Genomic DNA, 56,653 nt, shown 5'->3' with positions numbered 1-56,653 from the left:
TTTAAATCCTGTTTATTTAAGATAGCCATCAGCAAGGGCCATGTTCCCTGTAGCGGTTGCATTTATTTCCAATGCTCATCCACCCTTTCATTCATTCCAAATAGCAGTATTACATGAGTATATTCACATAATCTCCATTTTGCAAAATCATAGGTGCGTGAAACAGCTAAGCTCATCGCAGCACCTGCCGGCTCGTTTCTCTTTCATTATCCTCATTGCACACCACTCTCTTTCTCTCTTAAGATCATCAGTAACCAACACTGTTTCCTCTCTTAAGACTACCACCACCACCCCTTGAAGAAGAGAAGAAGAAGAGTTTGGATTAGATCCTACCCAAAGGTGTCTCAAAGCAGCTAACATTCTCCTTTCCCTTCCTCCCCCACAACAAACACTCTGTGAGGTGAGTGGGGCTGAGAGACTTCAGAGAGGTGTGACTAGCCCAAGGTCACCCAGCAGCTGCATGTGGAGGATCGGAGACGTGAACCCGGTTCACCAGATTACAAGTCCACTGCTCTTAACCACTACACCACACTGGCTCTCAGTGAGATTCTTAAGAAAGAAAGAGAACCAGTGTGGAGTGGAGGTGGCTGTGAATGTGGGGTGTGTTAGGTGGTAGCAGCACCTGTTTTGTTTAATTCAAACTAATCCATTCTTCCTGCCCACTACTAACTCTACCGCTGCCCATTGACAGGCGACTCTCAAGAGATCACCTCCTAGATAATGCAGCTCTCGATGGGGGGGGGGAACCTTGTCTGTAGGGCACAGAGTTTATCAGTGTTCAAGTGTCATAACTTAAGGCCAGTTAAAAACTCTGTAAACATCCACTCTGGCTGACTAGAGATGCAAGGCTGGTCCCTCCACAAGGCCATAACCATTTTCATGCGCCAACACTTTCCAAACAAAAAGGGAGCCAACAACAAGAAAGCACACAAAACATGACTTACGGAGGGTTTTTATTTACAGTGACTCTTTAAAAGACTGAGAAAAACATCCATTTATGGGTGGGTGAATGATGAATTTTTTAACCTTAGGCAGCTGCTGAGACTCCTTTGTGTGTCCTTCTTCTCAGCAGAAAGGGAAAGCTGTGGTAGCAGCCGCCACTGCTGCTGCCTGGGGGATAAATAAATGGGAGCCTGGTACATGATATGATATGTGTAGAGAGGGCATCATCAGGTTAACAGCAGATTCTTCAAAGGGCATCAAGAGACAGGTTAGTCTGAGATGTTGTAAAGTGTACCTCTATGATTTACAGAGAAATGGGAGGCAACTTGTGGGGGCCGGCATGGATATGGTACTATCAAGGTATAAAGGCATAAAGCAGCTCCAGGGCTCTTTCACATCTTCAGTGCTTGCAAATACAAGATTTCTGAAGAGGAAAAAGCAGAGGGAAGAAAGGCATTCGGATAGATTAACAGATATTCCAAAACAGTATGTAAGGCAAAAGGGGAAACATGGGTGCTTGATCAGAATCACAGAATCACACAGAATTCAGCAAAGTCAGCCAGTAAGTTCACTCCAGGCTATTGACGCCCCTTGGACCCAACTGGATGGAAGAGTTTATCAGATCTCTGCCTTGCAAATGGGATGCTTCTGTAGGACATCTTGCAGATGCTGGGGCAATGCTTGGTGGAACTTCAGAAAAGTCAAGAGATTCCCAGGAGCTGCTAGAAGCTGCTAGAGCTTCTGTGTTTTGCTTCTGTGGCTAGTATTTCATAGCACCTAGTGCACCTAGTGAGTCTGACCAAGCTGCGGGGGGCAGTAGAGGACAGGAGTGCCTGGCGTTCTCTGGTCCATGGGGTCACGAAGAGTCGGACACGACTAAACGACTAAACAACAACAACAACAACAGTGCACCTGGAAACACACAAATTTAGTAGACCATAAATTATGCAGCACTATATTATAGTTCATAAAGGTAAAGGGACCCCTGACCATTAGGTCCAGTCATGGCCGACTCTGGGGTTGCGGCGCTCATCTTGCGTACAGCTTCCGGGTCATGAGGCCAGCATGACTAAGCCGCTTCTGGCGAACCAGAGCAGCGCACGGAAACGCTGTTTACCTTCCCGCCTGGGCGGCACCTATTTATCTACTTGCACTTTGACGTGCTTTCAAACTGCTAGGTTGGCAAGAGCAGGGACCGAGCAATGGGAACTCACCCCGTCACGGGGATTCAAACCGCCGACCTTCTGATTGGCAAGCCCAGAGGCTCAGTGGTTTAGACCATAGCGCCACCCGTGTCCCATATTATAGTTCATAATAATGAGTAATTATAGTTCTTAATATATAGCACATGAACAAGTGTCTGCACTCCACCCTCCTGCTTTACAGCCATGAGGATAAGGTAGGAAGCATCAGCTTTCATTTTTGATGAACTACAGCTTACCACTATGTTGAGACTGGGAACTGTGGTTAGTTTTAACAATGATTTGCTGAAACAAGTCAACTTCAAGCCATCGTTTACGATCCTGGCATGTTTGGATAAACCATTGTTAAAGCTAACTACAGTTCTTTGTTCTGGCGTAATGACAAGCTGCAGTTGGGTGAAAGTGGAAGCAAATGCTTTTGCCATCGTAAAATTATATAATTTTAGAATTGGAAGGGATCTTGGAGATCATCTAATGGCAACTCTTCATTTAGTGCAGAAGTCTGTAATTTTAAGCGAGCCCTCCGAACAGATGGCCACCTCACCTTTCCTTAAAAACCTGGAATGAAGGCAGCCCACTCACCCAGTTACACGATTCAACCGCATTTTCAGTTAGGAGTTTTATCTTCATGTTAGCCAAAAACAGTTTCCTTGCAATTGCCACCCATTAGTTCTCGTCCAACAGAGAACAAGTTTGCTCCATCTTCTACCTGACACGTCTTAATCAGTCCTTCTTTGTGCTAACTGTATTCAGTTCTTTCAACCACCTCTCATAGGACTTACTACTTACAAATGTGAAGGAAAGAGCATGTGAGGATTTGTGTAGTGCTCAACAGCAGTTTATCATGTCTGAATGAGATGCACCAGAGTGCATCTTCTGCATTTCTAGGACCAGCCAGTACTGTGGCCCAATGATTAAGGGATCTGGTCTTTGAATCAACCAAAACCTGTTCTATTCTCCAAAGAATTCCTCAATCAGCTCCAGAGTCATGGAATTTCAAATGTCCCTTCCTTGGGGGTGGGGGAAACCAACACGGCTTGTAAAAATTGGGCAACTTTGGTTACATGGTATGATTCATTCTACTTCTACTATGGTTAGGGAATATCAAAGAACTCTGCATGGCTGGAAGTCTGTCCCTTAACCTTCTGCAAATCTTGCTCACTCACTCCATCCTCAACATGCTTCCTGCAGAATTTCACAAGGTGGTTTTTGTTTTTTTGCAGTCTTAAGAAGTAGAAACTTGCTTTTTAAAAAAGCAATCTGAGATGTCTGGGCAGAAAAATAGACTGCTGGGAATGGACTTGGAAAGCTGGTTTTTTATTACATTATTTTCCCTTTCCTCTGAAATATGCAATGACTTTCCTCAAGCTATTTTTTATTTCCTAAGCTGTATGTTATATCACTGTCCTTTGTTCGAGAAAAGATGGGCAACTAAGTCACTAAATCACTATACAGAAGGGAAACGATTTCTCTTAGATTTGACTGGCCTTGAATTACTGTTTCTTCATTTAAAGAAGCAAGTACATATTAGGGGCTTCCAGGCTGTTGCTATTTTAGGCTGGGTTTCAATCCCATACTGGCAAATTCAGGTTGTGCAACTGAAGCTGATTTGGTGGTCTTGAACAATAAGCCTACTCCCCATCTGACTTTTTGCAATAAAGGTGGCAAAAATGCAGAGGAAAGTGTAGGATAATCCTTCCTGCATGTTCCCATTGTGTAATATCCTCCCAAACTTTGTACAAACAAATCAGGATGAATGCTCAATAAACAGGTCATTTGGAAGCAATCCTAGTTTCCTTAGTGCATACAGCACAGGTCATTGTGTAAGACAACCACAGCCTACAGTGGGCTGGACGCAACAATTGGGGGAGTTGTAATGGCAATCCTGCATTTCTGGGGACTTTGTATAATATTGTTTTAAACTGATTACCTTAAATTAATTGGGAGAAATATGCATAGCCAGGATTTTTCTTAGGGGGGTCAGGCTTTTGTTAGGGGGGCAAACTTTGTGGGGGGGGGGGCAGAACCTCCAAATTGTATTAATTGGGGGGCAGCTGCCCCGTGCCTCCCCTTGGCTACACCCATGTTGGGAGGATTTAATTTTCCTTCTTTCAGAAGACAATGATCTGCTTTTCACAAAGACTATTTTTTTCTTATTAATTAATGCCCAGGTACTGTGATTTGTATTTCAGCTGAGCCCAGGATTTGCTGATGCCTCTCTAGCCAGGAAAGGAAAAAAAATGTTGAATAAACGCATCTTTAGGTGGCTCATGCAAGGCATCTTGATTCATACTAATAGTCATGTTTGAAAAAGATGCAAGTTTCCAGCATGTGCACCCTCTCATATGGCCTCCAGCCATTTCCCGACAACTATACATTCTTCCTGCCTATGAGCCAATAGCACTTTTTGTTGAGGAAAAAAAGAAGCTTATGCATTCTACAGAAACTCAAAATATTGCCTAGTTTGTCTAATCCAAGGATATGGGATGGAAAATTTTCCAAAACCTATTTTCCCCCAGTGCTTTATTTTTCCAGTAATCCTCACACCCCCTGGCCACCGTTAGTTCATTAGTAACAATGTATAGATGTCAACTTCAAATTGAATATTAGGCAAGCTTGGGAATTTCAACCATTTAGCTTTGTTTACTAAATACAAGTTAAATAAACATGCTAATTACATAACTCTCTAGGTCAGGCACATCAAACAGGTACGTCTACCGGTAGCTCACTGGACGTCTTTGGTAGATCACCGGCTCCCCTCAACAACTTTGGGTCGCCTAAAAAAATCAAATCAACAACTATGACCCAAACCCCTAAAAACAGGGCTTTCCTCCCTAAAAAAAGCTCAACAGCTTTCACCTGAATTCCCCCCCCCCAAAAAAATAGGGCTTTCCTTCCTAAAAAAAGCTCAACTTTGACCTGAACCCCCCAAAAGGGGGTAGATCACTGCCAATTTTTAACTGTGAGTAGATCACAGTCTCTTGGGAGTTGGCCACCCCTGCTCTAGGGCATCAGAAAATTTCCTGATGCAGATTACCTTTTTAATATTTCCTGGGAAATCTATATCACTAATCTTAACATTTCTGGTTTCAGACTGTGGTTTTCTAAATTTCCTGTTTCAAGGCACTCCAAAAATGTCTGGGCCAGGGCTCCTCTTGGAAAAAGAAATTCATTACATGCATAATCTACATTAACTTGTTAAATTTAGTTTACAAATGCTCTTTCGCTTTGACTCTTTTAAAAATCATGCTGAAATGTTCAATGTGTATGTGTGTGGGGGGACGACACATACACACGCATACATTACTCCAAAAAGGTCACCACATGCACAAGTCTGACTCAATATGAAAAGGGCAACAATATTCTTCAGCATTATTTATTACATTTGTGCCTTGCTGGTTCATCGTAGGGCTGTTTCCATATGGTTTCAGACAGAAATCACCTCAGGGCCAGACTCCCAACAGCTTTAGCAACAGAGTTTCCTCCCAGCTTTCTCTGAATGGATTTAAAAAACGGTTGTGCCGATTCCCTGAAAGGAAAGATTGCACAGAACATATGCTCCCTAGTCAGCCCATTCCAGGACAATTAGCTTGTTCACAGCCCCTGATGAGCAGCTAAAGCTCCTTTGACAAATACCTCTTAAGAAGGAACGTAGGAGCCTGCTGAATAAGGCCTGGGCACCCATTCTTACAGTGGATAACCAGATGCTTGTGGGAAGACCTCAGGCAGCACCCGAGTCCAGTAACACTCTCCCAACTTGTGATTCCAAGCAACTTGGCATTCAGGGACACACTGCTTCAGTCAGTGGAAGTACAACATAGGCATTGTGGTTTGTAGGTTGACAGGGAAAGAGCTCATCCTGTACGAGAAAGAACTTGGCAAGTAACACGAGGGTAATATCAAGAGAGACCCCTTTTCTTCTCCCGTGTCCCACATAACAGATGCCGAGTTATACTCTCTCGGTTTATATTCCTCAGTCTGACTCAGATAGTTCCATCAGCAATGCAGGAGCTATTCCCCTCTCAGCTGACTTCAGGAAAACATGGAGCTGAATTAATATGGAACAGGCACGGGGAACCTGAGCTTTTCAGAAAATAGCCCAGCATAATAATAATAAAAAAATGGGACTGGGTGACATTTTTGTTTTGTTGGCATACTTTCTTACTTAAAATATCTATTGGGATATATGGTTTATGTTGTTTATTTGTTTCTGTAGTGTCTTCTGCTCTTACCTGAGGTTAATTAGTAATTAAAAGCATGATCTACTGTACCATAGTCAAAGGATTTGCTCCTTTTTTATCGATCTTTGAAGCAAAGAGAGGGGCCTGAAATTATTAGACAGGCTTTGAAGGCTTTGAAGTTATTTCTGCATCTGTGAAGGCTTCAAAAATTTTAAACCGAGCATTTTCACACACACACACACCCAGTTGAGTGTCATGATTTCAGATATTTAGTGTGAAAAATATTTGTAGCTAAATTGTTCCATCTTATATTAAACAGAGCTTATAATTGCACTAAGGGACGTGGGTGGCACTGTGGTCTAAACCACAGAGCCTTGGGCTTGCCAATCAGAAGGTCGGCTGTTTGAATCCCCACAACGGGGTGAGTTCCCGTTGTTTGGTCCCAGCTCCTGCCCACCTAGCAGTTCGAAAGCACATCAAAGTGCAAGTAGATAAACAGGTACCGCTCCAGGTGGGAAGGTAAATGGAGTTTCTGTGTGCTGCTCTGGTTCGCCAGAAGTGCCTTAGACATGCTGGCCACATGACCCAGAAGCTGTTTGTGGACAAACACTGGCTCCCTCGGCCTATAAAGCGAGATGAGCGTGCAACCCCAGAGTCGTCTGCGACTAGACCTAATGGTCAGGGGTACCTTTACCTTTACCTATAATTGCACTAGGAATTAAAAATCTACAAATTTGGGGTGGAATTCATATTTTTGTGTATGTCATAATAACACCATACCCTTGAAGAAAGCCTTTTATATTTGCCAAATTAGGCCAGTATTAGTCCTCCAGAAGTTGTTGGGCCACAGGTTCGTTACACCTGCTTTAGTAGGGTGGATTGGATGCCAAAGAATGGCAGAAGCAAGACAAGAGATCTTCCACAATGCAGGTCTGAACAGTATCAAAATGTGTGGCTCAGTAACTCAAGATCCCTGTGGATTTCCTCTCAGACTTATGCTAGGAGATATCTCAAGGGTAATGACAAAGAAATCCCCAGAGATTGTAAGTACTGTGCTTCCACAGAGACACACTGACGGAGGCCATCCTTTAAAAAAAAAAAAAGTGGGGGAGAGTGTCCTTAAAGGGAATACTTTTCTATTAAGTCACTCAAGATTTTCTTCTCCTGCGAAGATGGTTTGGGTTGGGTTTTTTTTTACTCCCTAGGCTCACAGTAATTATGTGTTATGCTCTGCTAAGCTAGAGTTCTCAAAGGCCCAAGGCGAAGCAGCCAACAAGGTTTTAAACCTTTAAATTTCAGATTGCATTTGTAATTAAAACATTCTTCCTAGCAAATGCTTCATGCATAGGTTGAAATTTACTCAAATTGGTATGTAAGCTTCCAAGCAATAATCCATATGAATCTCTAATGAAACACTGGAGGAAACACCCCCTCTGTGCCTGAAGACGTGTACCATATAACATAAAATTCTCTCTGATCGCATAATAAAACAACGCCAAGAATAACAGCTTCTAATCTAAGGCAATTCAGGGAAGATTCCCCATCCAGTTTATTCCAGTGAGCAGCCCAAGTCCAATCCTAGGTGCCTCTAGACTTTCAGGATTTTGCAGGAGGGATTCACACGCATACTGTAAATTTAAATGAGGTTTTCCGCGCTTAAAATGGATCATGTTGCTCTGTTGCCCTAGCACAGGGGTCGGCAAGGTTTACCTCGCCTGAGCCAGTTCACTCCAGTGGAGATCCGATGTCTGTGTAGACGCAATTTCCGGCGTCTGTGTCTGCGCAGACATGATTTTCGGCATCTGCGCATGTGCAGACGCGATTTCTGGTGCCGTGGAAGCGAGTCCCAGTGCTGCGCTGCGCGGTTTAGAACAGCGCATGGGGACTCACCAAGCGGGCAGCTTGGTTTGGGGGCAGCTCGTGGGCCGGTTAAACGGGCCCCGTGGGCAGCTTGTGGCCCATGGGCCTTAGGTTGCCGACCCCTGCCCTAGCACAACAAATCAGCTTTTAAAAAACATCAATATTTTTTGCAGTTTGGAAAATGATGGGTAAAACGTATTGGCCCCAATGGCTCAGTTGTTTAATGGGATTTGCTTCAAGTAAGCTGTTGGCTTAGTCTCACAAATGCATCACTCCCGAGGACCGTTCTGCACAACCCAGGACTGATTTGAGGTTATAAATACCAGAAAGTGAGACACTTGGGGCAACAGGCAAAGTTACTATTTCAACTCAGGCCTCTATCACACTCATACAACGACACACTGGAGCTACTTCTCTGTTGCAGCTGCAAGGCGTGTGTGACACCGCAATCATATGGACAGGATGTGATCCTCCTGCCAAAAGTAAGCATGCCAATTGGCTGGGGGGCAAGGCAAACAATTGGTCCTGCTCTTCTGGCATTTACCCAAATTGGAAATGTATGGACTATCAAGCTGGGTGGGGTGGGAGGGGGTATGACTCCCACAATTGTATGCATGCAAACAGAGCCCCACACATCAGGGGACAGTTTATAGAAAGGTGATTATAAGATGCAAAGGTCTGCTGTAAACTTACAGAACTCTGAACACAAGTTGGATATTTGTGGCCCAGCCAGGAAATGGTATTTGGATTCTGGGACAGCTGTTCTCCTCTGGCTGAGGTGAAACCAAAAACCTGCTTCCAAAATTGTGGGCCAAGAAACATTTTCATGGTAGACATCCCTCTTTTCACTGAACATACGAATGTTTCATGGCAGCTTTATTTTTTGTTCGTTTGCCAGCTTGATTTGTATTCATGTCTGGAAAGATATAAATATCTTTAAAATAAATATATTCCAAATATTAATGCAGAAAGAATCACACAAGACAACGGAATAAAACAACTGGGCTTGGCCTCCCTAAATCTAAACAGACGGAGGGGGCATGATGAGAAAATGCTCTTACAAAGTGCCACACTTCAATGTGTGTGTGTGTACTGGATCGCACATCGCATACAAAGACTCTTAGATTTCGCACAGGGAAAAGCTGCCAGCAGCAAGACCAGTGCAAAATAAAATATGTAGCAGGCAGAATGAGCCATTCATGAGGCACAACTGAGTCTAATGGAACAACAATAAGTCCTCTGGGAAGTGCTAGACTATAGCATTTCGTAACAGCAAATGGAACTCTTTGAGTAAGAAAAGGTTACCTATGGATCACTGCGAATCCTTAAGGGATGGTCTTGTCAAGTTCTCCCTGCCCCACAGACAGACAGACAGCTAGGAAGCTTGAAACAGGCTTAAGAATCATAGGGTCGTTTAGTCCAACGCCCTGCAAAGCAGGAATCTCAACTAAAACATCCATGACCACAATGCAAATTCCAATAGCCTTTCTAGGCCAATGCTCAGCAGTTACAGCACATGCTTTGCATGCACACCCCTGAAATAAAGCTTGGAAGAAGCATTCTACTGGAGCAAACAGAATCTGTTGTTGAGTATGCCTGTGACAATTTTGGAAATGTGCCTACAGCCCCCCCCCCCAAGTTGGCAACCCCTGCATTAAAAGATCTCAAGTACCAAGGCTGAAAAAGAGCTGACGGAGATGCCAGGATTGTCAGCTCTTGAGCATTTTCTGTTCAGAACAGACAATAGCAGGCTAGATGAACCAAAGCCCTGCTGGCCCAAAGGGTATGAACTTAGAAATGAACTTAGAAACAAAAGCAACAATTCCAATGATTTATTGAAGGAAGAAATGTGCCCGGACCAGCACTGAAGCCTTTTGTTGTCCTGCCCGCCCACCTCAAAAACTGTCCCACAGCTTGGACGTATTTAGTTTTATTATTGTTATATTATTATTCATAATAAATTTATTGCCCACCCTCACCAGCAGGTCCAAGTGCACGTTGCAACAATTTAAAATTAAAAACTGTTAAAATAGATTACACTTGCAGGAACATGGTGGGTCTGGAAAACAAGCATCTCAGGTGTCAAAGGCCACACAAAGCGGGGAATCTTCAACATTTGCCAAAGCTGTATCGTGAAGAAGCCCATTGCACCTCTGTGGGGTAATATGGTGGTGGCTGCAAGAAATCACCATTTAGATGGCCCAGGGCTGGATTTAGGGGCAGGCATCCCAGGCTACTGACTGGGTGCTACCCTTGGGAGACATGTGTCATGGGCTATCCTCTCAACTATCCACTCAAGAGCTGAACAAATTGCCCAAACAGTGAAACTTCATTATATAGCTGGTAATCCTGGCCTCTGTGACCAGTGTTATGTTTGTGTTCTTTATCATTATTCTTGGGGGAAATTACAATAAATTATAAAAACCACGTTAGTCACTGTGATCAGATTCATGTTCAAAATTGTAATACCTTATATGACGGGGATAAATTGTGTATGCAAGTCATGTATTGAAGTTGTGAAGTGTATTGGAAATGCGATAAAAAATAAAATGTGAAGGTTGGTCCTGAAGGGACTCCTTGCTTGCATCACTGTAAGGTCTAGCGCCAGACCTGGCTGGACCTATTAATAAGGCAAGAACCTGGACTGAGTAGCTAAATAGCAATCTACCTTTTGGTGTGAGGATTCTGTCCTTAAATCCACTGAAGAAGCAAAAATAAACTCTTGATGTTCTTAGTGGGAAATGGTCAGCCCATTCTAGAAATGTGTGTAGTAGAGGAATCATCAATGTGGTGTTTGCAGACAAACATGAGCTTGAAGAGGCATTCCCTGGTACCTATCGGATCCCTCCTATGCTTAAAAGAAGCATTCCTTTGTACCTAATAGAACAGGTTGCAGTGTGCATATGGTGCCAACAGTCTCTTTGGTTTGCAAAGATGCCCATGGGTCCAAAAAGGTTGGCAGCCCCTGGGTAGAATATTGCTAATCATTGGGAAACACAGTGCTTCACAATGTTTATTTACAAGGCTTCTGCTAAGACATTCTGTCAGATCAAAATGGTTCTTTTCATGCTAGGGTTAGCTACTGCTTCACCCGTCTGCCGGAAAGAAACAGTTCAAGGTCACACCAAGTCAACGCAGTGAGGCTTATCTCCAGCCAAGGCTTTTCTGGCGCTACCGCTTCTGCTCTTGTAAAGACTTGGACTCTTCCCATGGACGGGGCCCTCTGATGTTCTTCCAGTCGTCAAAGTTGGCATCTTTCAATTTCTGTAGGCATAAACAACAACAACAACAAGAAAATAAACTAATAAACTAGAAGGAAAACATTCTAAACATCCTCAGGTTCTCTTTATAAATTAAAGTGTCTCCTTTGGAACACATAACGACTAAGATTTGTAGAGGAAACCATTAAGGAAGCATCCCAAGATCAACACAAATGAAGCCACAATTCAGCGTGAGCACCGCTATTTCTCTGTAGCTAAAGAAAAACAGGGACACTCAGACTGGAGAAGCAAGATAAGTACCTGACTCTTTGCAGCACCCCTGGAGCATCTCTTCTCTTACATTTTGCTGTATCTTGCTTTTGACTTCACCCGTTCTCAACTTCTGAAGCAGGTGGAATTTGTGTGGGAAATAAGAAGCAGTACTGCTCCTCTTGTTCCTGGAAGCTGTTTCCCCTCTGAAGTGGCTCTCAACAGCTAAGCTACCTATTCAGTTACCTACAAAACTGGTGTGTTTGGAGGAGCAAGAGCACAGCATGTGAATGCACACAAGGGGAAGTCAATGAGGCCCAGCCGTCAAATGATTTATTTATTTTTTTACTGTGGCTGTGAAACCACCACCACCACCACCACCATTTCCCAACTCAAACCTAAAGACTCCCATTCCCGCTAGAGAATAAAATAAGGGGACTGCTGGGTATTTTTTGTCAGCTGTAGTGCTGAGAATGCAAGGCTCACTGTAATTTTAGTCACTGCCTTATCACAAGGATAGCATAGGCACCAACGTTGTTTTCTAAATTTTCTACCCACAACCTAACTATGTGAGGTTGCCCTAACCTCATTATTCTTGCCCACTAACAATCATGGAGTTCAGATGTAGTCAAAATGGATTAGAAAACGTATTTTATTCAGCTTCGTTTTGTTATGGAGAAAAAGCAAACTAGTGATACCTACCGAAAATATATTTAGGAATTTTTGCCTGGGAAAAATCCAAGCTGGAGATGGAGTTGTTAGATACTGAAGGTAAAAACTTATCTAAAATGTACAAGCTTTTGCTGGAGTGGCATACGAAAGATGAACAAGTTAAATCGGTGATGATAGATTGGGCAAGAGATTTAGGACATAATATAATGTTTGAGGACTGGGAAAGATTGTGGAAGAAAGGGGTGAAGTTCACTGCATGTACTTTGTTAAAGGAAAATATTATGAAGATGATGTATAGATGGTATTTGACTCCTGTAAAATTAGCAAAGATGTATCATAACTGTGATAATACATGTTGGACCTGCCCCAAGGTGAAAGATTTATAATGAATTGAAAAAAATGTTGAAATATACATTTACAAAGAAACCAGAGGCCTTTCTTCTTGGAATAATAGGTTCGGAATTGCCCAAGAAAGATGTTAATCTATTTTTGTATGCCACAACTGCGGCTCGTATTCTGTTAGCTAAAAAGTGGAAAACTCAAGAATTACCAACAGTAGAAGAATGGCAGATGAAGATGATGGATTTTATGGAGCTAGCCGATCTAACCGGAAGGAGGAGGAACACCATGAAGAATGGAAGAAATTTAATGATTATTTAGCTAAATTTGTTAAGCTAAAATAACTGGAAATAGTGTCCAGATACTCAATGGGCTTAGGATTGTACTTATGTTAACTGACAAAATAATATGTTTAATACAAGAAGGAAAAGATTTAAAGATGTTAACGTTTAATTTAAAGGGTATTAAAATTGGGATTTAGAAAACCGTTATAAGGATATGCAGTGAAATTCAACTAAGGGGAAACGAGGAAGTCATTTTACAAAGTAAATAACTGTTATTTTCAATAAGGTTAGGATTTATGTTTGTTATGTTTTGTTTGTTTTATGTTTTTGTTTGTCGTTGATATTGTAAAAACTAATAAATTTTTTGCAAAAAAAAAAAAGGAAATATATTTAGGAAGATGTTCCAAGCCCTGTTGAGCTCAAGTTAGGGGGCCTCTGATAGGCATCTGTTTGGCTACTATGAGACTAGATTGGCCTTTGACCTGGTCCAACAGGCTTGTTTATGTTTGTAACCCAGGAGTGGATAAAGAAAGAAGGCAGGCCAAAGCAGAAAAAGAGATGCTTGTATAAAATAGGGTTGCCATACGTCTGTAAATTCCCAGACTTTTTGAAATATGGCAACCCTAGTATAAAATGGCTCCAGCTACTCCAAGTAGGCAGTAATTCCCTGACTGGCTGGCAGGAGCAGTGAAAAGAGTATTCGTTCCTCTGGGGTGGATCAATCAAATAAATTCTTTAATTTACCATATCTTATATGGAAATATTTTTCTAGCCAAGAAATAAGCAAGCTATTGTACAACTTGCACAGTAATTACAGCAATAGTAATAATGGTGTGGGGTGCAGAAAGATGTAGATGTGTGTGTGGGGGGGGAGAGACCTCATTCCCTTTAAGGCAACCTACTGGCACCCACAGCACAGTGGTGGGTGGGAACAAATGAATGTAAACATTATCTCTGTACAGTGAGCTAGTTTCTACACACACAGAGACACCCTCTACTCTTCATCCAGGCCAGCAAGATGAAGGATCAGATTCCAAAGACACATTCTAGCCTGGCCAAAGCACACAAGGAAGGTGCGAAGCAAGCCTGGCGAGGGTGTGTGGCTCGGAAGAGGGGTGTGACCTGTGGAGAGTCCCCAAGGGCCAGGTAGACTGGGAGGGCAGCCTTGATCTCCCAGACCTCAGGTTCCTCATCTGTGATCTCCAAAGTAGTGGGACCCAAACTACTGACGAGCATTCTCAGGTACTGAAGTAAGGTGAAACATTAAAAAAATATGCATGGTTTGGAGTGTTTAAAACTATGAGACTAACAGAGCAAGACATGGCTCTTCATTTTGCATTCACCGTTGTAAGCTGAAATATACTGGGAGTCGAGAGTGGATTTCATGCTCTTTATTCAGCTCATAGTGGTGAGGAGGAATGGAAGTTCCCCCAGAATGTCTGCTTTATATACATTATTTACACAATGAGCCGCACATGATTGGCTAATTCCGGGATTCACCTGTAGGCCAATCAGGTTGCGGATTCACTTCCACCTGGAGCTGGATTGGGTGGCTCCTGTGGACCAATCAGATTGCTGCATTCTGAATCCTATTGTTCTAGGACCAATCAGACAGCTGCCTTTTGGATCCTATTCAGCTCAGTACATAACATAAGCCATCGGATATTTCAAGAGCAACATAAAAAAGAGCCTAGATGAACACAACTGTGGGTTTTAAATGCAGCAAATAAAATCCAAAAGGAAATATGAACAGGGACCAACATACTCCACCTCCCCTTCAATCAATAAGATGTCTTTTATAGCCAATTTATTCTGTTTAAGAAGGGCCCCCATGATTCCTTTTAAGTGAGAACCTCAAACCACCTTCTGTCTGGTTAAGGCATTTTATACTCCCTGAGCCAAAAGGTTTTGTTGCTCTATTACCAACTCATATTTTCATCTTGCTGGTTTCGTTTTTTGAGAGAGAAAGAGACTAAAGAGTTGCAATTTCTTGCCTTTTGTTGCTGGGCCAGTGACTGAAAGTTTAATATCTTGTGAATGTGAATTGTTTCTCTCCAACTAACAACCTCCTATGGGGAGGCAGATTCCTTACAGGTCAGGGCTCCTACTAGTGATGCAGACATACAACTGGTGCAATTTCTTCTGTATGTCAACTGTGCATGGATTGTGCAGAAGCTTTACAGGATCATAGTCTGCTCTAGTCCATTATTTGGCCACTGTGTTAAATACTGTTCTACTGGGAAAGGTAGCATTGAACATCAAATGGCTTCTGGCATTCCACAGAAGATCCTAAACAGAACCTTATTAAGAAACTTCATCAAGAAGTAAGACAGGGCCGCAAAAGTGAACAGCTGACAATTCAAGAGCCCTCTGGTAAAACATTCCATGATAAGAATAAAAAGTTCATCTACTATATATATTGGAAAGCAGTTTGTCTCTTTGCCTGTTCTCTATGCATTTGGACACCTCTTAAGATATTGTAACCAAATGGTTCCAAAGATCAAAGAGTAGGATTTCTCTATAGTTGCATATAATTGGACACTATTTTGAATTATTGGTTTAATATTTTGATGTTTGGGCTCTTTTGGGAAGAAAGGCAGGATAAAAAAATAACTAGTAAAGAAATAAGATGGCAGACTGAGCTTTTCAAAACTGCAAATTTTAATTAAATCATAATCAAAATTTGCACGATGGTGTTTGAAATGAAGGAGCAGTGGTTTTTACCAGTTTTGTCTAATTGAATGCCATTTTGTATCAAGATGCTGACCCAAATCCTTCAAAACTCTGCAGATTTTAACCACTGATTCCAAAACTGGTATCTTAGAATTCCTGAGCAATGTTATGCACTCTTTGCCAATTCTAATTTGTAATGGGAGAGGAGATAATTATTTCAACCAAAACACAAACACACACAAACACACAAACACACAAACACACACACACACAGAGAGAGATTATGTCAGGCCACTTATGAGGCACCAATGTACTTGGATCAACGGCACCTTGAAGTGTGGTTCATTCCTTCTGGATCTGGCAATGACTCTGTTGTTAGTTTTGGAAACACAAAAAGGGAAACTAGTGCATAAAGAAATGACTGTGTTCATGTTGGTAGTTACTCAGACAGAAAGAGCATGTCACTGGAAGACAGCAAGCTTTTTGGTAAAGGGATGGACTGCCAAAGTCTGGCAGCTTGCCTTGCCTGAGAAGCTTACACAACATTGCAGAGCTAGCAGAGGACCTAAAGTGAAGGACAAATCTGCAGATACTTGGATGCCTTGCCTAATGTATATTGGCAAAGGTACCCCAGCATTGATCCCACCTTCAGCACATAAAGAGAGGTGTGGCTGCACATTCGTAATGCTTTAATGTGTTGCAATGGAAGTGTGAACTCAAAGTGGAAAATAGGTAACGGGACAAGAGCATCAGTACTCCAAAGTTTGTTGGAAGTTGTTAAGAGTTCATTATTGTAACAGAGAATAAAAATACTAATCACAAAGTTTAAAGTACCGTATTTTTCGCCCTATAGAACACACTTTTTCCCCTCCAAAAATGAAGGGGAAATGTGTGTGCGTCCTATGGGGCAAATGCAGGCTTTCGCTGAAGCTTGGAGAGCGAGAGGGGTTGGTGCGCACCGACCCCTCTCGCTCTCCAGGCTTCAGGAAGCTATCAGCAAGCCTGGGGAGCCCACGGGAGTTCCCGCAGGGCTCCCCAGGCTGCGGATAGCAGCCTGCAGCATGGAGCGCGGGGCGCCCTGAAGCAGAGCGCCCCACGCTTCAGGCAAACATCGGGCAACCCCACAAGCTCGGGGGACAGTAGGGAGGTGTAGTGCCGCCATCCCGCTGTTCCCCGACCTGGTTTTGGGGAGGAAATAAAGGGAAAAAAATTCCCCTTTATTTCCCCCCAAAAAACTAGGTGCGTCCTATGGGCCGGTGCGTCCTATGGGATGAAAAATACGGTACCTCCATGACAAAGGGAGCCGAGTGCTAATGTTATTGCTCTCCTGTTCTAAGCTACGTGTCACTGTAATTGACAGACCACACAGCTAGGGAGGGGGCGAGGATACAGTGATATATATATATATATATATATATATATATATATATATATATATTTCACACTAACGGTGAAAAATATTTACCCTTGCCCTTTTCTTCACCAACAGACTGCTAAAGTTCATTCTCTCATGCTCATACAGGGCTTATTGACCCTTCCCTTTTGCCCTGCTCTTCCCAGGAATAGGTTCATGGCTCCATGTCTGAGTGTTGGGGTTTTTATGCTCCGGTGCTTTCCCTGCAAAAACCTGCTCTTTAGCACTCACTCAGAGCAAACATCGATTTGCGTCTTCTACTGACTGCTGTTTGCTCCGATTTAGCTTTGCAGTGAGGTTTTTCACAGGGAAAGCTGCAGAGACAAAAAAAGAGGCATTCGGACACAGAATTTTAAAGCGTGGACGGTGCCTGGAAAGAGTGAAGGAAAAGTAAGTGTGGATAAACCCTCTTGCACACCCAGGAGGCAAAACAGTTGAGTAGTTATGTAAGAGAGATTTTGAACTCTGCCAGAAGAGTGGGTAGCTTCTTATTTGCTTTATCAACAGTGTTGAGTTAGCACTTTCCATGCCTCATGCCACTGCTCCTAGTCAGCCAGGATCACCATCCTTCTAATCTTCCTTTGCTCCTTAGCTCCTGGAGGGGGAGAAGTGGCTGATGGGCCGAGAAAGGGTGCAGGAGGCTTCTTGGGATCGGGCCTTCCAGCTCACTTGAGAAGGCTGTGGGGTTTGGAGCAGAAACTGGTGTGCTGTAGTTAAAATGCATATGTATTCAAAGTGCTTGGCATATGAAGACCTCTGCATGGCGTACCTTACACACACAGGTTTACACTAGCATTCTGTTCGAGCTAATGGGGTACCATGTACAGATTTTTTTAAAAGTGATTTTCGTTTCATTACACAAATATTGGGAGTTTAAATCCTAGTTATGCTCAGGAACTTGAGTGTGTTTGAACCCTTTTTTTAAGCTACATTGCAGAATCCAAATTAAGAACTGAGGTCAAAGCATTCATGTTTTGGGTTGGTGTTTACTTTTTTTTTTAAGTGCTCTATTAAAGGTGAGATGTAAGTGGATTTATTCTGTATGTATTGGAGGGTAGGAGTTGCTGTGGAATTTAAGCCTTTCAATTTTTGTCTGTAGCCAAATTTTTGTCATATACCCTTTGTATGCTATAATATATTAGCAAACTGTAAATACCGTAAACCATTCACAATTTAGTGGGGGGGGGGAAAGAAAGTGGCTCGTGACCCTGCCTTCTCCCCATGGTTCAGGCTCTCACCCATTCACCATGCTGTGGTTGGAATTCATTATCTCCTGCAGTTAAACTATTTCATTAAGAAGAAACGGCACAAGTTTAAAAATAAAGAAGACATTGGGAGAGAAGGAACTGGTTATGGATGTGTTGTGACTTTGCTAGTTTGGGAGCAGCAGTGAGGGGATCCGACAGGAAAAAGAGGGCACTTGCCTGGGGACAGAGCTGCTTGCCTCCCTTGGGTGTTCAGAAGGTGGGGGGCCCAGAGAGCTGCAAGGAGAAGCTGCCACTTAATCAGAAGACAGAAAAAGTGACAAAAATAAAATTGCAGCCAAAGACAGGAGACAGGTTCTTCTTTTCTCCCCCGCCTCTTGAACAGCAATCAATCAAGCCAAGCAAGTTGCTGTGAGCAACAGGGCAAATGATAGGGAAAGACGTGTGCAAAGTGGTGATAGATTTGTCTTCCCTAAATGTCAGTGCACACCCAAAACACACACCTCTTTCAGAAGTCAGAAGGGTGGCAGAGAAAGTATGGCTGTGTGTCATATGGATACCTCACGCAAAGCGAATGTACAAACCATGGCTCTTGCACATTAAAACACTAGTGTGGCAATACCATCAGTCTACTCATTCAGCAGAAAGAGTCTGGACAGAAGGTTGTATGCGGTGGAATATCATTTTTAGAATGCTTCCCCACATAAAAGAAAAGAAAGCCGGAAGAAATGACCTTGGAGAATTTGTGGAGATACAAGGTAGGGGCTAGAATCTGCTGTGCAGATTGTATTTCTCTTTTCTGTCAGGAATATCCACTGCAAGCAACCTGAAATGATGCACATTTCAGAAAGGCTTTATTTCACAAAGGCTTTAACACCTCTTTTATTTGCATGTGTAGATCCAGCCTGAAGTCTAGAGTTTACAGAATGTCTATGTAGACAATTTAGCCTGCTTACACACTATACCTTTAGAGCATATTCAGAGCACATTCCCTCCCTCAAAGAATTATGGGCACTATAGTTTATTAAAGGGTTGCTGGGAACTGTAACTCTGTGAAGGGGTAAACTAGAGTTCTTGGGAGGGGAAAATGAGCTTCAAATGTGCTTTGAAGGTACAGCATGTGCAGCCTATGGCTATCCCATATATAGCTTGAAATCTTCAGTTCCTTCAGCTCAGTTACTCTGGTATGATGAGGTATGAAGAGCCTCTCTCTCCTTGCCTCAGTTCCCATTACCCAAGTGTGATGCCATCACTTAATGGCTGAGCAAGATCAGCTCCTCCCTTCTAGCATGAAGCTAACCCATCCAGTGTGTACCAGTTGCTTGACAAAAACACCTAATTGTGTGTGGGCCCTGAACACCTTTTTCACCCCTCAGAAGTGCACGTGTCTTCGGGGGGAACGGGGAGAGAGAATAAAGTCACCTAAACTGAGTTTCCCCCGATCACATGCTGTGTGATCTTGAGTTACACTACATGTCAACGAGGAACTGGAGTAGAGGGGGACAAGTACACACTTTCAGTACAAGAATTAGGGTGTCTTCAACAAGTTTGATTAAGGTGCATATAGGAAGGAGGTAGTTCAAGGGGGATGACTTAATCCTTAATTAATTAATTGATTGATTGATTGATTGATTGATTGATTGATTGATTGATGTAAGGTGGAGAAGACTGGATGCATCAATACTTTTGAGAAAACATGCATGCCGTAACAGTCAGAGATAAGATGAGAGACTCAGGCAAGGTCGGCTACTTCCCCTGTGATCCACCAATGCTTGTGCTTGGAAGAAAAATGTGGGTGTTCCTTTGCTCCCTCTCCCAATTTTCCATGATATTGCAGGGTCCGTATTTGCTACTTCCCAGCTGGCTTTTCTCCATGCAGATGAGTGTAAGGAAGCAGTCTCTGCACGACGGAAAGACAATATAACCTCCTGCAAGCACCATGAATTGGAATAGACAGAGATATGCAACGACTTGACAGTATATGCAACAGAACTGTCACTTTTGGGAAAGGCCTGTGCAAGCTTCCAGGTCAGGTGAGTATCTAGCAGAGGCAAGGCTCAAGCGCCAAGCACACTTGAGATCCAGCTGGTTCCCTCAAGCTCCATCCCAAAGAGGGTTAGCTTAAATGTTCAAGACAAGCAAAGGATTGTTAGGTGGAAGGAGGAGAAAACAACCTCTGCTCAGCTAGACCCTGGGCTATTTTGCACTTTGCAAATGAATAGACATCAGACAAAGTCAGGTACTGTGTTGCCACGGGGATTAAGTTATTTATTTTACATCACATTGGCTCCATTTAAACAGGGACAATTTCCCCTGCTGCCAACTATGCCCAAGCAGGAAGGAGCCTAGTGGAGCCATTAGTTTAGAGTCTTGGTACAGCATTAGTGAAACTTGGGTTTTCTTGCCTCTTGCTCATGTCACATCCATTCAGAAGGGACAGTCTGTTATTGTTTCTTTCTGGAAAACTGTTAATTCGCACATTTACAGGTTCAGAAAGAATGAATGAGAAGAGGCAGAAGCAAGGCAGACCCCAGACCTGGAGGCTAATAAGCTTGGAGGTAAAATTGTCACCTACCCCACTGAAAAAGTGTGTGCGTTTGTGCACCCACCCACCCACCCACACAACACGTGCATGGTGTCTGACTTTATTTTACTATACTATATCTTCCCTAGAATTGCTGAAGCTATCCAATTATTAGTTTTCTTATGGGGAAATCAATATAAAAGCAGAAAAACGGGGTACAATACATGTAAAGATATTAAGATTTTTACTTCCAGGGTGTGATGTTTGGGACCTGCTTGAGCAAGTTGTTCCAACAGACTAATGAGAAAGATGAAAATGACAAGAGGAAGTGTGGACAAAAAGAATTTGAAAAAGAGGGGAAACGGATTATTTCTTTCAATTCCTTTGTGCATTATTCCAGTTATAAGCAAGACATATTTAATAACATACGCAGTGTGGTACAGGAGTCAGAGTGTTGGGCTTGTTGGTGGGAAACAAAACACTGCATTGGCCTGAATATAAGCTGCCCTTTCCCCCCCAAGTTCCAACTGTGAAAAGTTAAAATGCGGCTTATACTCGGAGCCATGCACCGACACCATCTTGGAGAGTGGGGCACCGAGTGCTGGATACCCGTCCCCGGTTCAGGGCGGTAGTGCTGGGAGGCAGGTCACACTTGCAAATAAGCCTTGTATTTTAAAGGTGCAGCTTATTTTCTGGTGCTGCTTATAGTTGGGCCAATATGGTACCCACCACAACTGGGTTGCCTTGGGCACTTCACTTGCCTGTACCCAGAAGACTTTGACTTTCATGGATGGAAAGGCTTCACACATCCATTGAAGGCTTTTGACCCAGTGGAGACAGCCCACTGACAGGGATGGGGAAGCTACCTTTGCCGATTTCCCCCTTCCCCTGCAGCCTCTACCACCATTGGCCCCATTGTTTCAGAGGGTACCATGTCGCCTCAGACCAGAATCAGAAAGCAGCAGCCACATGCCTTTTGTGATGAGAGCAGCAGCCCCACATCTACTTTTCCCTCTGTCCATGTCCGCAAAACATGTGGTGACCTGTCACTCTGCTGTGTATTCTCTTGCTCCAATTCCATGTGAAGGGGCAGGGAAACTCAAAGTGAAATCCTGCAACGTATTTTGTAGGCTAGTTATTACGGGGTAAGATTCTTACCGTAAGAGAGAAAGAGGTGGCAACAGAAGGCTGCTGCTTTGGAGCTCTTGTGATGTCTGCTTCTGTCCCCACCTGACTCATCAAGGGTCTGGAAACCAAACCTTATGAGGAATGGTTGAAGGAGTTGGGTATGTTTAGCCTGGGAAAGAGGAGACTGAGAGGAGATATCTGAAGAGCTGTCACAGGGGAAAGGGAGCAAGCTTATTTCCTGCTGCTCTGCAGAGTAGGACTCGAACCAATGGTTTTAAGTTACAAGAAAGGAGATTCCGACTAAACATATGGAAAAACCTTATGACGGTAAGAGCTGTTCCGACAGTGGAATAGTCTCCCTCGGGATGTTGTACTCTCCTTCCTTTTTAGGCAGAGGTTGGATGGCCATCTGTCATGGATGATTGAGCTGAGATTCCTGCATTGCAGAGGGTTGGACTAGATGACCCTTGGGTCCCTTCCAACTACGATTCTATGATTTTATGATTGCTGTGAGGCAAAGGCCTATCACTTCAGTCATCAGGTGGAGGTTCAAATGACTGGATGCTCCACTGTAACTCCATGTAGAAAGCAAGAATTGAAAATTTAGGCTACAGCCCTTCTTGCTGACATTCTACTTTTTCTGCAGATGGAATTCAGTGTGGGCAATATTTAAACTGCACAAGACCCCACCTGAAGTCTGAAATGGCATAGCCCAGGCACAAATTTGACACCTCTGTAAGGCCTAAATTAAGGTTACCCGTTTCCTGGGGCCAGTCCCCAGATTTACAGATCAGTCCCATACAAAACCCACTGAAGTTGAAAAGTGTCCCCGGATTCATTGAAAAAAATATGGTAACCTTTGCCTAAATGGCTGCTCTTGAGTTCCTCAGAGAAAAAAAGCAAGATAAAAAATTAATATAAATATGCTACTTTGTAGCTCTGAGGAAGTTATTTCAGGGTGTGTGTTTTTAAGCCTACAGTTCTGTTGACTATTTAAAGCAAATTATCTGTTAGGGATTCATTTGCCACTTGTACCTGTGTTGGTTTATTTTTGGATTTTCACCCGTGCCTTGCCGCTTCAAATAATGTAGACCGCGGTGTCCAAGCATGAAATGCTATGCTTTGCATTTTTACAATCTGCTTTACAAGGTGCATCCCAGAAGCAGAGCTACATTCCCATTAGTTCTGGTGGCACTTATAGAAAGAGCAATGATTTATTAGGCAAATGAGACAGCTAGGCCTAGCTGACTGCATAAGAACATATAAGTGTGTGAGCAGAATGCTTTAAACTCTGTGGGTGGATGTGGGGGTAACTTGGGGAAGGAGCTTACTCCTAGAACACAAGACAGGATAGAATTCATGACAGACCTGAAAGTGCAGTCATTTGCTATACAAATATATGCACCAATTGTAGCTCTCCTTTGAGATCTTGAACACCATATCCAAGCAGAACTTCGCTCATCTTATACAATTGTTTAGTCGTTTAGTAGTGACCCCATGGACCAGTGCATGCCAGGCACTCCTGTCTTCCACTGCCTCCCGCAGTTTGGTCAAACTCATGTTTGTAGCTTTGAGAACACTGTCCAACCATCTCGTCCTCTGCCTCCCCTTCTCCTTGTGCCCTAAATCTTTCCCAACATCAGGGTCTTTCCCAGAGAGTCTTCTCTTCTCATGAGGTGGCCAGAGTATTGGAGCCTCAGCTTCAGGATCTGTCCTTCCAATGAGCACTCAGGGCTGATTTCCTTAAGAATGGGTAGGTATGATCTTCTTGCAGTCCATGGGACTCTCAAGAGTCTCCTCCAGCACCATAATTCAATAGCATCAATTCTTCGGCGATCAGCCTTCTTTATGGTCCAGCTCTCACTTCCATACATCACAACTGGGAAAACTATAGCTTTAACTATACGGACCTTTGTCGGCAAGATGATATCTCTGCTTTTTAAGATGCTGTCTAGGTCTGTCATCGCTTTTCTTCCAAGAAGCAGGTGTCTTTTAATTTCATGACTGCTGTCACCATCTGCAGTGATCATGGAGCCCAAGAGCTTATACAATACAGCTTTGTAATTATTCAGAGGCATAAGCGCCTTCTTGAAATTTATGGTACAAGTACTAAGTTGAAACCTTTTGTAATTCAGAAACAGGGGTGGGCCCAAGGTGGATCAGGATCTACTGGCAGATCTCAGAGCGACTTCTGGAAAACTGGCAAGGATTTCAGACTCCCAACAGCAAAAGCAAAATGTCTATCCCCACTTCCAACTGCTAAAATGAAAAAAGTTATTGGGGCGGCAGTAACCAGGAGTGGAGTTTTGTGTAGAAGGACTGTAAGCTTTGTTCTGTTTTTGTATCCTAAAATATTCCTGGGCTCAGAATTCTTTAATTCTAAGTGGATGTCTTTGGCACCATGTTCCACCTGACAGGTATAAGAGTTGAGAGGAGGATTAGAGTGGGGGATCAGATAATGCAGATCTGAAATCTGCCCACTCCTTATACAGTGGTACCTCGGGTTACATACACTTCAGGTTACATACGCTTCAGAGAGAGCCAGTGTGGTGTAGTGGTTAAGAGCAGCAGACTCGTAATCTGGGGAACCAGGTTCGCGTCTCCGCTCCTCCACATGCAGCTGCTGGGTGACCTTGGGCTAGTCACACTTCTCCGAAGTCTCTCAGCCCCACTCACCTCACAGAGTGTTTGTTGTAGGGGAGGAAGGGAAAGGAGAATGTTAGCCGCTTTGAGACTCCTTCGGGTAGTGATAAAGCGGGATATCAAATCCAAACTCTTCTCTTCTTCAGGTTACAGACTCTGCTAACCTAGAAATAGTGCTTCAGGTTAAGAACTTTGCTTCAGGATAAGAACAGAAATCGTGCTCCAGCGGCGCGGCGGCAGCAGGAGGCCCCATTAGCTAAAGTGGTGCTTCAGGTTAAGAACAGTTTCAGGTTAAGAATGGACCTCCGGAACGAATTAAGTACTTAACCCGAGGTACCACTGTACATATTTTAAAGACTATGTTGCTCTTTGTATTTCAAAAAAGAACTCAATTCAGGGGTGGGAAGCCTCTTGCCTGTGAGTCAGTTTTGACCCAACAGGTCTCCCCATGTGACCCATGAGGCTGCTTTGGACAAGACATGGCCACCTGCCCTCATACATTATGTCAGGTGTGGGGTGAGTAAGGAGGGTGCTTGGTCAACAGGGGTCTTGTGCATTGCTTCCCAAATGTCCAACAACCAGCTGAAGCTTCTTCAGCCCTGTGTTCTGTGATTCACTTTTGGAAAAGCACTATTTGTAGTGTTGGATCAAAAAAAATTTTTAATAGAAAACCCTCCACTACCAGCTGCTGGCTAGATTGAATTCCCTCTACACAGCCACATAATTAAAGAAGCCCAACACCTTGAGAGTTTACAGCTCTGTGTACATGTATTTAGCTAAACCCCATTGATTATAAGGTACTTTCAAAGCCGAGACAATTTAAATTCCCTTCCACTATGAGAGTTGTTTGGATTTGGCCTCAGTGGGTTTTCAGGCAAAGCAGAAGGGTTTTTCAGCCACTTCCTCATCTAGTACAGTTCTTGCAAGCATCATCTGAACAGATTTAATGTTTTAAAATTTCATGTTTCTCTGTGCCACTTTTGTGTCATTACTTCTGAATTTCCCATGAGACTCAATACCATTCTGGCAATCTAAATATTGGTCTTCAGGCAGCTACTAAAACCTGGTTGGGAGAAAGTACTGCATATCCAAATAGGCACACAATTCTGAGATAAGTTGTGTGTCAAGTGTAAAGGAGAGAGCCTCTTCTTTGCATTATATGATGGTTTCTTTACATAAATAAATCAGAGCAGTTACAATAACCAGTAAGGGAATATAGAAGACAAAAGGCTCTCGAAAGGCAAGAGAATTGTGTGTTAATGGATTTTTAAGTTATGAGTTTGAGGCAAACAATTTCATTCCACTTGCAAAGAATGATGCTTTCTGTCACCCAAATGATGCAGAATGAAATGCATTTTTAAGCATGCCTCCAAGGATTATTGTTGGGCTTTTGTTTTTACACCAAGGTGAATAGTAAAGATCGAAGTGAAAGGGTTATTTACAGGAAATGCCTAAGAACGTAGGAAGAGCCCTGATGGATCAGCCCAAAGGCCCATCGAGTCCAGCATCCTTTTCCTCACAGTGGCCACCCAGATGCTTAAGGGAAACCCACAACACATAAGCACAGTTTCACTCTCTTACTCATGTTCCCCAGCCACTGGTATTAATATGTACAAGAGACCATACACAAAGACCAGAAGAGGGCTGAATCTACATTGGTCCCAACCCTCTTTGGTGCTCCTTGGGACCTGGAACATACTAGGGATTTGGGGGAGTGGGGTGAGATTGAGGTCAAGTACGAAAAAAATTATGGAAGCCTTTCCTGACGGAGATGAAATTAATGTTTAATTCCACAGTCTCCCCACCACAACTGCCACCAAAGATTTCCCAAGGAAATGAAAAACATTTCTTTGCAAGAGTATATATATATATATATATATATATAATGCTGTAAAAGAGAGCCAGAAAACCTGAAATGTTACAAGTGGTTTGAGAGAACAATTATTTAACAGCCAGTGTCACTAAAGCAATCATATGGTTTTGCAATTAGCCACATGGATCCCATTATAATATTAGCAATATAAATGGAGACTCCTGCACATTCCAGTCAGACCTGCAAATCTTTTATAGACTAACCACAGGAACAGTTAAAATGTATTTGCAGTGTTGTATTTGGCAGGCGGACATCAAAGAAGAGGAGTGCTATAAAAGGCTTTGAACTCTCAAATATTGCTTCTATCCAAAAGCAAAGGCTGCTTTTACTGGACGCCCATGAATCAAAGCCAGGGCTGTTTTAATTTTAGCTAGGGGAAGAAACACCATTATTATCACTAGTGAAGGGTAGCAAAGAAAAGCCTTCAGTGCTAGAACATGCAGTGAACCATACCTCATATTCCGATTCCAGAGTCACTTTATTCTTCTTGATTCTTTCTGCCAGAGCTGGATCAATCTGCCAAGTCAAAAAGACCAGAAAATATCTATCAAACATTGTACATTTAAGTTTCGAAAAAACATTCAAAACAGGAAATATCCCCTCTAGTCTGTTGCAGTGTGCTGTTCCTCAGCATAGGAAAAGAATCAAGAACTGCATTTCCAATTGGCTCTTTGTCACAGTAGATTCTGGCAATATCTCTGAAGCAGAGAGACTTCTGCAAACAATGCTCCACTTAAAATCCACAGCCTTTCACCTTGATGGTACTACACCTTAAGTCTAAAGAACCGTGGAAGGGAAAAGATGATATGCATATGAAAAACAGATCACTGAAGATGTCTCTCATACATTTTCATTCATAAAGTAGGAAACTGGGACAGGTACACAACTACCTCTCTCTTCTAAAAATGAAAATGAACTCCTTTAGTTCAGTTTTGATCACAAACTAAACAATTTAAGATTGCAAGAGGCTTGCTTGAACTCAGTGTCTCAGAATGGATCACACCAGGAATATGAATGCAAGAACCCTCCCTTTGGGAATCCACCTTGGAAACTGCAGACTGGCATTCTAGAGACTTGGAAGAAAAGACCGGCTCTCACATTCAAACACAGAGCTAATGAAATTCAAACAATGAACCGACCATTCGGATTTATCTCCAACGTCTCCTAGGGCTGAATAGTTCCTTTTAGCAGCCCAGTGCTCATTCAGATTTGGTTTCCCTTGGAAGGACGTCACTAGAGGCTTATGCTATTTTGTAATATTTTATTTATATACAGGTTGAACACAGGTGGAGTCACAGCTTGACCCTCCAACGGACAGCTAAATTGGAACTTCACAGAGAGGCAGCCCTATCCCCTGATGCACTTAGCTTACAGAATCTTAAAACTTAAGTCTCTCTATTGATCATAGTCTCCAACTCAAATTACAGTTTCCCAAATTACATTGTCCTTAGCAAAGAATGGGGGACATGCTCTCTTTTCAGGTTATTTCCTAGCCATTCTGAAGAATTAAGTAAGATTGCCCAACAGTTAGCTCCAAGGAAAACCCACCACCAACAGAATACCCCCCAGGCTTAGCAAGTTCAAAACTCTCAGACATTGCCTTAAGCTAGGGTTTCCCAAACATTTGGGACATCTAGTAGCATATCGTACAGCACTGATGCTCTTTCTGTGGTTGGTGCTTTATTGCCATTAGTTTTTGAAAAGAACTTTAGGGACCTGTGAGTACTCTTCATCTTCACTGTCTGGAGCCAATCTCCCCCTGAGCCTCTAGCAATAGTCAACAGTATGTTGTGGGGCAGAGATGTGCTATTTTCAAACATATCTGTGATCCTGACAATTCCATCTTTGTCTCAATAAAGGAGAGAGAGGACATCTGTGCTTAATTTCCCTTCCAAATTGTCACCTTAGAGCTAGAATACAACTAAGATAAGTAGTTATATTTAGGAACCACTGCCCTACCCTCATGTGACTCAGGAGGTGAAGGATGACAGACAGAATCACAGCAAGGAATGAGATGAGTGATTGTTAAATGAAAGTAATTTATTTATTCATTATTTAAAAGACCAGATTTTGGAGAGGCCTAGGGGGCCACAAATAATATTTTGTTACAGTGGTGCCTCGCAAGACGAAATTAATCCGTTCCGTGAGGCTCTTCGTATAGCGGTTTTTTCATCTTGCGAAGCAAGCCCATTAACAGCTTAGCGGATTAGCGCTATTAGCGGTTTAGCGGCTTTTAGCGGATCAGCTGATAAGCGGCTTATCAGCGGATCAGCTGTTAAGCGGCTTAGGGCTTAGGAAAAGGGGGGGGGAGGGAAAAACCCCCGCAGGAACTCACAAGACATTTTCGTCTTGCGAAGCAAGCCCATAGGGAAATTCGTTTTGCGAAGCGCCTCCAAAACGGAAAACCCTTTCGTCTAGCGGGTTTTCCGTCTTGCAAGGCGTTCGTCTTGCGGGGCACCACTGTATTACAGTGGGGTACCTATGGGAGCAATTAAACTTAAAAAAAAAAAAGACAAACCTCGTGAGCACAGAACACTTTAAGGAAATTTGCATATACTACTGCTATATATACCTTATGATAGTTAAATCACCACAATGGCTTGTTTTGGTCCAAGAATAATCTAGTTTCAAAGCAAGATCTGAACTGCATAAATGCAACTCTCTGTTTTCAGAAAGAATAAAGAAGGAAGGTGGGGGAGTAAGCCTAGCCCTAGCATAGAGTGCAGGTCTCCAAAGCAGACTGGCAATGTCAGTTTCATTCAGCAATCAGAAATAAGAGAAAAGATCCTTTGATGTTTGAGGATCCCCACCCCTATGCCTGCTTAGGACACCATCTCTATCAACCACTGCAGTGAATTCATTCTTGTGTTGTAGAAACATTTCATACCCACTATTTATTTATAGATACAATTTCTGGACCAAAGCACTGAGATTCACAGTAAAACAAAATCTGCTTTGTCTAAGATCTGGCTGATATTGACCCCATAACATATTACAAAAAAAGAATGTTTTTACAAAAAAAATGACTTTGGAGGTCAACTGTGTGCCTAAGTTCCTAACCAAATCCCTCAGCCCAAGACGTTTTAGTGGACCTTGGACTGTTGTCAGGTAAAACTGGCCACATTCTACCCAGAGGTTGGCAATAACTGAACAAATGTTTGTACTGCAGGATTTTATGGGCTACAAAACTAATTTACACTGCTAGACAGTTCCAGTACATTTAGAACAGTTGTTTTCACCCCAGAAATAATTATTTATAAACGGTACTGTTTACAAATGGAGATCCCTTTCCTGTCATAACCCACCAAGTATAAAATGAATTCCGCTTTCATCCTGAGAGGGGAAAAGAAGTTAATTTCTTTCCTTGTCCCGGCATCAATCATGAAAGGAAGCATACACGGTGAATCCTAGGTTGTAGCAGAGGTTGCTTTTACTGTGTGCTTTTTAACTCAAGGCTTGAATCTGGGGAACCTCTCAGATAATTGCGTCTATGTAGGCGGCATTGACATGGTTGAAGAGAATGGCTTCAGGAGACTATAAATTAGCCGATCAATTTATTGAGTCTAAAGACAAAGATTATCAATTCACATATCCACTCTTGATCAATGCAATATCGGAGACAGAGCATGCCCATTATTTGCAACCACCAGGAAACAATCATCTCATTTTGCAAAGCTTTTAGCTTCCTTTTGGTTATCTTCCCCCAAAGCAATATTAATTGCTCAGTAGGCAAAAGTGGCCCTGCCATCTCCCCTTCCTTTTGCTATGTTGCCATATCCAAATAGGAGAATAGTTGCACACCACTAAAATTGCATACCAGTGAAGACTTTCACTAGTATGACTGTCTCGAGTCTGTCCTGCCGTTGATTCTAGTAGGTGTTTTTCCTTATGTCTTTCATAACCTCCTCAAGGATGAACTACCGTATTTTTCGCTCTATAACATGCACCCGACCATAACACGCACGTAGTTTTTAGAGGAGGAAAATCCGTAGGCATGCCACCTGTAGGCATTCCCTCCATAACACGCACAGACATTTCCCCTTACTTTTTAGGAGGAAAAAAGTGAGTGTTATGGTGCAAAAAATACAGTAATTTTTTCATTTTGCCTTAGAGCAGGAGTGGGGAATCTTTCCAGATCGCAGGCTGGATCCTCACCTTCCCCAACTCCTGACAAAGCCACTGCCATCAGATGAAGACTTTACTTTGCCCAGGGGGTGGATTTCAAACTGCAAACCCTACTTTTGGAAGGAATTGCATATTTACTTGCTCCATACCTGACAATGTATATGGTGTCAGGTGTAGGGCAAGTGGGTGTGGCTTGGGGAAAATGACCTTGTGGGCCAAATTAAGGCTGCTGTTAGGCCCATGGGCTGGTGGTTCCCCACCACTGTTTTATATAGCACACCCACTTTCACATTCATTCATAAAGCATCAAAACGTACTCTGAATTTTGTGTTCAGAATACAATACAACCCACTCCCTCGTGGGTTTCTGCATTCTCCCATTTTCAGTGATAAATAGCAATGGCTAAATGTGGTCTTTAAACTGCCTGCACAGTGAGGTCTTAAATACAAGTTTAATCTTCCAAAAGACACTCCATATCATTTTCACACTCTCATTCAATAGAATTTTACTAGCTGTCAGTAGCTATCCCAAATATTCATGATGTGAGGTTCAGAGTATCACTTCTTTTATCTGTTCAGGAAGCAAGTAAAGGAGAGTTAAAATTGTTTGTGAAGTACAGGATGAATTTTTTTTCCACTACCCAAGTCCTCTGAGGGAAAAAGAAGGGCAAACCTTGGAATGTGTCCTAAATGTTAACAAATTCCACAGTGCATCACCTTTCTCTGGTCACGCTCAGCTACAGAACTTATCCAAGTCCCTTGTGTTAAGCTATGAAGTCTAGCCTGTGTGAACCTACTGCACCTTTCTGTGCATTCGTTTCATGGATTTCTCTTACCTCAGCTATATATGGAAAAAGAAAAAGCAAGCAACCCCTAAGGCATCCCACTACACATACTCAAATGACTGCAAAAAAAATAAAATCAATGCTTTACTCTGAAAAGATGTAAGTAGCAGAGGCTCCTCCTCCTGTCCAACTTCTCCCCCTCACTCTCAGCCCCGTTTGCTTCTTGTCTTTCATGTGCCTGGGACCTGGGCCCTGCCACTCTACAAGGGGAAGAGAGTTCTGAATAATGCCACCAATATGTGTGTAATTTTAAATGAGTAAATTTAAATAGCAATTATTTATTTAACTAATACACATACGTGACAATTTACCCTATAATGTTTCATATTTGTATATGAATTTATGTATAATTATTTGTTATCCTGCCCTTCGGTTCTACAACTCCTACAGCTTGCAGTCCAATTAAGAACAAATAAGCAACCAAATAATATCAATTTAAATGAGTATCAAAATAAAACAAAATAAGCTAACTGAAGTAACACTGGTTTTGGCCTATGTAGTCATGGAAATTGCAGAAGCCAGGACAATGAAACCCACTAGTGCACTGGGTTCCCCCCTCATTCCCCATGTGCCCCCCGATTGGCTCGGGGTGGTGGGGAGTGCATGGAGGTAGGAAAGGAAAAACTGTTCCGTCCATGTTTGCACTGATGAATTACTGATGAATTACTGCCTTAGAACAGGGGTAGGCAACCTAAGGCCCGTGGCCTGGATGCTGCCCAATCGCCTTCTCAATCCAGCCAGTGGACAGTCCGGGAATCAGTGTTTTTTTACATGAGTGGAATGTGTCCTTTTATTTAAAATGCATCTCTGGGTTATTTGTGGGGCATAGGAATTCGTTCTCCCCCCCCCCCATATAGTCTGGCCCACCACATGGTCTGAGGGATGGTGGACCGGCCCGTGGCTGAAAAAGGTTGCTGACCCCTGCTTTAGAACAATGTTGAACTCCATCTGATATCTGAGAAAAGGGGAGGAGAATGTGAAATTCAGAAAATGGAAATCAATAACGGATGTGGGTGCAAACAAATTGGAGTGGTGCAGAATGAGAAAGGAGAAGTGTTATAGAGGAGAAATAAAAAAGAAGGGGTAGTTAACAGAAGGAAGAGTTCAAAGGAAGCCGGGGGGTGCAAAGAAAGAAGAGTGCATGGACTGTGGGACACAGTTAGTGAAATGACGTGCCCCTCTCAAATTAACAAGTGAATGTAAAAGAAGCCCTTGGTTTAAAGCTGTGGTTCCCAACCTTTTTTTTTTTTTTTTGGCCATGTCCCACCAAAGTATCTCTAAAATCGTGACTGCCCACCCCCACCCCCACGACATATACAGTGGTGCCTCGCAAGACGAAATTAATTTGTTCCACAAGTTTTTTCTTCTTGCGAGTTTTTCGTCTTGCGAAGTACGGTTTTCCATAGGAATGCATTGAAAATCAATCAATGCGTTCCTATGGAGACCGTCCGGGGACAGAGGGGAAGCGCCGCGCGCCTTCCCCTCTGTCCCCGGACCTGTTTAAAGCAAGGGGCGGCGGGGAGAAGATTGCTTCTCCCCATTGCCTGCCCCGCAATCTCCGGGGACAGAGGGGAAGCGCCACGTGCCTTCCCCTCTGTCCCCGGACCTGTTTTAAAGCAAGGGAAGGGGGGCGCGCGCCTTCCCTTCTGTCCCCTCTTTTGAAGCCTTCCCCTCTGTCCCCGGAGATTGTGGGGCTGGCAACGGGGAAAAGCGATCTTCTCCCCGCTGCCCCTTGCTTCAAAAGAGGTCCGGGGACAGCGGGGAAGCAAGCCCATAGGGAGATGCGTCTTGTGAAGTGGCTAAGAAAACGAAAAACTCCTTCGTCTAGCGAGCTTTTCGTCTTCCGAGGCGTTCATCCTGCGGGGCACCACTGTAATTATTTTTATTCAAAAAGTGAACTCCTATTCACATGGAGGAAGCCTAAAAGGCCATTCACTGTTAATAACTCATTCTCAAATTGCCCCCCTTAAAAATCAATTTACACCCCCCCCCCCCCGTGGGGCATGTGCCCTGCGTTGGGAACCACGGGTTTAGAGGAAATAAAATATCCTATTTATCTAGAGCATCCATTTACTACTTTTTCAATTAAAAATTCTGGGGCTGGCAGATACTCTATTGTGTCAAAAAGCAGGACTGCTGTTGAAAAATGCAGAACTCTTTTGGAACTGGAACTCTGCTGCTGAAGAGCCGGCTGACTCATCCTGAACGTAATGGAGGTAGATAGGGCAGGGGAGTAAGGAAAGTAAGACACCTATGTTTAAAATATTAAAAGACAATTCCTCAAGGTGCCTTTGCAAAGCCTCTTTAATATGCTATACCTGTTCTTTTACAAACCACTTAAATAGCCTGAAGTGCAGGATTTAAAATGAAATGCCCTCGAGGCCTGGGCCGAGAAAGAGGAAATGTTACATAGCGCAGTGTTTCAAAACTTCCCTTCTTTTCTTCTGTTCTTCAAAAACGGCATAATTGTATGAAAAATTCACTGACATTTTCTGCTAGGATTTGAAGTCTTTAAAACGTCAAGCATGCAACTTGAAGTCTCATCCACTGCAGTGTCTTTAAAGAGAAAATCTGCTGGGTCATCACAATTATATCTGTAGCATGTGCTCCTAACTCTTAAAAAAACCACATACCCCAAAAAACCTCACCTCTGTAGTTAAAACCACTTTTTAATATATTTTCCAGTCTTCCCATTATTCATGTAGTCGGCCCTACTCTACACTGGAACAGTTTGTTGTCTTTTGATGCCACAATGGCACTGGAGTACCTGGTAAAAAAATAACTGAGGAGGCTGAAATGACACAATCCAAAGGCCCAGGCCTCTTTGAGTATGTTCAAATAAACAAACAACAATCCAATTCTATCAGGATACAAGTAATTACTGTACAGTATACAACCAAACACTACTACAACAACAACAACACAGCCACAATAAGTTTCAAAATGGTGCTTATGTGGGAGCAACTTGGAAGTCTAATAGGGTTACATACCCTACATATATGTAAATAAATTGTGGAATTTAGTCACAGCCTTTTGGCTGATAAGTCTAGTGAAATGTTCTTCAATATTTCATTGAAGGCATCAGGTCTTTAAATCTAACTAATTTGCTTTTCCTTGGGGCTTAAATGGCATAGCAATAAAGAAGGATTCACTTCAAGATTCACTAAATACCAGTCAAAGTAACTTCTATACTGACATCTAGTGAACTTCTATAGCAACAAGAAATAACACAATAATTTTAAGCATTTACATTGTACTTTTCATGTTCAAAGTGCTTTACAAATGCTCACTTCCAAATCCTTTGTAGGTAAAATGAGAATGTATGCATTTCTATTACTCTTTTTTATATTTCCAGGAAGCATTTGAATTTTTTTTAAAAAAATAATAATACCATTTTGTTTTTGTGGTTAATATTCCAGTTTCTTGGAAAGTATCATTAGAAACATCTAGAGAAGTTATGATTCAGAAAATTTGCATTCAAAACATTATTGATAAAATTGCCAACATTGTTATATGTATATTTTTGGACCACTGCATTCAGGCTTTTTCATCTGCATTCTGGCTTTTTCATTTAAGGCAGGCAAAGATTAGGAGTTTTTAGGAATCACAGTTAGCCTGACACGTCATCAATTGCCATGGGTGAAAAGTTGCTATGATGACCAGACAGAAAAAAGGACATACATAATAACTATAAGAGGTACAGCTTCTCATGCAGGTGAAGAAAAGAAAAAGCTGCACCTGCCAATATTCAGTCTGCATATAACCATTTGAAGCACATGTACCAGCATGGATTTACTACACCCTGGTGTGGCTAACTACGTTTTACCCAAAGTAGACCCATTTAAATGAACGGACCTAAGTTAGTCAGGTCCATTAATTCAAATGGATCTACTCAGAGTACAGTATTGGGTACAACTCCAACATTCTAACCCTGATAATGAGAAGTTCGTAACAAACTATTAATCTCATCATCGCTTTGGGGACCTTGGCCAAAAAGAGGTATCAAGGAAATATGAAATATACCCCAAATACGCAGCTGCTTTCGTGTGAATATAGAAGGGCTCTTGGTGGTAAGCTAACATATTAAAGCAATTCTGAGAATCTGTCACAAGCTAACATATTAAAGCAATTCTGAGAATCTGTCACAAACACTTACCTATATCAGCAGGAGCTTTGAGGCCACTTTATCTCATCTAAAATTATTTCAGCTTCTCTGTAGAGAACACAAATTTTGAGCCTCCCCCCTTCATGGCCTAGGACCCTCGTACCTACGGGACCGCTTCTCCCGGTATGCCCCACGGAGAGCCTCAAGGTCCATAAATAGCAACACCCTAGTGGTCCCGGGCCCTAAGGAAGTTAGATTGGCTTCAACCAGAGCCAGGGCCTTTTCAACTCTGGCTCCGGCCTGGTGGAACGCTCTGCCTCATGAGACCAGGGCCCTGCAGGATCTGATTTCTTTCCGCAGGGCCTATAAGACAGAGTTGTTCCGCCTGGCCTTTGGCTTGGAGCCAATTTGATTCCCTCCCTCCCTCTCGTTCTTTTTTCTTTTCCTTCTCCTCCTGCGATGAGGCTACATTTTAATATTTCAATGTTCCATTATTTTAATGTTGTATTTTATTTTTGTTTTTAAGTTGTAATCATTCATCTTGTTTTTATTATTGCTTGTAAGCCGCTCTGAGCCCGGCCTTGGCTGGGGAGGGTGGGGTATAAATAAAAAATTATTATTATTATTATTATTATTATTATTATTATTATTATTATTAGAGCTCTGCTGGATCAAACGGAAGGCCTATCTAGTTCAGCATTCTGTTCTCACAGTGACTACCTAGAATTCCCCCACCTCCTAGAAAAGCCAGCAGAAGCTACACAGCCGCTTTAAAGAGCGCAGGGCTTTTGCGGGAGGTGGGGGAATTCCCCCATCTCCCGCAAAAGCCCACAGGAGGGAGAAGGGACGGACTCCTCCAGTCTGTCCCTTCTCCCTCCTTGGGGAAAAGCCTGCTTTCTACCACCGCCAGCCTCCAAGCCGGGTTGGAGAGTAGCAGGAAGGCTTCGCGCGCCTTCCCACTGCCCCCCATCCTCTGGGGCTGGCGATGGGGGCAGCGCTGCTTTCCCCACCGCCAGCCTCCAAGCCGGGTTGGAGAGTAGCAGGAAGGCTTTGCGCGCCTTCCCACTGCCCCCCATCCTCTGGGGCTGGCGATGGGGGAAGCGCTGCTTTCCCCCACCGCCAGCCTCAAAGAGCAGACTCTCCTGGCTTCAGCAGAAGCAACGCGAAGCCTCTGGAGCGCAGGCTTCGGAGGCTTCGCGTTGCTATCGCTGAAGCCAAGGAGCCTGCATTCGCCCCATAAGACGCACACACATTTCCCCTTCATTTTTGGAGCTGGAAAAGTGCGTCTTATAGGGCGAAAAATACGGTATGTACAACAGCTTGGGCTCATACTAACACTTCCACATGTGTCCAAAGAGGGACCGCTGTAATTGATTGCATGAAAAGGGAAACTCAGTAAAGCCATGATGTATTTTTAAAAAGGATATCATCCCTTCACTCCTCTCTGCTGTGATCTCTTAGCTTGGTTCAAAACGTAGGCTCAAATAAAGTCTAAGATTATTCACCAGAAGCAAAGCCATTTCTATCAACAACCAATTCTGCATGAAAGGAAAAACAAAAATTGCAGTATTAATTATGCAACTGCATTAAACCTTCCATCAACTGGGATGTGCAGCAATGAACTAGGCTTGAAAGCAAAATTTATTTAAATTAAGCAAATGACTTTTGTTAGTAGAATTCTGATGAATAACAATAAGCTGCTGTTGTTTGATATGAGCACAAAGAAAGTATCTGTATCACTCACAAACCTTGTACATGCTAAATTGCGCTTCCAAGTTTTCTTAAAAATAAATAAATAAATTAGGGGGTGCAGCCAAGTTGCCATACTAATGAATTTATTCTCTGCAAATCAACTTACACAGAGAAATTAGCAAATGTTTATCTTCATTAAACTTGGAACATAGGCCTTATTGGACCTGCTTAACAAGAAGGGAGGGGGAAAATGATCAGTGATCATCATCAATCCCCTGCCGCATGAAGTCACTGCAATTAGTTTACTGAAAAGCCAATTAAATGTAGGAAGCCTGGCTAGACAAGACAAGACAATAGTAGAGTCTGCTTCTGCTTTACTGGTTATTTACTCTATGTCTCTCTCACTCACATACACACATATCCAATACAGGGCTGTCCACCGCCAATTACCCTATGGAAATATTTCCAAGAAAGAGAGAACAAAGTAGGGGGAAAGAGGGAATCTTTTACATGCAAAAGCACCCTAGTTCAATCTCCTGCATGTCCAGGTAGGTCTAGGAGAGAATCCTCTCTGAAATCCTGAGGAGCTGCTGCCAGCCAGAACCAGCTGAGTTAGATGGACCCAGTGGCGTAGTGTGGGGGGTGCAGGGGGGGCCGGCCGCACCGGGCGCAACTTCTGGGGGTTAGGGTTAGGGTGCGCAAATCCACGGGTTAAGGGGCGCAAATCCACGGGTTAGGGGGCGCAAATTACTTGCCTTGCCCCGGGTGCTGACAACCCACGCTACGCCACTGGATGGACCAGAGGTCTGAGGTAGGTTCCTAGATTCTATGTATGCAGGTAAAGATCACTTCAGAGCCTGTATCAACTGAACCATCCCTTCCCCCGCTCCTGTCAGGTCTTTCTACCACCAACTACCTGTGGGGAAGGATCCCAATGACGTTTTATTAGTTAATTATTATTTTTTAATGTAATTTAATGTTTCTGTAAGCTGCCTGGGAAGGATTTATATCCTTAACGGCAGGGTAATAAATAAACAAATAAAGTCTGCCATGAAGTTACAGTTCATACATTGTTTTCCAGTTTTTGATTTGCCTTAATTAAAAAAGCAGGAGATAATATTCCAACATCCTTCTAAGGCCACACTGCCCAATAGACCTAAATTGAAGGCAAGTCCACAATGCAACTTCCACAATGCAAGCCTACAAACAACTTCTAAGGAGCAGCAGTTTAATCCAATCTGCTCAGTGACCAAAATCATGACTAAACGGTATTACAGATGCCATTCTTGTTTATGTCCTTGCTACTCTCCGATACCAAGGAAATATTTTTATGAATTCTTCTCCAACTTTTTGAAGGCAGCCCAGTCCTGTAAGGCTAAACCTCAAAAGAGCTAGTCAAGCCTTTTATTTCTTGTTCACTATCCTTCAGACTTTACCTGCTCAGTGCTGCACAGAGTCCATACATATTTTAACACAGAAAGTGGCCTGTGAGGAAATTAAACGTACTGAACCAAAAGGGCAGCTGCCTGGGGTCTCAATGCTCTGAGGGCACACACACAGCTCAGCAAAATGCAAATGTCCTAGTCAATACCAGGGCAAATTCCAGGTTTGAGGGGGGCCTCAGCAAAGTGGCTTTAGGTGGGCTCCCCTCCTACACCAGAGGAGTCTGGTGGGCTTACCTGGCAGTGGCACCTGGCAACAGTGCTGCATCAGCATTGGACAGATTAGAACTGCCATTTAAAATTTCCGACAGTGGTTCCAATGCAATGATGCTCCAGGGCGTTATGGAGAATTTTATATGGTGGCTCCAAACTTCTTGGCAGTGGGTCAGGCAAGTGTCAGTTCAGCAGCAGTGTGCTCTGCCAGCGACAACCCAAAGATGCCATGCACTGATACTGGGGCTGAGGCAATGCAAATTCAACTTCACAGTTATTTACACTCAGAAACTGGGAATATATAGAACCCAAGAAAACAAAAATAGGCACACCAAGTTCTATGCTAAGAAAATCAAGATGTTGTGCTCAGTGAATTAATTTCATCTGTAATGAAATTTGCACAAGCCAGAAGCTTCAGTTCATAATCACATTGCCCATATATTTCAAGCCTAACTCCTCAACCAGGATGTTCAGAAATTTCCTTTTAAAATGCAATGTTTGACAAAATTTGCAAGAGATTTCAGATTCGTTGCTCTACAAAAAAATAAAATAAAATAGGACTTAAAGCCCAACTTTCCAAGCTGTGCCTTTGCTTGCTGTGTGTTGGAGTGTTTGCTGCTATTATGAAATAGACTTTATGGCCTAATCTGGGAGTGCAACTTTCAGTAACCATAGCACCTTGGTTAAGTATGTGTTCATGTGTCAGCTCCCATACATGTATGTGTGCAAGCCTGTGCTGATTGGCAGAACCCAGTGTACACAGTTTGTCTAGTTCTCTTGAAGCTTGTGTTCTCCAAGTACAGGGGAGGATAATTCAGCTTACCTTGCTGTGGAGCTTCTGAGCATCATAGCGAATTTGGGCAAACTCACGGAGCCCAAAAGACCCACCAATTATAAGCACCTGAAATATAAAAAAGAGGTAAAAATAACCAGAATAGAAGCAAAGGAGTACCCAGAACATTGTGAGCTAAAATACACTTTCAAAAAAGCAAGAGATGGAAAAATAACTAGGATGGAAGGAAGGAAAGAAAAATCTAGAACACTATGTACAAAGCCAAGAAGCTGCTGGCATGAGCTGTTGTAAGGACTCTCAGGATAATGCATGTAAAGGTTTTAAACAGTCTAAAGGTGTTAAAGAAATGCCAAGCATGCTATAATACAATAGTGACTCAGACTCATTAGCACAGATTCCATGATGGCCCCTCGGTTTTCCAAAGCACATAAGCTTAATCTTTGTTCATTGATGCAGGCATGTGCATATAAGAGAGAGAGATGCATGGAGAATCTGCTCCAGGGAAGAGATTTGTTCTAGCTTCTGATAATCTAACTTGATTGACTGTCCATTTCATGTCAAATGGATGGGGCTACTACAGTTTTCATTCACAAACATATCAAAAATGTCTCATTCTTGCACAGAGGACTTCAGAAGACTGTTTTTCTGAATCTCTCCTACCTCCCATTATATTTCTGACTCTATGTTTCACCTCCCACGATGCCTTTTCCCTTTAACAGCATTTAGGGAGCCTTAACATCATAGCTCTGGGACTTGTCCTCACCATTTTCAAACTTTTAACAATTGAAGCAACAATGCTCAGCTGGCTCATTCTGGTGCCAAAGTGAAAAGGACCCAATTAAGCTTTTGGAAAAAGCCAGCAGATTGGAACCAGAATCCTATGAAATGTTATTATGTAGCTAGATAAATCAGTCCCTTCTGCACCTATACTGTATCTTCATTATAGCTAATAGCTCCAAACCTCTGAGACTTATGAATAGGAGCAATATGTAAGAGAGAGAAAGAAATTGATATCTATAGGAAGGTGACATTTCTCTCTGTCATAAAATGCAAATACAATTTTTGAAATCTTATACCAAGGCAAACAGAGATGACATGCTCATAGTTCTGTATTAATATACTTCTTTTTGGCGATCCCTTGTAGCCAAGTAAGACTGTCTTCCATGAACATGGTCTTAACAGTGAGTCCATAACTGGCTTTGGAGGCCAATTCTGGATCCACACGTCCTTCCACAGTGGGGACATAGGTTTCTGGGAGGGAGTTGATGACGGTGAGGGTTTGCCAAGAATGCCTTCCTCTTCTTTTTGCCCTGAGTTCGAGCTTCTTAAAAGTCCATGACATCTTTAGTAAAGGCTGTTCTCCAACTGGAGTGCTCGCGGACCAGTGTTTCCCAGATATCAGTGCCTATGTTACATTTTTTTAGGTTTGCCTTGAGTTGGGAATAGAGTAGTTGCTTTGGAAGACGGTAATCAGGCATCTGAACAACATGACCAGCCCAACAAAGTTGATGTTGAAGAATCATTGCTTCAACACTGGTGATCTTTGCTTTTTCCAGTAAACTGACATTAGTTAGCCTGTCTTCCCGAGTGACGTGTAAAATTGTTCGGAGATACTGCAGCTTTCTCTTTTAATATACAACAAGCGTGCGGAACTCCAAACACTCAGGCAATTTCCCCCAAAATTCACCAGCAAACCACTACTTGCTTTTCAAATCCAAGCCTGGGTGGTATAGCCTTTACTACAAAAAGAGGATGAATAGAAGTCTCAGTGTATGACAGGAATTCAAACCATCCAAGTTGAAATTGGGAGGATGATACGGCCATGCCCTCCCCACACAAGCCTTGTATTTAGGAGCCAGAGGATACTTCAATTCAAATCCCCAATCCCTTTTGATTGGCAAAGGCTCTCCTGAGTTCCTATTTGCCTTATAGCAGGGGTAGGCAACCTAAGGCCCGTGGGCCAGATGTGGCCCAATCGCCTTCTAGATCCGGCCCGCGGACGGTCCAGGAATCAGCATATTTTTACATGAGTAGAATGTGTCCTTTTATTTAAAATGTATCTCTGGGTTATTTGTGGGGCCTGACTGGTGTTTTTACATGAGTAGAAAGAGATGCTTTTTAAATAAAAGCACACAGAGTTATTTGTGGGGCATAGGAATTCGTTCATTTCCCCCCAAAAAATATAGTATGGCCCCCCACATGGTCTGAGGGACGGTGGACTAGCCCACGGCTGAAAAAGGTTGCTGACCCCTGGCTTATAGAGTTCTAGCTCTGCGCTCCAAATATCTGAAGCAATCTTCTCTAACTACTGGTGTTCTACTGCCACCATATAGACACTTATATCTTTGACTGATTTTGTCACAGCCTCAATATGTTGACCTAACAGGAGATGTAGTTTGAATGAACAAATATTTATTATTATAGTAACAGCTGAATATAACAAGTTCTTATTGTTTGTTTTCACTAACAGTGCTTGGATACTTTGTATGATGTAACATGTGCCTAGAATTCTATTCCTAATGCAAGTTCTAATCCTATCTTATACTTCCCCCTACTCCTCAGTGCCACACCAGCCAACCTTCTTCTTCCTCCAAAACCCAACTACCTCTTTTCCTCACACGCAACTGTTCTAAAAGTCACACTCCACTCTTAGCCAGTCAGCAGAAGACATGTGCCAATATCTCATTCACACCTTACTTTATATCTTACAACTATCTCTCTAAATAACATTCTACTGTATATCTCTTAACATACAAATCTGCGCAAGTCAGGGACAATGATAAACACCACAGACACTTTTTGCAAAATAATAATAACGATAATTATTTATTATTTTTACCCCACCCATCCGGTTGGGTTTCCCCAGCCACTCTGGGCGGCTCCCAACAGATTAAAAACAGAATAAAACATCAAATATTAAAAACTTCCCTAAACAGGGCTGCCTTCAGATGTCTTCTAAAAGTCAGATAGTTGTTTACAGTCATACCTCGGGATGAATACGCTTCAAGTTAAGTGTTTTCGCGTTACTTCTGGGTTTCGCCGCTTGTGCATGCGCAGAAACTCAAAATGATGTCACGTGCATGTGCGGAAGCGGTGAAATGTGACACACACACAGACGCACAGACGCGTGTTACGTTCACTTCAGGATGCGAACGGGGCTCCGGAACGGATCCCGTTCGCATCCACTATATTTCCTTGACATCTGAAGGCAGGGTGTTCCACAGGGCGGGCGCCACCACCAAGAAGGCCCTCTGCCTGGTTCCCTGTAACCTCACATCTCACAGTGAGGGAACCACCAGAAGGCCCTCGGAGCTGGACCTCAGTGTCTGGGCAGAATGATGGGGGTGGAGACGCTCCTTCAGGTATAATTTCACCCACTTTGTAAAGCATCCCACCTCTCAATGTGTGTGTTGCAGGGATGAGGGATCTGAGGACCTCCAGATATTGCTGGACCCTAACTCCCATCAGCTGTGCCAGGCTGGCCAAAGATCGGGAGGATCAAATTTGTAGACCAGCAACATCTGGAGGACCACAAGTTTCCCACACCTGATTTACTGGGAGGAGCTGCAAACAGGGGCAAAAAGCTATTCAGGGTGAAGAAGCATTGCCTTCAAGCTGACTGGACTTTGTGACATTGGTTACCTACATAGCATTGTAGCATCCTTATTTACAACAGGATTTCCAACTGCCTGGGATTAGACCCAGAAACAATCAGAAACAGTGGTAAGAGGAAATTAAAAGGGGTAACTTACAGGCATTCAACAAAAGCCTAGGAACAAGTATAGGGTTTAATGCAGTGTGTTTGTCTTCTTTTAAAAATTTAAAACTGCTTTAAATGAACACACATGCTCATAATTTCTTCTTTAATGGTTATTACCGCAGTAATCATTTGTACAGGGGCTGACATAAAAAAGGTTAACTGAATGCAGTTTTGCTCTCCATTGATTTACTGAGTATATACATTCCAACAAACCCACAAACCCACAGCAATATGCCCATATGAATAATAGCTGTGCAGGACTGAAACAGCTGTACCAGGAGGGCCTGGCTTCTCAATAGTGAAACTAATTATAAAGCAACACTTAGCTGTGCTAGATCCATTAAGATGTTGTTTGCCTCTCTTCAAGCTTGCAAAGTGTATACAATAGTGTCCATGTTTCTGTTACATTTCATTAGCATATAGATATTGAATATATCATAACCTGATTTTCCCCCATAAAGAAATTGACCAATATTTCACATACCAGAAAAAAGCTAAGGGTGAAATCCTATACATGTCTATTGAAAACTAAGTACCGGTACTATTGAGTTCAATGGGGCTGACTTCCAGGCAAGTGGGCTTCGGATTGAAGACTAATTGAAATAGTGTGTACATAGATTTTTAAAACTCAGGTGTGTTTAAAGGTCCAGAGAGGTCACTGGAGCTTGTGTCTGATGGATGTCTGCAACTGTCTACAAAGATGTGTAGAAACTAAGACAGATGCTACTATTGTGTTTTTAGCTTTTGTAGTACCTGCTGCTTTATTGGGGGGGGGGTTATTGCTATAATTTATTTTTTATGATTTTATATAAGCTGCCTTGGGCATCAACTGATGGAAAGGCATAGTGTATCGATTTTTTTTTTTAAAGACCCATAATCTTGCCCTTCCAAAAGGCAGTGAATTTATAGATCGTCTTCACACACCATGTATTTTCCTTTCGTCTAGGGGTATACAGTACCATGCTTGTAGCATTATTACTGTAACAGTTAACAGTTAGCATCCTCTACTGTAAGCATTTATGTGTTGGGTCAGAGGTTTTTCACATTTAAGATTAACAACATGAGGGGTCTGCTAATAATATGAGGTCTGTGTGGTGCACAAGAAAACCAGGAGAATTAGGTTTTGAACTTACATGCAGAATTGTCTCACTTTGACTCTGGCTACTGTAAAGCCAGGAAAACATGGCTACATTAATAGGTTTTTGCATTTTACATCTGAAGGTCACCTTTAACAACACAGAACAGCAATACTCCTCACTTAGACCGTGCTTTACAAACTAACCTGGAAACAAGCCAACAGCACGGTTTTCAGAACTATCACTTGATTCAATATTCAAAGAAGGATTTTGTTGGTGTTTCAGTGAGTTCACACCAAGACACACATCAAAAGCAACATTTTTAATGAAATTATATATGCACAGAATGAAAGGTAGAATGAAACATGGGAGGCGACACAGAAGCGCCATCTGTCATATATGCTCAGCAACCTCAGTAACTGTTTCATGAAGAAATTGACATTAATTTCTGTTCAATAGCATTGTGAAAAACTAATTTCTGTTATTTTACTGAAAAGCATGTTAAGTAAACAAATACCGACAGAGCACTGTACACAGAGGATATTAACGCTCATCAGCACAAGACAAACATAAATAAAGACTGAGTAAGTCAGGCCTCCTTAAACCCTGTGTTCTACTACAGATTCCAGACTCACCAAATTATTCAGTAAAATCTAAAGCAGCCAACCCTTAGGTTAGCAAAACAACAAGCAGCAATTTCTCCAGCACTGCCTAGCAATTTGCAGCGTTAGATCACCTCTGTTGCTAGAGAAACTCATTCCGTTGTTGTAGCACTGATTTTGAAAGCCAGATTACAAAATTACATTCCCTTTGTCATAAATCCCTAAATTAATCACATCACAATATTCACTGCTGGCAACACAGATCATGCACTGGTGAAAAGAAAGCCGGGGAAATGTTATGAAATATTTTACTTGAAGAGGGAATGTGATAATTTTCAAGCCTCTTCTTTAAGACTGTTGTTGTTGAAGCCTCCAGCTATGCATTGTGCAGATGCAGAACTGGAACAGTCAAATGAAATATTCTCTTTTTACTTCACAGTGATGGGAATTAAAGAGATTTGGAGGGGGGTTCCTTTTTTTAAAGAAAAACTGCTGTGTGTGCATTTTAGAGCTGCTGAAAGGTCCCAATGTGACAGCTCTGAAAACTACAGTTCTTCATTTATTCAAGTACAGCAGGGGCACAAAAAGCAAAACCCAAAAAACCAAATGCTGGCTACCAATATGGCTCAGCCCCAGACACCCTAAAGAGTCCCCAATCTTTTATCTTTCAGAATAATATGGGTTTTGCTAGAGGCAGCTCTCCCAAACAGCTCAGGTGTACCTAAACATTTGTAACTGTGTTGTCCCATTCTCCAGGAAGCTATGTGTCATCAAAATGTTTTTGTCCAGGAGACCTTGCTCTGCAATTGCAAGCTTTGAACACATAGATGAGACTTTAGAAATATCACCAACCACTTATCCTGTCACTTTTCAACTTAAATTAAGCACAGCCAACTTTGGGTTTCTCAGCAGCCTCTGGATTCTCAGCAGTCTAGTAGCCTGGATGCATAGCTTACTGTATGAATCATACTGTGACAAATGTAGCATCGTTCCTTAGATGTCGTATTCATACCTACAACTTTGTCAAGACAATTATCTTCATTGTCTCACACAGGAACATAAGATGGCCTATCTAGGCCATCATCCTGTTCTCACAGTAGTCAACCAGATGCCTGTGGGAAGCCTGCAACACAGACCAGAGCGCAACAGCACTCTGCCCCCCTGCGATTCCCAGCATACTGCCTCCAAAAGTGGAAGCAAAACACAGCCATAGTGGTTGGTAGCCACTTCTCATCCCTGAATTTGTCTAATCTTCTTTTAAAACTATCCTAGTTGGTGGCCACCACTGCCTCAGGTGGAAGCAAGTTCCATAGTTTAACTATGCACTGCTTGAAAAAAAATACTTTCTTTTATATGTCCTGGATCTTTCAACATTCAGCTTCATTGTTATTAGAGAGAACTTTTCTTTACTCAGTTTCTCTGGGCCAACCATAATTTTAAAAACAAGAGCCCTCCTTGCTCATCAGCAAGTGGTTCTCAGGCACATTGCCTCTGAACTCTTGAGGTTCCGTATAATCATCAGCACACTACTTCTCCATTAATATATCACATCCCCTTTCAAGTCGTGTGAGTGGCCACTGCCTTAGTACCTTGTGGCAGCAATTTACTCCATGAAGAAGCACTTTCCTTTATCTGTCCTGAATCTTCCAACATTCAGCTTCATCGGATGTTATGGAGGAGGAAGAAAAACATTTGTGTCTCCACTTTCTTCATGCCTCATCTCAACTTTTCTCTAAACTAGTAAGTTTAGAGCAACCTTTCTTCACAGGGGAGTTGCTTTACTCATTTGATCATTTTGGTTGCCCTTTTCTGAACCTTTTCACAGCATAGATCTCTACAGACCTGCCCTATCCCTTCATCTTTCATCTCAAGCAACACTGATCCCAGAAAGTCCCCCTACTATCAGTCTCAGTACAGTATGCAAGAGTTACCTGGGAAATGAGTACAGAAGCACACTGACAAACAAACCAATATTGCTATGTATGACTAGACAAGTCCCTCAAAACACATACAAATGTTTTGCAAACGTGTGGGTACGCTCACATTTCATACACTCCTAAACCAGAGTTTATTTTAAACAGCCATTCCCAAATTCGGCCCTCCAGCTGTTTTGGGACTACAATTCCTATCACCCCTGACCACTGGTCCTGTTAGCTAGGGATGATGGGTGTTGTAGTCCCAATACAGCTGGAGGGCCGAGTTTGCGGATGCCTGATTTTAAACAATTATTTTAAAACGACACGCAAACCAGGCCTGTGGCCATCAGGTCTTTTGGACTTGCTCTGAATAGCCAGCTTCATGTATTATCATTCTCTCAACTTCCAACTGTAGTCTTTTGTGTTCTTACACAAATGTAGCCAAACGATGGCACCACCAATACATAGAAGGGCAGTACTCCAAGGTCTGTACGAGTACAACTGAGGGGGAGATACCCCCCCAAAAAACCCCAGTCCAATGAGAATTCAGTGGCCATAGAACATTGGCTGGTTGAAAGCAAAAAAATCTGATAACCAACTAGAAGAATAGTTGAAAAGGGGGCGTGTCCAACTGACTGGAACAGTGAACAGGAACGTGCCAGGCTGCAGTACTTTTTGTACATCCCACTTATATATGCCATCAGCAAGCTAACATACATAGAATGGTTGGTGGTGCTAATGATTTTTTGCTGTTTTGTGCCACATCTCAAACCTTGCTACTTGCAGAAGACATTTTCCCCAATAAAATAAAGATGTAATCAGTAGGCTGGAAAACCATCTAGGTTAAATAAAAAAAGATGTAGACTGACATCAGCCTTATTTGGTTCGCCTAATCTAGTTTATGAGTGTTATGAGCAATTCTGAGAGTGACAAGCATGAAATACCACTTGCCAGGCCTTTGGCTCTTCCATTTGGTTGGAAACAAGCTGGTTTTGTCCTTGATTCCAAGAGAGGATCACTCTGGTCATAAGATGCCTATCCTAAAGCAATTTTTATGGATGAGTGGGAAATGCTAGCTTCATACTTCCTTCCATCTTGAATGGAGAGGTAAAAACAAAAGCTGCACATTTAATCACAAAAGACTCCCTGTTGAGCAAATAACCTGCTCCTCTGAGCCACACAAGAGAGTTTCTGGATAGGGAGGGGGAACGTGTGTCCCTCCAAAAGTTCACAGAATCATATAATCGTAGAGTTGGAAAGGACCCAAGGGTCATCTAGTCCAAAACCCCCAAAATGCAGGAATCTCAGCTAAAGCATCCATGACAGATGGCCATCCAACCTCTGCTCAAAACCCTCCAATGAAGGAGAGTCCACAACCTCCTGAGGAGTCCGTTCCACTGTCTAACAGATCTTATCATCATTAAGTTATTCCTGATGTTTAGTCGGGAGTGTCCTTTCTTTTAACTTGAAGTCAGAGCAAGAGAAAACAAACTTGTTCCCTCTTCCATGTGACGTGATTGCAACTTCTGTCATCCCTAAGTGATGAGCTGATGGGAATTGTAGTCTAACAACATCCAGGGGCCACAGTCCCCCTACCCCTGTTCAGTAAAAAAAGAAGCTCCCTTAGGCAAATTAATGTGATGAAGTACAGAAAAGATATTTTGCAAAAAACACAAAGAACCCTCTAAAAAGAAGGCAGCCCATATGTTCCTCAGTGCAAGCATGAGCAAAAATGGCTCCTTCAACCAGACTGTTGTCATTTTGCATTACACACAGTGCTTGGCCAGGTCAGATAACAAGGGAATTAACACAGCTGCTTGAAGAACAAGTCTGTTTTGGTGGGTCAAGAACAGCTTTCCTGTTAAAAACAGGGCTGTCCCTTTCTTCCTTTAAAACAAGACACGTTGCATTTTAAGAAGTGAAGAATTCTCTCCCATCTTCATTTCAGCTCCATATGCAATGAGCCTGTCATTGTTTTTTAAAAAAAGAAGAATCTGTAGATACCTAAAGACTAGTATTATTTCTTCAGTAGCTTCCACACAACAGGGAAGCAAAACACCACACACCCCAACACAAGGAATTAATATTCCCTTTTATCACCCAGTGTTCCATGATGTAAGAAATACAGGGCAAAAACAAAGGATAAAGATTTGGAGCCCCCCAACTCTGCAGTTAAACGCTGCTGCTCTTTCATTAGTTGGGCAGTGACTTTTCCTGGCCAGTTAAATGGACTGCAGCAGAGTTGCTGAACTACAACTCCCATCACCCCTGGCCAATGGGCATGCTTGCTGGAGCTGATGGGAGCTGTAGTTCAGCAACATCTGGAAGGCAAAAGTTCCCCACACCTGGACTACAGGGTAAAATAAGAAGCTGTGGCAAAACAGCCAAATTCTGAAAGGAGAAAAAGGAGTGGGAGGGGCAAAGGTCAAAACTGAGGAACAGACTGAGGAACAGAATGGGATGACAGAAAAAGCAGCTAAGAGTTCCTCTAAATGACAGCATCACCTGCAAAGTACTCATGCTCCCTAAACATGAGGATGGGATGGAGCAATGCTCAATTTCTGAGAATGGCTGAGCAACAGACTTACTGCGAATGGGCCTCCTTTTCTGTGGTCCACTAAAATTAATGGCATACCACTATCTATGGTGTACCATGTTTGAATGGCAAAGGCATGTAGAGACAGTTTTCCTTAAGCAGCTGGCTCACAGGTATGGGATGCTCTCCCCTAAGGGCTTAGGGTTCACCTTTGCATGAGCATTTTCTGAGGGCAGCTTGGGATAGTATCTGGCTAGTGTTATTTCTTCATGGTTTCCAATACACATAGACAAACCACTTGACTTCAGGCTTTCATCTTTCTTCTTCCAACATTAAGCAGCAGAATGTGTACTATTACACCTCCCACTGCATATATTGCCCATGGCATCAGCCATCAGTAACGATAAAAGACAAACAAAAAACAACAGATGACAGTCATGGCAAATACAGAGATGAAAAATTGTTTTTCTAAACACAAATTAATTTAAGCAGTGGGCAAAGTGTCAGCCAGTGTGATGGCTGATTTTATTTTGTCCTATAGAAGTCATGACAATCATTTCTTGAGGATAATATAAAATAGCTGCAGTCACCAGCTTGTGATTGTGATTAGGCAAAACTTGCCAGTCGGCCCTATGGATGCGCCAAAGCTCAGCAGCTTTATTTTCTTATAGAAGTGAATGGCTTCCATTCACTTCAATGGGAAAGAATAAAGCACCAGCAGTGCATGAGAACCCTCCAGAGAACAGGATGAAAGACATTCTAGTCGTGCTGCCTGTCTAACTAAAAATAAACCACATATGATTGCATAGAGACAGTATCAAGATTTTTACACCCATCTTCTGTTGGTTTTAAAGGGACACTTTTCAGATGGAGTCAGTGTTCCAAATATGAAATTCTGCATGTTCAGGAAACAGTATAATAGCAGTTTTATTGTACCAGTGACACAGAACTTTGCTGTCCCAGTACAGTATGCAAGAGTCACATGGGGAATGAATCATTGGCAGCTGCAACTATTATCAGAAAAGTGAAATCAACACTATATTTTAGAAACAGGAGCACCATCTACTGTATTTGAGAGCTAGGTACACTTCAAATAGAATTTCCGAAAAGAAAAAGCTCTCATGGCTCTTAGAAATCACTTTGGAAACAGTACAAAGTAGTAAGAGGCAGGGAGATGTGAAAATCCAAGCATGCGGAACAACCTCTTGTGAGACATATAGTACATATCTACAAGGTCACAAGAATTCATCCCAGCATCTGGACAGATGTTCCCATCCTGGTGCTGTGGGACTTCACACCCTGCAGCGCATAAGCTGTTAAACAGTGTTCCATGCCATCTTACATCACTCTCTTAGGTTTTTGCTGCCTTATGCTAGGCACTGATATGATCACACATATTGTCAAGTTGAAAGGTGAAGAAAGCCAGATTGGAGAATTCCCCCAGAATAATCATTGTATTCAGCAGATTTACCTGTGTTAGTTATTTTAATCCCCCATAAATCAACTTCTTCTTTGTTCTAAAAGTTTATTTGGTTATTTAATTCACAGTCCTAGCCTTCCTAATGCTGAAATATATGGAAGAGTTACAATAGATTAAAACATAAGCAATATTGGTTTTTATTGGGGGTTTTTAAAGTCAAAGGCAACTGACACATGGTAAAACTTGATTTCCCTAGAACACTACTATCCACTTGGTAAGTGGACTCACTACTCAGAAATGAGTCACACCAGTTGCACAATGGCCATTTTCTAGGACGTGTTTTTTTTAAGGATGTGAAAAATGACAAAAAGAGCAGAGGTGGGCATATATAAAAGATCCACAATGCTCATGCTATTGTCCTACAAGGTAAGCCAAGATGTCTTAAAAACCCAGGCAGGAAAGCAGCAGAGTTTACAATCAGCACCAAATTGAAACAGCATCAAATGTAAGATGCACTTTTAAGGGACAACTGGAAGCATACACCAAAGCTCCTAATTCTTCCTTTGCAGCTGCAACTTTATTTATCCCATGCTTTGTTTCATATAGGTCACATGCCAGAGGTTCCATACCCATGTGCTCTGGTTTTTCTAAGCAAGAACACAAGAAACTGACAAGATTCCTGTCAAAAAAATTTGTAGCTGATCATAGCCTTGCTAATTTTATTCTCATGATGTTTGTATAGGTTGTTCTATGCACATAAGGCTCAGGAGAGAGACCTTTGCTGGGGTCTCTGAAGGCAGGATACATTAGATTTTACTTAAATTGAAAAGTCTTCAATGTTATTAGCAGATAGCAATAGGGTAACTGTAGGGAAAGCATGCAGTTCCCATGTCTGATATCAAAGTCTGCTAGACTTTCAGCAAAATCAAATTCACTGTCACTTGCCTTTCTTTGGGACCCCAGAAACTAAGAATTCTACATTCTTCCTGTACTATGCCTACTTGCTGGGTAGAGAAATAAGTATGGAACAATCTAACAAAGCTACAACTGGGAGAATTCTACAAAGCCTTCCACAATTCATTCTTTCCTTTAAAAAAAAAGTTACACACAAACACACAATAGCAGGGGTTTTGGGGTGGGGATTCAAACAACTTTTACCCATAGCTGTCAACTTACAGATTTGAAAATAAGGGACCAGCAGCCTTGAAAAAAAGGTACCAGCAGCCAAAATAAGGGATTTTAGTCTACCAGCTGAAATACGAAGTTAAAAGGGACCAGATAATTTTGGAGAACAGTGCCGGTTTTTAACCCTTCGTTTCCAGAGGCTGCTGCTCAAGACACCAGCCGATGAAACACTGCAATTAAATAACTACAAGCAGCCACCACTTTTCACGCAAAACGAAGTCCAAGCTACGAAGATGCTGCTGCAGTTCTGTATCTTTTCTCTCGTGCTCCATCTGCAGCTCTCAATTCCATCAGGTGGGGGGGGGGGGGGAAATAGTGTCCGAAGTAAACCCGCAGATCAGACCATCTATGCTAGTCTACCGCTACAAATCTATGGGAGAAGCGCTTGCGGTCCTTCCCTTGTAGCCCTTGGAACACCTGCCTGCATCTCCGCCTCCTCCTCTCTCTGAACTGCTTTCTCTATGGTTGCCCTTGCTCTCCTCTCAAGGCACCTCAGCAATTCATAGGCCATGCCAGGCTGCCCATCTCATCCGGGTCCTTCGGTGGCACAGCCGCAGTACGGCCTAGCAGGAGCAGGAGCAGGAGCGGCGGCGATGGGCAGAGGGGAGGCCCCAGGCAGAGACGTTCAGTTTGGCGGCCGCGAGGCTGCTGAGAGGGGCCGGAGGGGGGCAGGCCGGGCAGCCAAGCAACACAGTTGGAGCCTCCCTCCTCCCTGGCTGGCAGGGAGGGACAGAAGCTGCTTCCTTTGAAACCCTGGAAATTTAAGGGACATCCATCAATAAGGGACAGCAGCGGGACATGGCGCTGGGATAAGGGACTGTCCCTCCAAATAAGGGACGCTTGACAGCTATGCTTTTACCCAGTGTGCTATGACTTCCTTATACCAAGTTTATTGTATTATTTTGTATTGTATTAGGCTGAATAGTACTATGGTATTTTTACATCAATTATTATGTTTTTGTGTGTGTGTTTGTGCCTTTAACAGCCCGGGTTTTAGTGCTACTTATCTCAATGACCTGTCACATATATTAACACTAACAAACAAATAATCCTATTCAGTTAATGACATAGGCAGGATTTGTGAATAGATATTGAAGAGAAAGAATCTAATAGGAACCAAGACTGGAATTCAATCATAACACTAAATTCTGTACAAAGTCACATTTGCTGTCTGTTCAGTTTCTGCAGAAGCATGTACCATTGGAACAATGAAAACTGACCAGAATTCTGAAGCTAATGGCACAAAAACCATCATGCAAACAAACCAAAACAAACCCCTTAAGCAAAATCTACTTGTCAGCAAAACAACTGAATCTTAAAAGCCAGCAAACTAAATGTTGTGCAGCCCATCATCTATGCATCATGGCTTTTCAGGTACTCAGCAACTTTTCTAACGTTGGCCCACAACTTATGCACATTTAACTTGTGCACATTTAGCTTTACGCGCATGGCAAAAATTAGTAATTTTAAAGGCCGGAAAGGGGGCAGGGTCCTGGAAAAAATTACTTTGGCAATCCCATCTACCATTGAACCCAATGGCTTTTGACTATATGCAATTTTGGCATTAGGCACGATCTCTGGAACGTAACCACTGTGTAAATGCAGTCTTACTGTATTCTAAATGCAGGTGTCATCCAGCCAAACTCCTGAATTTTTGTTGCGCTTTTCCCCTTGTTCTCACCCCTTTGTTTTGTATAATATCTAGGCTGATTAAGAGTTCTGGAGAATTCAAAAGCTTGCTGATTTCAGACAATTTGGTTGGTCCTCATAAAGGTGCTGCCTTTGCTTTTTAAGCATAATAACCTTACCAAGGCCTCACAATACATGGCTGTTAGGATATCCTACTGAGCTTGGTGACTTGGAAGTGAAGTAGGCCTGATTTCAACTATTAAATTACTGAAACGAAGCACTACAAAGATTTTTCCAGAAGGAAACTTCTACAGGAAAATGAGCATTGCTACACAGTTAACCACAAACAGAATGGTAGCTAAAATTCTTAGAATGTCTGAAAGTCAGCTTATTTATGAATTGAAGTGACATGATTGGCACTTAGAAAGTATGTTTGCTACCATTATAATAGAAAAAAACGTTTTTGCTTTGCTAATGCCAAATTTTAAATTTAACTGTCCTCCCTTTGGTAATACTTGTTGCAGCCAACTGGAAATTGCAGGAAAGAGTACTGTTGTGCTCAGGTCCTGCATGCAGGCTTCCGCACAGGCATCTGCTTGGCCACTGTGAGAACAGAGTGCCAGATTAGATGGGCTTTTGGCCTGATTCTGTGAGGCTCTTCTTACATTTAGTCTCCCTGCAATGGCACGGGTTTCAACTGGATGAAGTCCCTTTCAACCTAGTAATGATACCCCAAAGGCATGTGGAAGTTCCTTTCTTCCCCGTGTCATAACAAAAGAATCTGGAAAGGTCCATCATCTAAGCCGGTACAGCATTTTGAATCTAACGGCATTCGGAGTCTAACGGCAGCCAAGCAGATGCTCCTGGGAAGCTTCCAAGCAGGGCACAAAGACAACAGCCAAGGCATCTGCCGAAGCGCCAGGCACAAAGACAAGAAGGGGGGAGAAGTTGAAAGAGTGCCACACATCAGCAGCCTTCCAGGGCACTAAGATGGTCACCAGCTGCCTCACATCCGGCTGTGTCTTTCCAATGTCAGGCAAATTGGGGCAGGGCACCAAAGCAGCGGTGCTCTTTCATGCAGTAGTCAGAGCTATGAGCTGTAGAATCGCAGAATCATAGAATCAGAAGGGACCACGAGGGTCACCTAGTCCAACCCCAGCGATGCGGGAATCATTTTGCCCAAGCCTTGAGATTAAGTCGAGTCTCCTGCTCTACCAACTGAGCTATCCCACATATGCCTGCTCCATGTATTTCGCTCACACCTGCTTTCCAGTACAGTGGTACCTTGGGTTACATATGCTTCAGGTTACAGACTCCGCTAACCTAAAAACAGTACCTCGGGTCAAGAACTTTACTTCAAGATGAGAACAGAAATCGTGCTCCGGCGGTGCAGTGGCAGCAGGAGGCCCCATTAGCTAAAGTGGTGCTTCAGGTTAAGAACAGTTTCAGGTTAAGAACGGACCTCCGGAACGAATTAAGTACTTAACCTGGGGTACCACTGTACTGGCCGGGACGTGGGTGGCACTGTGGGTTAAACCACAGAGCCTAGGACTTGCCGATCAGAAGGTCGGCGGTTCGAATCCCCGCGACGGGGTGAGCTCCCGTTGCTCAGTCCCTGCTCCTGCCAACCTAGCAATTTGAAAGCACATCAAAGTGCAAGTAGATAAATAGGTACCGCTCCTGTGGGAAGATAAATGGAATTTCCTTGCTCTTCTCTGGTTCGCCCGAAGCGGCTTAGTCATGCTGGCCACATGACCCGGAAGCTGTACTCCGGCTCCCTCGGCCAATAAAGCAAGATGAGCGCTGCATCCCCAGAGTCAGCCACGACTGGACCTAATGGTCAGAGGGTCCCTTTACCTTTACCACTGTACTGGGTTACAGCTAACTAATAAAATTATTGGGGGGGGCGGTTTTCCTTGTTTCTTTACCCGACAAGCACAGCCACCCTCTAAAAACAGGGTCAGTTCTCGAATACTGTACTTTAAAAGTCACGCTGTAATGCGTCTCATGCAATACGGCAAGAAGAATATAAAGAACGACACCATTTCAGTATATAATCTCATCTGCCCCCCCGGGGGGGGGGTTGTCACGTGACCCTAGTTAAGCGGGGGGGGGGGAGCGCAGAGCGAGCCGTTGCTGAAACGCTCGCGCCGCCCGACCCAAGGCCTCGTCGCGCCTTCGACGGCCTTCCCGAGAAGGTCGCCCCCTCGCGGACGGTCCGGGGCGCTGCAGCCTCCGCCATTGGCAAACGAAGCCCCGCCCTCCGCCAGCGCTTCGCGGCCCCTCTGCTGAGCTAGTTCTAGGCGAGCGTCCTGCCCGCCGCCCCCTCCCCCCGCCCGCCGCTCACCATCATGGGGACTCCATACTGTAGCGTCTTGCTCTTCCGCAGCGCTCGCATTCCGACCATGGCTGGAGCGGCCCAGTATCTCGCCTTCTTGGGCCCGGAGGGGGGGAGGAGGCCGTTCCTGCAGCGCTTCCGGCGTCCTACCGAAACGCTGGTCCCTCGGATCCCGAAGCCGGGAGCAGCCGAGTTCCGACGTGCAAAAAACGAGATAACTGAGGGTTTGTGTGTAAATAAAAATAAAAATTTCCACTCGTAGGGACTCCTCGAATGGGAACCCGATTAGCGGTCCAGATGCCTGAAACCGACGGGAGGAGGACTTGGCAGGCAGAAATTGGACGGGTCCAGTTTCCCCGAATTTGGAGGCAGACAGATAAAGGACATAATTAGTAATTAGTGCTGCTTGTGTCCTCGATTTCACCGAATCATTTCGCGGCTAATTGGTTCCATCCTGAAAGCACATTTCAGCACACCACAAACGTATAAACTAAAGCATATGCTGGCGCCGTGCGGACGACGGGTTATTTCGGATCTTTACCCTAAGCATAAGAAATCAGAACAAAT

General features: G+C 43.0%; 1 protein-coding gene and 1 long non-coding RNA gene across 3 annotated transcripts; both read right to left on the bottom strand.

Annotated features, from left to right (window-relative positions):
- Window positions 1-936: 936 nt before the first annotated feature.
- Window positions 937-6,961, bottom strand: LOC307224061. Its single transcript, XR_013842398.1, has 2 exons — window positions 5,528-6,961; window positions 937-1,728 (listed from the first exon to the last, which is right to left on the bottom strand). It is a non-coding gene; the product is annotated as an uncharacterized lncRNA (long non-coding RNA).
- A 3,041-nt stretch (window positions 6,962-10,002) lies between these two features.
- Window positions 10,003-56,259, bottom strand: COX16 (cytochrome c oxidase assembly factor COX16). Of its 2 annotated transcripts, none has more exons than XM_079990488.1 (4): window positions 56,096-56,249; window positions 39,655-39,732; window positions 26,864-26,926; window positions 10,003-11,449 (listed from the first exon to the last, which is right to left on the bottom strand). In XM_079990488.1, exons 1-4 carry the CDS (start codon window positions 56,153-56,155, stop codon window positions 11,357-11,359), a joined length of 294 nt encoding a protein of 97 aa, XP_079846614.1. In that variant the 5' UTR covers window positions 56,156-56,249; the 3' UTR covers window positions 10,003-11,356. The 2 variants fall into 2 exon arrangements, with proteins under 2 accessions (XP_079846614.1, XP_079846613.1); XM_079990487.1 differs by lacking the exon at window positions 10,003-11,449 and adding an exon at window positions 13,342-14,195 and having other exon boundaries at window positions 56,096-56,259.
- Window positions 56,260-56,653: the final 394 nt, after the last annotated feature.

The sequence above is a fragment of the Podarcis cretensis genome (genome assembly GCF_951804945.1).
Source record: "Podarcis cretensis genome assembly, chromosome: 1".
Classification (NCBI taxonomy): Eukaryota; Metazoa; Chordata; class Lepidosauria; order Squamata; family Lacertidae; genus Podarcis; species Podarcis cretensis.
Note: the sequence above shows the minus strand (reverse complement) of the source record. Positions and strands in the feature narration are given on the sequence as shown.

What these genes read in the sequence shown, in the direction of transcription:
- COX16 (XM_079990487.1), bottom strand. Translation starts at nt 56,155, where the DNA reads ATGGTCGGAATGCGAGCGCTGCGGAAGAGCAAGACGCTACAGTATGGA. An exon ending in AGTATGGAGTCCCCATGATG is followed by an intron (nt 39,733 to 56,095) that starts GTGAGCGGCGGG and finishes TTTATATTTCAG; the next exon opens with GTGCTTATAATTGGTGGGTC. An exon ending in CTCTGGAATCGGAATATGAG is followed by an intron (nt 14,196 to 26,863) that starts GTATGGTTCACT and finishes ACCTTACTTCAG; the next exon opens with TACCTGAGAATGCTCGTCAG.